At 31.4% G+C, this 72,089-nt stretch overlaps 4 protein-coding genes across 4 annotated transcripts; all 4 read right to left on the reverse strand.

Annotated features, from left to right (window-relative positions):
* Positions 1-19,261: 19,261 nt before the first annotated feature.
* LOC143205114 (putative inorganic phosphate cotransporter) lies at positions 19,262-27,022 on the reverse strand. Its single transcript, XM_076418196.1, has 8 exons — positions 26,886-27,022; positions 24,295-26,824; positions 24,095-24,234; positions 22,209-22,745; positions 21,999-22,148; positions 19,831-19,963; positions 19,526-19,770; positions 19,262-19,467 (listed from the first exon to the last, which is right to left on the reverse strand). The coding sequence occupies exons 2-8, from the start codon at positions 24,389-24,391 to the stop codon at positions 19,327-19,329; spliced, it is 1,443 nt and encodes a 480-aa protein (XP_076274311.1). The 5' UTR covers positions 24,392-26,824; positions 26,886-27,022; the 3' UTR covers positions 19,262-19,326.
* Positions 27,023-28,313: 1,291 nt separating this feature from the next.
* On the reverse strand, positions 28,314-34,679 carry LOC143204474 (putative inorganic phosphate cotransporter). Its single transcript, XM_076417021.1, has 9 exons — positions 34,459-34,679; positions 31,702-31,841; positions 31,500-31,647; positions 31,270-31,437; positions 30,989-31,212; positions 29,460-29,609; positions 29,269-29,401; positions 28,966-29,210; positions 28,314-28,575 (listed from the first exon to the last, which is right to left on the reverse strand). The coding sequence occupies exons 1-9, from the start codon at positions 34,562-34,564 to the stop codon at positions 28,432-28,434; spliced, it is 1,458 nt and encodes a 485-aa protein (XP_076273136.1). The 5' UTR covers positions 34,565-34,679; the 3' UTR covers positions 28,314-28,431.
* A 7,413-nt stretch (positions 34,680-42,092) lies between these two features.
* On the reverse strand, positions 42,093-54,578 carry LOC143204769 (putative inorganic phosphate cotransporter). The gene is made up of 9 exons (XM_076417574.1): positions 54,374-54,578; positions 46,304-46,443; positions 46,102-46,249; positions 45,876-46,043; positions 45,595-45,818; positions 43,481-43,630; positions 43,289-43,421; positions 42,985-43,229; positions 42,093-42,702 (listed from the first exon to the last, which is right to left on the reverse strand). The coding sequence occupies exons 1-9, from the start codon at positions 54,477-54,479 to the stop codon at positions 42,559-42,561; spliced, it is 1,458 nt and encodes a 485-aa protein (XP_076273689.1). The 5' UTR covers positions 54,480-54,578; the 3' UTR covers positions 42,093-42,558.
* On the reverse strand, positions 48,751-50,135 carry LOC143204772 (uncharacterized). The gene is made up of 2 exons (XM_076417580.1): positions 49,706-50,135; positions 48,751-49,616 (listed from the first exon to the last, which is right to left on the reverse strand). The coding sequence occupies exons 1-2, from the start codon at positions 50,118-50,120 to the stop codon at positions 48,751-48,753; spliced, it is 1,281 nt and encodes a 426-aa protein (XP_076273695.1). The 5' UTR covers positions 50,121-50,135.
* Positions 54,579-72,089: the final 17,511 nt, after the last annotated feature.

Genomic DNA, 72,089 nt, shown 5'->3' on the forward strand with positions numbered 1-72,089 from the left:
AGCACATGACTATATAATTTATATCCTAAAAAAGAAAGTGTTTAAAATTAAATGACAAAGCGAAAATCTTAGACGAACCTGCTCAAGGTGCAGAAGTGACTCAGTTGGCTAAATATATATGGAATACTGAAGGTAACAAGCTGTAAAATTAAAAATAAATTTCACAAATTAGCTACAAAACGTTTGGACATCCGGGAAAAAGAAAAGCTTTACAAAATACAAAGGTGTCTAAAATGGGGATTCATTTTAAAAATGTTTTTTAAAACAACGGGAAAATTATGTCTCCATTACTGGCATAATACTTAAATAAAGGACTAAACTATTTAATGAAATGCTAAAAGAGATCAAAGTTCGTAGCTAGTGATGTACAATCATTCAATTAAAAATTGATAAATACGATAATTGATAAAAAGTGGTTTTTACTGGAAAATGTTACGAAATAAAAAACATATACAACATCATTTGGAAATCTGTTCTGGATACGAAGCCGGAAAGACAACTATTAACGATATACTAATGTTAGTGGTTCACACAAAATAAGGCGAATGATAAAAGGAAAACCAAAATATCCATACCCATTTCAAAATTTTTATAGCCCAGCTTGGATGTCAAACAGTATATTCATTATATGATTTCAGAAGCGCTTAGTTCGTCAGATGTAACAATGATTTTGTAATCGCAAATATTCTATTCATAATATGAAGATGCTTATAAATATATAAGCATTTGTAAGTAAAATATTTTCTAATCGATCTTGATATTCAATAAAAACATTGTTATTGTTAAATAATGCAATTAGTCATTATCCAGAACTGCAACTGAGGAATGACAATAGGTCAATCTTTGTCATGTATCTGGCACTGAATGTAACTAACGTACATTAGTCTACCCAATGGATCAGAACATAATAAGATTTACTAAACTATACTACAACTAAGAATCTTCTGTGTAATATTTTTTTAAATTTAATTAATGTATTTTTACTAGTCGTTTCCGTCTAACCTACAATTTGTCTTTATGATAACTTAAATCTAGGTATATAAATAGGAGGACCCATCGGCCCTATCTCAGTCTCTGGTGAAATAATGTTTATACATGTCAATGCTGAATTTTTTAATATATGCACCTCACTATACAACACTACACAAGATCAGATGGTTTGATTCTTTTGAGTCTGTGTCCTGTTCTGGTGGTATCCAATAGTTTCAATATTCGTATGAGAATGAAGTCTTTCCTTATATCTCCTTGCAATTCTCTTGATTTCTTCGCTGACTGTGGCTATCTGAAGGTCTCGATGTAGGTAATCAGTCTTATAGTATTTGGGTGCACCCACAATACCTCTCAGGATTTTGTTTTGAAAAATTTGTATTTTATTTATGTTACTCTTTGCAGAACATTCCCATAATTGAACTCCGTATGTCCATATAGGTTTTAGTATTTGCTTATATAATAACAATTTATTATGTAGTGTTAATTGTGATTTTCTTCCAATTAGCCAGTACATTTTCCTATATATGAATTCCAGTTCTTTTCTTTTCTTCTTTATAGTAGTAATAATGAAGGTGGCGATGTCCCCCTAAGTATATTTAGGATACAATTGTGATTGAATACAAATGTCCTAGTCAGTTCGTTCTTGTATGTTGTTGCCTTATTGAAAATGGTAAATCCCAATATTGCTTGTACTGTAGCTGATCTTAGTTTATGGAACGAAGTTAAGAAGACGAATGGTAGTTAGTAGGATGATATGGGCGGTGAATATATGACATTGAAGTTAGAGATCTAGTGACCCATGTGCAAGCTATACAAATCTTATACCAAGCTTTAAAATGGACTGGAAGAAAGAAGCATTAGAGATCATATTTACCTTGTTACGTTTAGTTCTCGCTTCCTTTATAAGTTGCCATGTTTCCTTGTCCATATAACTGTATATGCCCCAAGTAACAAGTAACATTGCAATAATGTGAATTACGCTTTTTTTGAATTAGTATATATCAACGAGTTTTTAATTAACGGTATTTTCATCAAGGGTAATGCATGCATTTTTATAATGGCTGTCCTTGTAGGAATTATTTAAAAGAATACAAGAATCCGTGTACCCGGCTGTGTTGAGTACTACTGGTACCGCTGACGCCACCGCAATGATTTACTGCTCGACTGCTTGTCAAGCAGTAAAGCACCGCTTTGAATTTTAACTGCTTCTAGAGGCGTGTTATTAGTCAGTGTACGATATTTTAATATTTCATTCCTGAGGGCAGATGGAGGCTTCAATGTGTGTCAGGAGGTGTTGATGTGCGATCGCGGCTCTGTTATTAGACATCGCCCTGTTGCTTTTGTTCTTTCATTTCGTTTCTCACGTTGCCCCGTGGTTTGTTTTAAAAATGGAGAATTCAGTTGCCTAGAATCAAAACCGAGATTGCATTTCGAACACCTTTGCAGTCGTAAAAATATAGATATATTACCGCTGGTTAACATCTAAATTAGTGCTCGTGGTTTTACAGCTCCTTTGTCTACTTAGTTGAATAGGTCGTGAAATTGGTAGATAAATTAGGGGCAAATATACATACAGTTTTAGGTAATACGATGTAATTAAACCGTTATACTTTAACTTAAATATAATTTATTCCATCTATTATTAGCAGTGTGAATAAATAATCAATGATCATCTTGCTTTAAAGATTGCAATATTCTATGTTAACTTTTAGTGTACGTCTTAGTTAATTTATAAATACCTTAAAGCTTATATATATATATATATATATATATATATATATATATATATATATATATATATATATATATATATATATATATATATATAACTATTTCAAAAATTATAAGAAATTAATGTTTGTTCAATGAAGACACGCTGTAGAATGTTTGAACGGTAACATAGAAAATTCTAGTTCTTTCTCTTTCATTTAGTTTCTTATTAAATATAAATATGCCGAATACAATGTGTAATGTTAACTAAAAGATTTAACCAACTGAACATATTATCTTCTTCATTTTTTTTCTGGCTTTATTCGGTCATCTTTCCTTATTTATGTCTATTTTGCATTCTTGTATTTTATCAGAAATATAACACTACATGTAATTACTACAATTTCTTCTAGTTGCTATATTAAAATATTTTAGATCGTTAATTTTATACTAACCAATATAACGAAACACTATCATCTTAACAAAAATTGATGGTTGTTACTGAATTTAACAGAATAAACATGATAACTGAATCTTAAAAGGGAGAAGTGGGGGAACTATATTTTTTTAGTAAACATGTTATTTCTATTTGCGCTATGCACCCTTTCGAATATGTATTGTCGTTTTCTTTTCATATTATAGTTGTTATATGTTAATCTAATTAAGAGTTACTCCTTGCACCTTCACCCATTATATATATTCACCATTGTATATATATATATATATATATATATATATATATATATATATATATATATATATATATATATATATATACATATTCAAATAAAATCCTGAGGTTTTAATACACATATTATCAAATATGTAATAATATAAATTGTATAAATCTAAAATACAGAATAATATTAAGTAACCAGAATATATTTTTTAAATAAACTATAGTTAATGTTATAATAATAATAAATAAGTCTTAATTTTAAGCCTTATTACATTTAAAAAGCATCTATCTGTGTATCTGCAGTAAGATTTTCAAGTAAGTCCGATGAAAACTGAGCTAGCTGTAATATAGAGGAATTCGAGAAACGTGGTTACCAGAAAAGAAACACTTGAGAAGAACTCAGTGAATTAAAAAGGAAAATATCTAAAATTATTTTACGCTTCTAAAATAAAGTTTTAAAACATTATCATTAAAAATCACTATAAAGTTTTTTAAAATCGATACACTGTTAATAGTGAACCATAAATTTATATAAAAGCCAACTAAATAGCAAATTACTACAGATTGCCAAATAATCTAAATTAGTGGGATTATTTTTAATTTTCTAACTTCAGTAGCTGTTAGTAAAGTAGGTATATAATAAATTCCTATGAGCTTAACAATGTTTTTATTATGTTTGCAATGTAGATAAGATCTTTCCAAGATTTATTTATGAAAAAAAAAAACTTTATTGCACGATTGTTCGCCTTGTTTGTGTATTCCTCGTCATTTCATCCTTTAATACAAATTCTCGCTATTATGTATTATCGGTTGTGGAAGATTTTATTGGTTTGTTAGTTGTATGTATATATGTCCGGTAATAAATTCAATGAATTGGTGAACGAACAACTATATACATGCCTATTTCAATAAATTAAGATAATTTACATTATGAGAGGGCATAAAATACGTTATTGAGCATAATATTCGAAGGGCTATTTTATATCTTCCTGTCCAAGGTATTTATTGTGACACACCGACGGGTTATTAAAAACAATTAAATTCTCCTACTGTTGCGAGTAATTTCGATTCAAAAGTTGCAATATTTATTGGTGGAAATGCAATAAGATTTTGTATTTATGTACAGGATACTATTTAAAGTGTTATTGTTTCTTTTTACTAATTAATACATCTCACATTAAGTAAAAAACCCGATTTTTTTCATCATCAGAGTAGTCAATGGCTGCTTTATTAATATATTACAGATATGTTTTCCTCAATTTTAATTATAAATTAATTTGTCAAAATTTTTCATTTTTACTTGAATTAATTCACAAGCAAGACGAGTATGGGATACATACATAAGTATATATTCAACAAATTAAAATTAAATTAGACTAACTTATTCTGAAAATAACAGGTCAATTGAAAAGTTCTCGGCCTGGCACATAGATGGCGCTACTAGAATTAAATCTATATGTTTTTTATTTAGCCCTAATCCTCAAAAGATAACAGCTGTGGAATCACTAGTTTGTGAATTATAACATTTCATTGATCGAATGAAGCAACTTTTGTTGTGAATACAGTTGAAGCAAAAAGTTGGTTTAATGCCGAGTTTCCGGACAATCCCTCAGGAAAATCAACCATCAAGGATTGGTATGCTAAGTTTAGACGTGGTGAAATGAGCACCGAAGAAGATGGACGCAGTGGGCCCCCAAAAGAGGTTTTTACCGAAGGAAACATTTAAAAAATCCACAAAATGATTTTGAATTACTGTAAATTGAAATTTAATGAAATAGCAGAAACTCTAAAGATATCAATTGAAAGCGTACATCATATCTTTCACGAATATTTGTGTAGGAGAAAGCTCTGTGCAAAGCACACGTTTGACCAAAAACAACGACGAGTTGATGATTCGGAGCAGTGTTTGAAGATGATCAAGCGTAATAAACCTGACTTTTTGCGTCGATATGTGACAAAGGATGAAACATGGCTCCATCATTTCACTCCGAGGTCCAATCGACAGTCATCCGAGTCGACTGCACACGATGAAACCGCTCCAAAGCGTGGGAAAACGCAACAGTCGGCTGGCAAGGTTACGGCGTCTGTATTTTGGGATGCGCATGGAATAATTTTTTATGACTACCTTGAAAAAGGAAGGACCATCAACAGCGACTATTATATAGCGTTATTTGGCCGTTTGAATGACGAAACCGATGAAAAACGACCGCATTTGAAGAAAAAGAAAGCACTGCTTTTTACCAAGGCAATGCACCGTGTCATAAGTTCATGAATTGAGTTTCGAATTGCTTCCTGATCCACCGTATTCCCGAAGAAATTTTCGTCAAATGAAGAGGTGATCACCGAAACTGAGGCCTATGAAGCAAAGGACAAATCGTACTACAAAAATGTTGTCGAAAAGTTGGAGAGTCGCTATAATCAGTGTATCGCCCTTGAAGGGAATTATGTTGAATAAAAAAAAACTAATTTTGCCAAAAAAAATGTGTTTTACTATGGTAGGCCGGGGACCTTCCAATTGACCTGTTATTAGTAACACTAATACACTTTATCGTTCCTGTGGCGTGATTGGCGCCAATCTTCGGCTTTGAATTCAATGATTGAGAACATAACCATGCTTTCATGTTTCATGTCGTATCTGTTTAGTTTTGTGTAACCTCGTATTTGTAACCAAAAGTCTAAATAGATTTTATTAGGGATTGATAAATTAATCTTTTTGATATTAGGTTACGTTTCTTAGTTAGGGAGCATTTTCCAACTAACCACTATAGTTTTTTAACTTTAAGTACAGTTTTGTTCATTATTTTGTCTAAAATAACTGTTTTAATTTAATCTACCGTCGAAAGCTATGCTGAGATATCTCGCTGATTTTTCTTGAAAAATCTTCTAGTGATATAATTAAGTTTCTCTGTATTCGTTCTGTTAAACATATATGTGGAATTTGTTGACTAATACATAGAGTTTGTTTTATATGTTGCAAATATATTTATGTTCACAGTACTATTAGTTTTGTTGTTGCGATACTGGAAGGGTAGAGAAAATGTAGGAGTTGTTTCAAAACTCTACTCTGTAGCATTACAGGCGAAATAGTTTTGTATGTCGTTTATAAACCCGTTAAAATATTCTGTACGTTAGGTTAAAATAATTAATTTGTTAATAAATAACCGTTTCTTTTCTCATTTATATCAAATGTCTCAACATTTAATTTACAATTCACACAAACTTTTGTTTTGAAACAACAACAAGAAACCTGTGATTAAATGTAATTTCATGATAATTATTTTTCTGTTCCTGTTGCCTGTCATTATCCTGATGCGCTATTAAAAGGCAATTTAATTCCCCTGCGCTAGCAGGAAATCGTTTCAGTAAAACTGTCAAAACATAACATTTTAAAATTGAATAACACTCCCGGTGAAGGGTTGCAGGGTAAATTATACCCTTACCAGTAAATTATCGTCGATCGTACATTTACGTATAATTTTGGGAATAAGCAAGTTGTGTCCCCTTCTTTACTATGGCGTTTGTCGTGTAAAGAGGGTGTTAAATGTTGACACTAATTTTTTTTAATTTCGATAGAATTTCTCTCGAAACAAAATTCTCATAGTGTTCGTTGAAATCGACTGTGTGACGATTTCTATTTGTTCTAATAGAATCGTTATTGTTTTTAAAGGGATGTTTGTCAAGTTAGCTAAATTGGGGCATCTAAGGTAGGCTCCCTAATGGACTTATAAATATTTGTCTGTGTACTCTTGTCTTCTGAAGTAGGTAGGCTCATACAATAATATAATATTACCTTTAATAGTACTTCCTTGTCGGTTATGTCCTCTATTTCTGAGAAGGGACATCATCAGTGTACACTACTGTAAATTAATTTTTTTAATTTTCTTAGTGATAATTATATAAGATTCAAATTATTATTATTTATGTTATTTTTTTTGTGAATATAATTGTTCATTTTAATTATTGTTTTTTAAAACATTATGGTTATATATTAAGCATAATTTTTTATATTATTGACCGTATTTATCTTTTTATAGATTTTCGATTATACTGGTAAATGTAGAATAGGGTTGCAGTATCTGAAGCCCTATTCTACATCTTTTGAAGTGAACGAAAGCGTTTCTACCATACTTTAAAACACTGTTCGATGCTTCCAATACTTCAATTCCTCTTCCTGAAATGTCTTTCCTGTTTATACATTTCGTTACAAGATATAATGAATATTATAAACCACTCCAAAGTTTTCGTGCCACTATTTTCCTCCTGCAGTACTGCCATATCTATTTAATATATCTCTAATATAGAATTGAAAGAGAAATAGTTTCTTTCGGATTTTCGATATTGTTCTTAAACTTCGGGCACTTATATCGATTTTAATACTATTTTCTATTTTATTGATTTGTTTCTTTCCACATTCACCTATTTGTTGGTCATATTTGTTTTTTTTGCTTTATATTAAAATCAGTTTTGTTATTGAAATTTTTGTTTACTGTGTTTAATTATTTTGTTTCTTTTTAATCATTTTGTGCGAAATTTTAGTTTTGCCTTTTAGTTTTTAATTGATATTAGTAAACTTTGCAATCATTTTTTAGTTTCAATATGTTTGCTGTTAGGTTAGACTATGGCTATCAGAACTGATTCATATAAGTGATAATCCAAACGAACATAATCCGGTAGTTTTTCAAAAAAGTAGTTTTTGGCCAACTGTATCGAAAAAGCCATTTTTAGGGTTGATATTGGAACCAATTTTGATTGGATTTTATCGATAGGATGTCAATATGTTTACTGCTAGTTCCAAAAGTCAAATATCAGTTGCTTAATAAGTACCTATCTTTGAATAAATACAAGTAAATGGATGCCATCACCATGTAGTAGTTTACGACGGATTTAAACTATATATGAACTAATTTGATAGTCAAGTGAAAGAATTATAGTGAAATAAATAATTTTAAAGCAACTAATTACATGAGATAAAAGCGATCTTGATATATTTCTAGCAAGTACCTATTGAATAACTAGTGCATATTGTATACGAAAAGTACATTTACTTAGTACAACTGTATATTTTGGAAAAAATTAAACTACAAATGACCTTTATTGTAATTTTGCCACCGCCCAATTTGGATACATTTTGATTTTAATGTGTGGGTAATATCTTTGTGATTTCTTCTGTTATATTCCTATGAATAACAATATATATGATTACAAATACTCACTATAAATAATTGTACACGTAGCAGGTAAAAACAATGCTGAGTCACACATATATCCTTAATATAGCTAACTATTGAAGCCCTATTCTACATCTTTTGAAGTGAACGAAAGCGTTTCTACCATACTTTAAAACACTGTTCGATGCTTCCAATACTTCAATTCCTCTTCCCTGAAATGTCTTTCCTGCTTATACATTTCGTTACAAGATGTAGTGGATATTATAAACCACTCCAAAGTTTTCGTGCCACTATTTTCCTCCTGCAGTACTGCCATATCTATTTAATATATCTCTAATATAGAATTGAAAGAGAAATAGTTTCTTTCGGATTTTCGATATTGTTCTTAAACTTCGGGCACTTATATTGATTTTAATACTATTTTCTATTATATTGATTTGTTTCTTTCCACCTTCACCTATTTGTTGGTCATATTTGTTTTTTTTTGCTTTATATTAAAATCAGTTTTGTTATTGAAATTTTTCTTTACTGCGTTTAATTATTTTGTTTCTTTATAATCATTTTGTGGGAAATCTTTCGTTTTGCCTTTTAGTTTTTAATTGATATTAGTAAACTTTTCAATCATTTTTTAGTTTCAATATGTTTGCTGTTAGGTTAGACTATGGTTATCAGAACTGGTTCATATAAGTGATAATCCAAACGAACATAATCTGGCATTTTTTCAAAAAAGTAGTTTTTGGCCAACTGTATCGAAAAAGCCATTTTTAGGGTTGATATTGGAACCAATTTTGACTGGATTTTATCGATAGAATATCAATATGTTTACTGCTAGTTCCAAAAGTCAAATATCAGTTGCTTAATAAGTACCTATCTTTGAATAAATACAAGTAAATGGATGCCATCACCATGTAGTAGTTTACGACGGATTTAAACTATATATGAACTAATTTAATAGTCAAGTGAAAGAATTATAGTGAAATAAATAATTTTAAAGTAATTAATTACATGAGATAAAAGCGATCTTGATATATTTCTAGCAAGTACCTATTGAATAACTAGTGCATATTGTATACGAAAAGTACTTTTACTTAGTACAGCTGTATATTATGGAAAAAATTGAACTGCCAATGACCTCCATTGTAATTTTGTCACCGCCCAATTTGGATACATACATTTGGATGTGTGGGTAATATCTTTGTGATTTCTTCTGTTATATTCCTATGAATAACTATATATATGATTACAAATACTCACTATAAATAATTGTACACGAAGCAGGTAAAAACAATGCTGAGTCACACATATATCCTTAATATAGCTAACTTGGGTTGTTTCTTCCTAGGAAAAAACTCAATTAATATTGGTTATAATTAAAAATGCTGATCGTACTCGATGTCAGACACAAAAAAATGGCGTACTAAACAAACTATAGAAACAAACAATCGGGTTATAGAAATTTTGAACTTGAAAAATACTGAACAATGGATTAATTATTATCTATTCCATTAATTTCCTATCTACACTAATTAAGGTAGAATAAAATTAATGGATGTTTGACGTATATTGATTTATTTTGTTCATGATGAATCTTCAATTTTAACGAGTAAGTGGTTGACAGATTTCAAAGCAATACATTATCACTCTTCTAGGTTAATGTGGCGTACCATTGCATAAAAAAAGAAACCAGAACGAACTAATATTCTTTTGTGACGAATAATCCGATAAACGTTGAAAACATTTGCCGAACGAACCTGGTCCGAAACCTTTGACGCAATTTTCAGGTAAATTTTTCAGAGAAAACGCACCTACTTGACCGTTACAATCCTTTCGCTATCGAATTCATTTAACTTTATTCGGTAACGTTGGCAAACATGACGAACAAAGCTCAAGTACGTATTGAGTTTCAAAAGGTAGTAGGACTTTGGCCTGTGCCTCTATTGACGGCATTTGCGTAAGGGTTAAGTGAATGCATTAGCAAAATTTTGGAAAGCTTTCACGGTCTGAAGAGCTTACATAATCGACTGACACACGGTCAAAGGAGTCCTTGAACTGATGAATTATCGAACCGGCTGTATCATTTTAACACATTTGGTCTATTGAAGTAAGCATTCGGTTGAAAAATGTTTGGTCTAATTTTAACATTCAAGTTTTAGGATTTTTAGGCATGATTAATACTTAACAAGGCAATTTTAAATATAGTTTCTAGATATATTTTACAATTTTTGGAGCATTAATGTTTTGTATATAAAAAAAATTGGTTTCTTTTTTTTGTTTGGTTATCAATACAGAAAGACCCTGTCTTAGATCAACTCATCGTTTTAGTATGATTTATCCTTCTGTTTAATGATTTTCCGTAATAATTTCACATTTTAATTAATTTTATATGCGCTCTTTTAATTTAGTTTCTTTAAAATTAATTCTTCTTTAGCGTTGAATATTATAAACCATGTAAATCTTCTATTATAGATATTTTGGTTAAATTATTGTGGTATTCATTTCCTTCTTGTCGAATCACTTCTATATATCGTAACATAATTATCATCAAGTAGCATACATATAATTATTCTTTATTGAGTTAAAATATTAAATATTCTTTATTGAATGGAAATACCGATAAAGTGGCTTTTACGTGATTAAATATTCCATATTAAAATCATGTTGTTATTTAGGAACTACTCAATATTTATGATGATCTATATCAGGAATGGTCTATTATAATATAGATCGGTTTATTCTACAACGTGATTTTTATATATTAAAAATGTTAAAAATTATTATAAAATCATTTAGTTATTAAATTATTAACCATACATTAATTAAATAATAATTAAAATGTGAGGCTTTCTTTACAATAATATATAGGTTAGAAATGGTTTTACGTAATATAAAATGATCAAAATAAATATAACTACATTAATTGGTTACTCTATTCAAATTTTAACGTAATATGTTAAGTTTTAATCAATGATAAAAATCAAGGTACTACAATGTATAATATTCAAAGAAACACTCTGAATATTAGTGGGATTAGAGTATGCATACCAAAGTTCGATTTCTAACGACATATGACAAGAAGATTGTTTAAATTCTGCATAATAATCTGTAAATAAAAAAGCACTATGTTAATTTACATTACCATTATAAACCACTAGTGTGATATAAAAATTATTTGAAAAACTCCAGTTGAAAGAACTGAAAGCAAACATAAAACGAACAAGTATATTACCATCAGATTGGTTCTTAGAATAGACACTCAAGACAATAGAATATAAAATTATAGACTATTAGAATTACAAGCATTATTGAAAAAAAAAATACGAAAAGGAAAAAACCTTATGCACAAACCATTAAATGTTACCAAGAAAGAACGTGGGCCGTTCGGATCTTCTCGGAAAACTTCGGTCCCCAACAATCATTTGACGGTTTTCATCGTTTGGTTCTGAATCCTTGTATTCTTTTGTTTTAACCAAATTTTTCACATTGGCATGCGAAAATGAAATATCTTATGAATTATTTTTCGACGGTACGTGTAGTGTTCTTTTCTGGCGAAGATCTCTTCGTTCGCGGTGATCGAAATTAATTCGAATAAAATTGAAATTCAACTAATTTGAAGTTTTGAATAAAATATATCGATATTTTACAAAAAATATATCGTTATTTTTAAGAAAAAATAAAAATAGTGAGTATTAGCCTAAAAATATATATATATATTTCTTTAGATATTTTAAAAAATAGTAAAATCGAAAAATATCTGCAAAAAAATCGATATATCGATATAACGCCCAAAAAAATATCGGTCCAAAATATCGATATAACGATATTTTTCTGCATCCCTATTCTGATCAATGCAGCATGGCTACACTAGCACACGATTCCAAACTGCTGAAGAAGTGAAAAAATGAAACGATGATTGACGATGCATCATGTTGCTAAAAGGTGGGAAAAAATTTTAGAAAACGATTGATAATTATATTAATTAAAACATATTATACCAATATTTCTAAATACAAGCAGTCAGAAAAAGTATATAATAAGGTGGTTGTATTATGGACTTACCATATCAAATTACGGGATGTCCTGCGAAAACAAATATGAATATTATCGAAATATTTCAAAATAGAGACCCGAAATGTATTGTTGTCATTGAGGAAATCAGAGCATTCGAAACAAATCACGAGGGAAGTGTTATTTTAGTTAGTAAGTGTTATTCTTTAGGAAACATAATAAGGACTAACGAGTACTCCTAATTTAAAATAATATGACAATAACAATAACGTAAGCACAATATTCATTGTAAGCAATATCTTAATACTAAAACACCTTTGGATTATTAATTTAAACATAATTTCAGACATCGTATTCACAATCCTAATCCGACAATAAAAAACGACATATTTCTAAACGTAATGCCTACGACACTTAACCAACACTCTGTGTAGGTATCGTCGCGGTTACGTAACATTTAAAAGTACTATTTAATTGCTTAATTTAATACCCATCATTTAAAGACGATTATATTAAGGAACTCGTAAGAATTTTCATAATCGCATTTATGTTAATGCAAACAACCGCTCTTATTATTATGCAAATCAAATTTATGTTAATATTCCATAAAATATTCCCAATCCGAGGCACACACATAGATTTTTTAGCTCTTCCTCTATCCGGATATGCACCGTCATACGACCGTAATCATCGTGAAATGTTTAATCGAGAGCGGAGGAAAAAACTTTTAAAAAGTCGGGGCCTGACATGGACCATTTGCAAAAAAAAGGGACCAGGTAAATTTCGGCCAGAGTACTGGATGGGATAGGCGTCACAAAGGGCGGCATTACCATCACAATAAGGAATTTAAACTAGAAGATCTAGTTCACGTTACGATGCGAGATGGAGAACAATAGGCTGGGGCTGACGTAATAAATTTAGGGAAAAGGGAATCGCTCGATTTGGTTTCAGTTTTATTGTCATGAAAATTAGTTGCGAATACGCAACATATTATGCATGGATTAATAACAGATTTTTTTAGGGAGCTAACATTGTTACTTTTTGATAGCTCCTATTGATCGGATGGTATGAGTATTGATTGAGGATCATTGTATACATATTTATATCTTCAAAATTTCACACGTTCATTAGAATATATTCTATTAGTATATATTATGTTGTTTAGTAATTTTACGGAAATAAAACGGGCATCTCTTTATGTACGGAAATGTATTTTTTCAGTTTAAAAAATGGGTATGTACCAGAGTACCAATCGATTAAGCGTACTGTGAATATAAGAATAGAAAGTGGGTCAAGAACCCAAGCAGAAAATTCGCAATACGAAAAATGAAGAACATTTTGAATTTTCGAAGAACTTAGTAGGCGATGAAGAGAGTGATTATTTTCTTTGGAATGCGGCTAAAAATTAAACCGACCAAAATACCAAAACTACTATTAAGTGCTTAACAATTACTTTCCAATCTGACCGACCAATCTCAATATTCCGACTAAAATATGTGCCGAATGATTAAAAGATGTGTGAACTTATATTTCCAATATTTGGAAAATCATCAAATAAAGTAAAAAATAACGACCTAGGTTATTTTTTTAAATATTTTTAAGTCTCCTTTTACCAGATATGGGTTTATCTACACTGGACCTACAGTCTAACGTGGGCTCCAAACCACGGTCCTCGGCATTAAGCCTACCGACTGGCGAGTGACCAACTTAGAAATCATTCCAGAAGACACCCAGTCTTGCCCAGCCTGGTTACTGGCATGACTGGGATCACTTTCCGTGTCCGATTTTAGACTCTTACCTAGGACAATCACAAATATTAAACAATGACAAACATAACTTTACGACCACGCCCCAGCAGGATTCGAACCCGCGACTATCGCAACAGTAGGTGGACCCGCCAGTCGCCTTTACCACTGCGTCAACCAAGCCGGCGACCTATCTTATTGTTACCAGTAACATTTAAATTATTTGAAAAACTCTTAATGTAAGAACTAAAACATCAATAAAAATATCTACGAAGGGCAATAGCCCAAATTCTACGTTATGATTATTTTAGTTATATATGGCTATATAGTATGGTTATTTTGATAGACATTTTTACAAAATATATATTTATTTATTAATTTATGCGATTTTATCCTTATGTATACGAGGAACACCTTATACGAAAAGAATTTGCTATTGAGCAGTACAATATTATTGGAAAATTTACTAGTTAATTAAATAATTAGTAATATGAACTATTACTGCGGTATTTCTGTCTTTCCTTCAAAACATATAAAACCTCATAATGTATTTCTTCATCCACTTAGCTGTCTGAAATTTAAAATCATTTAATCATTATTTAAATATTTGTCATTTTTTTATATATTTTAAAGTTTTCTTTTACCAACTATGGGTTTATCTGGACTGGGCCTAAAGTTTAACGTGGGCTCGGAACCACGGCCCTCAGCATTAAACCTACCGACTGGCGAGTGACCAACTTTAAAAATCATCCCAGAAGAGATCCGGTCTTACCCAGCGTGTTTACTGGCGTGACTGGGATCATTTTCCTTGTCGGATTTTACACCCTTGCCTAGAACATTCACAAATTTTAAACAATCACAAACATAAATTTACGACCATGCCCCAGCAGGATGAGAACCCGCGGCTATCACAACAGTAGGATGACCGTCCCATCACCTTTACCACTGCGCCACCAAGCCGGCATTTATAAATTTTATTATTATGATTTAAGAAAAGATCACGCGAACTTATGTAACAAACTGTTAGTTGGAACAAGTGTTAAGTGCTGGTTTTCTATAAGTTTTCAATGACTATTTTTCATAATATAATATTCTAATTTTATAGTGACAATCAGGCTCTCCTCATTTGAATATTATTGAGAAGTGTTAAGGTAAACATGCTGTGTAGTCAAATAGTAAATAACTTAACAATATTGAGCAACTTGACAATAACACTTAAAACTTAGTTACGGTGAGAGATGGAAAACAATAGACTGCGACTGGCGTAATAAATTTAGAGATTGGAAAAGGAAATTGTCAACGAAATTCAGAAAAATTACAATATCAAAAAGGCTCCAGGATATAATATCATAATAAATGGCCAAATACTTTGCCACTTACAAAAAAGCCCGTGCCAGTGTTGTAGAAGATTGCAGAAATTATTATGATTTCTTAAACAGGTAAATGATAAAACATCATATCGGCCAATGCCACTGCTACCAATCGTAACTAAATTATTCGAGAAGCTGTCAACGTCTTAAACCAGATATTGAATAAAAGCATCGTATTCTAGTTTATTAGTTTGGATTTATTACGGGATCAAGCCTGTGACAAAATATGGTATCAAATATAAGTTGTTAATCAACTGAATAAGTTACGGTGACGACTTCAAACCCAGTATAGTATACCACGACGCAGTGATTTTGTACACAACTATATACGATATTCCTAAACTTAAAGGAATAACAATGGTTACATTCTCTGAACTATAATAGTGTACAAACAGCGGCCAATAACATCTAAAGTGGATTAAGAATTTTCGCATAAATGTGAATGCTACGAATCCTATACATGTAGATTTCACATAAAAAATATATTGACAATTGTTGATTCTAAAATAATTTCGGGTGTAAATATCTTATTATAAAAATTTTTGTTGCTGCTAACTTTATTGGATTTATTGTTATGGGATATTAAACCAAACATATTGCAATTTAACATAAACTAATGATATTCAGATATTGCTTTTTACAATATGAGAGAAAACAAAAACATAAATTCATAACATTATAAAATAATTGATATACGAAAACATTAACACTAACTTTTCTGGAGCAGCTTTGAGTCAGATAGACAAGAAACTACTACATCTCCATTACAATGTTAAGAAAAATATAAAAAGTCTTGGAGGCCGAGAATTTTCAGCTAGTATTGGCTCTTGGTTACATGCTAAGGCTTTATGTTATTTATTTAATTACGACTATAATACCCCTCTGCATAAAGATGTTTTAATTTCGAGCTCCAGAGGAAATATTTGTAGTAAGTCTTATGTTAGTTAGTCTTATATTTTACTTGAAAGTAAGGTTTCTGGAAAACTACGAAATTGCAACTAAATAACCTTTATTTAATAATATATAGTTATAATGATTTAGGTTTTATTTCTGTAGATAAAGTAATTCTTTTCGTTGAAAAATCAATAATTTTTCAAAAATATAAATTTCAGATAGTCTTCTAAATAATATCTACCGCTAGCCACTAAGTGTTTTTACTAATTTTGTATTGTAATCTTGAACTTTAAACAAAGTGATGCGAATTCATCGATCAAAACTGCACATTTATCATTAATTAGTATTAATATTGTATGAAAAAAATCGAAATCGAAAATATGAATAAAATGCGTTTATTATATTTTTTCCTAACCCCATATAATATCTTACTTTATTTTAAGCTAATGAGAATTCGTCCTATCAGAAATGTGTAGGAAATGTGAACTGCATTGTTAACAAAACAACACAATACTGTGCCGCAAGTTTGAGACACGCACCATTTTGGCACACTTTTTTTTTAGAAATACGCTCGTCTGAAAAGCAACAGGTGGTGGTAGCTGTATTATAATAAAACGCGTGGAGCAAAATATAGGACAGCAGCTGCCTTTTTTATATAGATATAAAAAAATAGGTTATTAAACCAATATTACGCCGCCGTTACATTGATAAAATAATGACAGATAAAATTGACTGTTGAATCAACACGAATACGGAACATAACTGCTTTTTCACCCTATCAGAATTTGGTGTTTGTGATGCTATTTTTGATATATTGCCATGTAAAGGAAAAGGGTAAAACAGACCCTTCAGGTTGCGTATTTACATACACTCGAATGGTGTTTAATTGAAATTACCGTTAACGACCGCTAGTTTAGTCAGCAAATTTGATAGCTTATATAAATATGGTTTCAATTAAGGTGAATTTTTATGGTAATAGCTCTTCATGATAAAAAAAACGTTAATAAACTGTTTTAGTGATTTGTATTTGTTGATGTATTAATTTGAAATTATTCTTTCTTGTACATTTTTCGTTAGTAATCACAGATCAAATTACCTGTGACATAATTGTTGCAAAATTCATTATGCTTTTGCTGTTATTTATTTTGGTTACAGAAAACCTCTCAAAGGCCAGATCGTAACAACATAACCTACAGGTATTAGCGAATTTGTATCAGCATGACATATTTTCGACAGACGAGTACGTATTTTTTGCTTTAACCTTTAATTTTAGTAAATTTTATTTTAAAGGTTTAAAGTGAGTTTAGCATCGAAAACTTTGGATATTTGCACCAGAGTCTATAAATTGGCATTGATACATTTAAATCAAGTAGTAGTGATTATTGATAGATATATCTATTTATAATGGGGCTGGTTATATAATTTTGCAGAATGTCTCTTCATTTTACAAAATCCGTAGGTTTTTTTCATGAAAATGTCTACATGAAAATGGAAAAGCCGCCTCGACTTGCTCTTTTCATCAGTTATCATCTTTCATATCTCCGTATGTTTGTCCCTGTTTTCTTTTTTCGCTTATTGCATTCATTTTACTCTACTGTTGAAATCTCTGAATTTACATATTTGCCCTTCACCTTCATCAGATGTATGTGAAACCTTTTGTACTTGTCGATAAGTTATGTTAGGTTCTAGCGGCAATTCAGTTTTTACGAAGCAATAAGTCTTGACTTTTGGATAGATAACGAACACTAAATAACATATCATCTTACATATTCCCATTTGACTACATTTAAACCAATAGATTATCATTTATCATGGATATTTTGATTAAATAATTGGCTAGGTATCTCATTCTAGCTAATTTCTAGATCACTACCCGTACATCCTAACTATCTACTAAAATAAATATTTTGTAGTGAATGTATAATATAAAATACTAAATAGGTTAATAACCAATAATTCTTTATTAGTAACAAAAAACTGTAATGTCTTAACTAGTTTTAGCTTAGATTAACAATTGGGAGTATACATTAATATATTTAGGTCAAAAATGAATCAATAGTGTATTGTCCTTCGTTGGCTCATACTTTTCCTACTTCTAATCCTCTAATTTTTGAATTTCAACTCGAGACATATTTTGTCTTTTAAGGAAATTCAAGTTGGAACTCATTGATCGGCTTCTGTGATAGCAGTGTGTAATTATATCTGCCAAATCGTATTACGTTATTAAGTACAATCACTAATAATATACCGGAAAATTCAGAGAGATCGTGATTATGATCATGTTTTTGATCAAATGTTATAAAGTTCCAAAGCCACCTGATAGCTAAAAAAATATGTGCTTTTTTAGAGCTCTCAAATGTATTTTAGTAATTATCATGATTGTTTCGTCTATGTATAAACTTCTAACTCTGCGACTGGTACATTATCATAGCTATAGGTGTTATCTTTTGAAGCAACTCCTTACAACTAGTCTTACCATAAACTTTTACAAGCAATTAATGTTCATCAATTGCATACCTCCTTTATGTACCCAACATCAATGTTAACTAAAATTATTTAGTCTTTTTCTTGTCTGGTGGTCACGCAGCTGAATTGTCTCACTACAAACTATCGTGAAATTACTTATTACTTTTAAGTTTTGTGTGGTTTTCGCGACTTCAATCTCGATAACAGTCGATATGTGGAATCAAATTTATCATATATTTTAATTATTTTATTATAATTTTTATAAATAAAAATATAAATATCATCTTGTTCTTGTTCTCTTAGTGACCTTTCTCCTCATCTTCTTCTGGACTATTCCACGGCTGCACCTTCGCTGATCCAAATACGTCAAAAATAATACCGGTGATTATGTTGAAGCCAGCCGTAATCAGAAATATGACGCGCCATTGCAATGGATCTCTCTGAAAATATTTTTAAATAATTGGATGCCGAAATAATTCTTCATATATTAAAAAATACCTCATTGGTAACCAACAGTTGTACGACTAAAGGTGCTATAGCTCCGGTTACTTGTGAGAAACCATTGGTGATACCCATCAGAGTACCAGCGTGATTTGGAGACAAATCCATGTGATTCACCGTCCATCCAGAGTAACAAGCTGACGTAAAACCGACTGATATCACCAGCAAAACAACCGCTTGTTTATACTCGTCTGATTTTGTATAACCCAACATGATCAGAGCTCCAGCTGGTACAAGTAATCCTAAAATTACGAATTTATAATGTTAATTGCGTAAATTTTTTATTTAAAAGTACTTCTTACCAATCGAGTTGAATATTTTCCTCGATTTAGTTCGAGAAATTACATTCTTGTTAACCAAGGCATCTGATAAGAAACCGAAAGCGAAGCTTAACAGCCACAGTGTCAGATATGGTAAGGATGATAATACACTGTTCTGAAAATTAAAGTTTATTATATATATGAATATATGGGAAAATAAAACTATAGAAAATGATTGGGTTTTTTTCTAAATCTTTTGGAGTTGATAACTCTCTGTCCAGGTCTTGTTTTTTATCGGTATATTTTCCTTTAACAATTATTAGTTATCTTTTATTTCGACATACCTGTCTGTATAATATCGCGGTTTTATTTCCTTTTTTGTTTGTTTCTCATTCCTGTTTTTAACAAATTATACGTAATATGTTCTAATCACCTCACACTTGGTCTTCCTGCTATTATTCATTCAGTAGTTGTAATGTAAGTAATGTAATGTTTGTAAAATTTTTGTGACCACTTTGTGCTTTTAAAGTTTATTTCTCGAATTTATAGTCTAATTCTGTTATGAAGTCATTAGTATAGATCTTTTTATTGTCTGTTCTTTTATTCTTAACATTTTACGGATTTCTTTTTTCATTGTCATTGATTGCTCTACGTACTATTAGTATTTTTTAAAGTTTTATTGATTCTTGTTTCATTAATATTGATTGATATTTACTTTTTAGCAGTTGTTAGTTATCTTTATATCTATATATCTTATCGACATATCTATCTGTATATTCAGAGTTTATTTGTTTTTTATTCTCTCTATGTATTTTAGCTATTATTATGATAAGATTATCTGGATATATTATTAATCCACCTTCTGATCTATATATATATATATATATATATATATATATATATATATATAAGAAAAAGGCGGCTGAAGGTCATCAAATAATTTGTGAAGCTTATAGTGACCATGCTATATACGTTTCGAGGTTTTAAAAGTGGTGACTAGACAATGAGCGTTTTTGACAGCCTAATAAATTTGAGGATGAAGATTTGAAGGCATTACTCGTTATGCAAATTTCTTGAGAGTAGCATAAGAAGTAATTTGCAATCTCTTGAAAAACATGGGATTAATCCAAAAGCTTGGATATTTTGTGTCGTATAAAATGAAGCAAAGAGACATTGAAACGCTTTTGGCTTTTGGGAAAAAAGTTTTTTGGCAATGTAATATTACTTGTGACGAAAAGTGTATCCATAACGATAATTCAAAGTCAAAGAAAATCAAGGAATCACCATCGTCATGTCATGCATCAACATCAACAGAAAAACCGAATATCCATCGCTCCAATATATTGCTTTGTATTTGGCAGGATCAGCTTGTTTTGGTATAATATAAGCTGCTCAAAATAATTGGAACCATCAATGGGATTCGCTATCGACTACAATTGATGCGTTTAAGACGAGTACTGCATGAAAAGGGACCGGAATACGTGGAAAATAAAAACAATGTTATTCCTCAGCATGACAAAAGTAAACTAGTGAAAACACATTTGAAAACATTAAATTGAAAACTACAACACCCTAGCCGGCCCATTCTCCAGACCTTACTTCTTGCTTTGACCTGATTACTACTTTTTCCGACATGAGTCGTAACTTGCCTAAGCAACGTAAGTTAAGTAAGATTAACAGGTAAATTGCCCAAAAGATGGGAAAAGGTAGTGGGTATCGATTGACAATACTTTGAATAAATTATATTGTATCAATTTTTCACAATACAACTGTAGATTTAAAAAAATATACATAAAACTAATTTATAAACCCACATTAACAGTTTTTAGTTTTTCACTTGCTGATCTTAGTGTATGCTTAGTTCTAGTTTTAGTATCTAAATTGTAGTTGTTTTATTTTGAGAATCTACTACGATAACTTCCTCTCTTCAATCTTGTTTCTTTGTTCAATATTCTCTTGTATTAGGCTACATTTAGTAGTGTAATTCCTCTGTAATTACTATATTTCGCTGACCACCCTTTTTATATATCCTTACTATTTGCCCCTTATCAAAATCTGAGGGAATTTTCTTTTCTTCCACATTCATTAATTAGTATTGATATATAGTACTACAATAGGAATAGAACAAGGAATATTTTATTGAAACCGATAAAATATTCGTTGATCTGACATTTACATGACGTCAGCGAATATTAATCAAAATGCATTACCTGCTTGATGTTGAAGTTCATTACAAAATTCATATACATTGGTATTTGAGTCAACATAGTCCAGAAGCAGTAATTGAATCCAAGTTGTGTTGCGAACAGTGCCCACAAAGGAATCGAAGTAAATATACTTTTCCAAGGTGTTGGATGATTCTAAACATAAATACCAAAAGAGATTAGTTATTATTTATTCCTTTACTTTTTGATACTTACTGGTTTTTCGTCAGTATGTCCCAAACTTTTTTCTATATATAATTTCTCAGCCTTAGTAATTTTCGGGTGTTCAGCAGGTGAGTCATATCCCAGAATAATCATCATAACGCACCACAACAATCCAAGGGCACCATAAAGGTAGAACACTAAAGGCCATCCGTACCAACTGGATGAAATTAGTCCTGTCACAAGAATGGCTATGACGGTTCCAAATGGAGCTGCGGCATATACTATCGTTCCCAGTCTAGATCTTTCTTCTGTGGGGGCCCACTGACTCAGTAAGTGTGTTAAGCTGGGGTAGATGAATCCTTGTGTGAACCCTTGTAGCGCTCTACTTATCATAACGCCTCGAGAGCCATATCGTGCTGCAGTTTCCGGTATTAGAGCAGAAAGAATCGATTGGACTGCAAAGGCGGATATAAGAAACCATTTGGCACCAAAACGGTTGGCGGCCCAACCTGCGAATACTTGAGGGATGATATAGCCCCAGAAAAATGCTGACAATATCACGTTTTTGTCTTTCCATTCCGGATATGTCTGCAAATAAATTTTCTCTTTCAAAATTATTTACTTTAATTTACCAGATAGTTTATCAGAGTTTTATTGAATTTTCGTTATAGCACTCTTAACTGAAGTTATGTTTTTATTTTGAGCGGATATCTATCAGAAAAAATAAATATTTTTATCTCAGTAATTACATAGTATTTTTGAAGTTTCCAGATTGTATGGAATCTTCATTGATGTTAAATATAAATTGGCTCAAAATGGTCTTGTGATAATCACTTTTACATTCATCAAATTCAGTTTTTACCTAGAAAATCAGAAAAGATCATAGTACCTTTTATTAATTAGTGTTTGAAATTTATTGAAAAACATGAAAACATAAATTTTTCATCATAAAAATCTGTTTTTTTAATTGCAGCTCGGATATTTTCTTATAAGCACACATATATTTTTTAAGAATTAAAAATGAGAAAACTAACTTATTATTATTATATCAGTTATATCAGTTAAAGTACATGTACATTTTTGAAAAATTTTCTTGTGGAAATTGGAAAAATCTGGGGTATTATAACTGAAATTATTAATTTATAGATCTGTCGTATTATCTTCAACTGTTACTGGTTTTGCTACTGCTTAAGGTCAACTCAATTTGGCATTAAAATACACGAAGATCTTGATATCACTAGTCTAACAGCATTAAAATATCGGTTTTAGACAACTTTAATGAATGTTTTACAATAAAAAAAATATAAATAAAGCCTTACCATTAAAACTTTAATTCTCACATGAAAAACACGTTTACTTAAATCCCAAAGTTTAAAAGTCAACTCAACGTATTTGAGTTATATGATATGATATTTTGTGATCATATGATATGATCAGTTATATGATATTTTTATTGAATATATGTCAATTCTTACTTTGTGGAAACTAATATCGGATTTCTAGAAAGTTCCCCCACCCTTTATTAGGTCAGTAGACAACAGGCGAGAAACAATTGTTTGCTTGGTTACACATTTGGTTGAAATTCAAACTATTGATGTCTGTACTAATTAAATTAGTTATGTGAACTGTCATATCATGGCAACTTAATATGCGATAGACCAATAGCTTATTAATATATTCTATAAAGCTGAGTTCAACAATATGGTTAAACTATTGGTCAAAGTGACACTCTGAATTTGTAGTACATTGTAGGAACAGTACCTTTTATATGGCGAAATTTTAAGACACCTTAACATAAGTCTTGAACTGCTTTGTTGGTGTTTAGTTTCCTACTTTCAGCATTATGCAACAAATAACAAGAGTAAAAGGAAAGTTACGAGCTACACTTGTTCTACTATCTTATTTTATGAGCTATATTACGAATAACTGATACTTACGGGTATATCTGGATTATTAGTAGTGGAAGGATCTGTCATGGCAACTATTCCAACTGATAAAGATACACGAAATCCAAACGCAGTTATACATAGTAGAAAATAAATAAGAACTTGCAAATGTCTTATACCAATTGTTGGAGCTATAACATATAAAACGAATTAAATATCAGTAACATAAAAATGCGTTATAAATAGTTTACCTAATTCAGTAATTTCTTCTTGAAACTGTTTTTCTTCATGATTATTTTCATGCTTGTTCACAGCAGAATAGCTATACGAATTTTGATCTTTGGTCATTTTTGTTCAAGTTACATTTGCAACATTCTTAATAATTATTACGACTGCTATGATATTCATTATGATAAATTCTATACTATTATAGTCTCGAGTATTCTTATCATATGTTTGTGTGATCTTTTTGTATGCATTTCAACCATTTTTCTGTGAGAACTAGACTTACTCTAGTATTTTACTTTTGATAATATTATCTACCTATCTTGTAACCACGAAAAGTAATATCTCAATGCGATGACTCTCAGTACAATGTTTAATGAAATTGTTATTATTTAATTAGTTATTAGAGGATTTCGAGGACTCTCTTGTTGTTAAGTCGTCATGGAAAACAACAGGCTTTTGTTTTTTTTGGACATGTATTTAACTGTATCCTGTTTTATGCTAGGGATACGAAAACAGTATATTTATCTAACTAAATTAAATAAATATTCGGATTTTTAACCATTATGATTTTATGTTTAGTTGCGTCACGAGTACAATGTTTAGATTGTATTATTAAACATTATATAGATGTTTACTCACTCAAGTCTGTTATAATATTGTTTTGTTATATGAAAATTAAATATTATATATAATATATATAATACTAGTGAAAATGTCAATGCGTTTAAGGAGCTATATTTATTAATACTAAAATAAAAACTGAAAATTGACCTGACTGATTGTCAACTTGGATCATAAAATTGAAAAAATATGTTTTATAAATCTACGCGAGGGAACAGTCTCTGGAGATAGTAAGGGACACTATATATGTCGCAACTTAGTAAAAATATGAAACAATTTTTAACTATAATGAAAAAGAACATATACTGCGAAAAATATTATTGCAGATAGGTTATTTGTTATTGAAATTTGATAAATTTAACATGTTTAAGCTTTAATAATATGCAACAAAAATTTAAATTATTAACCAGGGTGCCCTCTTAACATTTCAGCTGTGTTATAGATCCATTTACTATATCATGTAAAAACGGAGAACATATATAATTTTCCATTGATCTTGCGATATATATTTTTGTGGTAATATACGAATATCATGGCGAAATAAAGGAGCAGGCATAAAGATGACAACGAATGGTAGTCTATTGCCGTTAATGTGCTAGTTTGCATCATCTGTTTCCATATAGGTTCTCTTTTTTATAATTACCGAACAATCAGTAAAAACCAGGTGTTTGTGCATGTCGGTGATCTTCACAAAATTACAGCAGACTGCTGCAATATTCCTATGTTTTAAATTGGAAACGAAAATCTATAATAAATAAGTCATGTACTTAACATTCAAGTATTTTTTTAATTGCCGTGCTAAAAATTAGGATGCACCTCTATCAAAAATTATACGTGTTCATTTCAAGATATAATATGAAGATACTTTAAGTTTAATTAATTATTTTTTATTTTAAATATTACTATCCAATCACTTAACAAGAAAACTTGTTACAAGAATTATGTTATAAGATTTAGAAACTAATCAAAGAATTAATCTAAGATTGCGAAGAAAAATATAACAAACCTTTCAGTTTGGTGCTGTTAAGAAACTTACAATTGAAATACTGCAGATTTGTCAGGGAACTGGATACTTGTACTAAATTATATTTCTTGAAAAAATAATACTGCAGAAAATATTTGAGGACTGTATTTCTATGATATTATTTTTGTTTGACGTCTATCTCATTCTATAAAATATTTTCTGATCTGCACTCTTTCAAATTGATATTTAGAGTCTGTACAATAGGAAATAAAAAAAACTATTAAAAACATCGGTGGATTGTGGCTTTTACACAAATCTTATATAGCCGCAATATTTTTTTTACATTGAGAAATACCAATAGTACTTTATGATCTATCTAGATTTTGTCAATACACTTTATTAAGCTGTTAAGCTGTATTTAACTAATACAAATACAATTTATATTGCAACTCATAAATATTAGTCAATAATATAATCAGTGTATCAAGTACAATAATAAAAAACGACAAATGAACTACAGTCCATAATAATATTAATTGTTCTATTAACTTTCTGTTACTTTTATGCTTTTATTTTTATCTGTTGTTACCTATTTATGCATTAGTTCGAATTAAGGGGAAAAAGTTGGTAATTATCAATTAGTATGAATCGATAATCATTACAGATTATACATTTAAACTATATGTATTATAAACATATATTAAAAGACATATTTTCTCTAAAATATCTATTTTACAATAACATTAGAGGTACAGTAAGCCACAATATAAGAAATATACTTTATAATATTTAATAATAAATGACGTACCTTTAAATTATGAGTAAAATGATGGTGGCATAGCATATTCGCATTCAGGATACAGTTTGTCCATTTGCTTACATGTAAATCTAACTATTCTGGATCTCAATTTCTTCTTCGAAATGAATTTAAGCAACCTCCGTTTCATTAGCTTCATTTTTCTCAAAAACTAAAACATTTGCAGAGTTCAATTTTATTTTCACTGTAACATTTTTAACTCAATCTCATACAAAGTTTGCTGTTGCTTTCTATCAGTTGTGGTATTTAGTCTGTTATATAGCTAATATATCTGGAACTGTTGTGAAAATAACGTGTATTTAAACCACCGCATTTATAATATCTACATCTTGTCTTAAACTAATAATGTTATTTATTTAAATAGATATGTTTTCGTGTTTATATCGAGCACTGTTTAAATAAGAATATCCTTTTTGGGTACGATTAAATAAAAACAACATCCGTTTTTCTAATAATAACAATTTCGGTATCATAATACCAGATATTAAATTATTAAATGTTTCTGTATTAGCTAAATAGTATCTGTATCAGTGTTTAAAATAATATTTGGTGTAGTGTTGTAGCAGTATTCACTAACTTAATCCCATTATTTTATTTTAAAACTAATATTATAAAATATTTCTTGCCGGTTGATTAGGTCATGTAGTGATCAAGGAAAAGTAGGGTTTCCTCTGGCTTGATATTAGTTGGTTCAAAATCATTCTAACCTGAGTATGACTGTTTTTAATTTATGCTTGTGACGGTGTGTAAGAAAATACAGCTTCAAATCTGACATTTTGGATTATATCACGTAGAGTATCCTGTAGTTCGTAATGCAGGTTGTTTTATCGATTGAAAAATATAACAAAAAAATCAAAAATAAAACACAGCATAAAAATAAAATAAAATAATTCGATTATTTGAATTTCACTTTATATGTTGGTCATATAACATAGTACTTTGAAACACACTAACTAGAGCCCTTCACACTTCAGTACCTTTTGCAAATTTTTGAATAAATCTCATTCTAGTTGTCCTTCTCTGAATTCGTATATTTGGCCATTGCCTCATTTCTTTGTCACTCATTTCCAACTCATTATATTAAATTCTAAAATTTCTTAATCGTTGTATACTTGTTTATGCGAAATAACGTTCTTTTACCATGGAACAATACTCAATATGAAAGATATTTCGTTGGATTCTATCAAAGCGTGTTTTTTTCTTAAATTTTTTCAAAGCAATCTAAGGAGGGTTTCTTAAATTAAAGTACTTCCTTCATTGAACATCTCAGCATAATTTTTAAAGGCTTTATTATAGATATTCTTTTAAGTATTTTACAAATTATTAAAAATATTCTTTTGAATAATTTCCTCAGCTCTGAATCATAATGTACCTCGTTTTATTTGTACGTATATATACAACAATTTTTTCTACTCTATATTGAATTACTAAATCTCTTGTATCATCAAAATCACAGCTATTGTCAGCTACCGTGGGAATCAGAATAATTGACATGACAGAACTGAAACAACGACTAATTTTCTTCCCATAAAGAAAGAGTCTCAATCTAATAACACAAGAGGGGATTTTAGAGTACAAAATTATTATATAGCTTCCAAGGACGTTATTATTCATAAGAGAAATTTAAACTCGACATTAAATTACATTTTTCATATCACAGCATAAGTATGTAATTAAACATACACTCTAATACAAAATTAAATAAATATTTATAACTACTTCATATAACAGAAGTTACTATTTCTTAAATAAACGGCTTCATGCTTCTGTGGTATCTTCATTCGACTCTTCTTTGTCCCACGGCTGAGGTTTTCCCGATCCAAAGATGATAAATGCCAAAGCACAGAAGGTATTTACTCCAGCTGATAGTAAAAATACGTAGCGCCATTGTATTATATTAGTCTGAAATAAAATAATACTTATAATAATATAAACCAAGACTATTGTTAATGCTTTTAATCGTTAGTTAATAATGATGACAAACTGTATGCCTAATGGGTGCCACATTCGCTGATGATGGAGCAAATGTGCATTCCAATGCGAGTGTTTTTATCATGTTATCGCTATGGGTTTATCATTAGTGAAAATAGCGGATTAACTAGTGATATCAAGACTATGCTTTAGATCGAAATTATGCTAAGGTCTAGAAATTAGCCAAGAAGGGCATGCACATTTTGGAAACTTTTCTGTGGCAGTGGCATTAAATATTAGTAAACTGAATTATATAGTAAGTATTCACATGCAGTGACTTAATAAGTGTCCAGGAATTAAATGAAGCAACTATTAAATTACCTCATCAGAAACTATAAGTTGGACTATCAGAGGTGCTAAAGCACCAGCAACTTGCGAGGCTGCATTACATATTCCCATTACGCTACCGGCATGATTTGGTGACAGATCCATATGGTTAATTGCGAATCCAGAGAAACAAGCTCCGTTAAATCCTACTGCGATTATCAATAATATAACGGCCTGCGTATTATTTCCGGCTTCAGTGTATCCAAGACAAATTAAAGCTACTGCGGGCACGAGCAATCCTAAAACCAAATTAACCATATTTAAATATAGTAACATTAAAAGACAGTTAATACTAACCGATGCTATTAAAGAATTTCCTAGAAAAACTCCTTTTCAAGATCCCCTTGTTCACCAAAGCGTCAGAAATAATACCAAAAACGAAACTTAGTATCCACAAAGTTAAGTATGGTATCGAAGAGAGCAAACTATTCTGTAACATAACTTACAATATATAGTTTCGGTTTTGGGTTTCGAAGTTTATTTATTACCTTTTTGATGTTAAAGTGCATAACATAATTCATGTAGGTGGGGATTTGAGTTACCAAAGTCCAGAAACAGTAGTTGTTTCCTGTTTGTGCTAAGAGGAGTGCCCATACAGGAAAAGAGCTTAAAATGCCTTTCCATGGCGTTTTTTCATGCTGAAATGAAGAAGTGCTTCAATCACATTATATATACAGAATAATATATACATATACATAATTATTCGGTTCTTAAGACAGTTTATGTTTATATCGCCATCATCATCATAAGCCCATAGCTAGCCGCAACAGTTCTAGTATGGGACAATATTAGTTTTCTAATCTATTTCCAGATCTCTCTCTTTTGTCTTGATCGATGTCTTTTTTTTAGATCTGTTAACTGTTTCATGCACAGAATATTGTAAGGGATTTTTTCAGTTTTTATTTGACAGGTATATCTAAACCGATACTTCATCTCTGGATTTTTTCATCAATTGATTTCTGCGTCTCAATGACATGAGGTATTCATTTCATTATGTTCGTAGAGAAAAACATGTAAAATGTTCCATAAATATTGCATTTAAAAGATTTAAAACTTATTGGTCTCGTACTGTAACAATGTCCAATTCTTTGAGCTACCCAAAAGAATTGATAAAAGTAGGGTTCGAAGGTGCTGGATTGGTCTTTAATGGAACATTTTGTATTTCCCACGTACAGAATTTTAGAGACGGAAAATCTGCTGCAGTTGACTTGCACTAGATGGCATTGAGATTTGCCATACTTGTATTTACCAATTATCAGTTGTCAATACTTTTATAGTTCCTTTATTAAATTTATATCCCTATGACTATGGCTTAACTATATCGTGAACGATGGTCGAAGCCTCAATGTCTCTATCAGCGAAGATATTCACCTCATTATATTGAAGTACCTGTGACTTTTAAATACTTACCACATAATTCTATGCTAGTATTAGTATAATATAAAACAATAAATAAAACAAGGTAACTTTTTTGTGAATATAGAGTGAATTCCAAACTATTAAGACAATAACCGTCGGTTAACATGGCCTTTCCAGACGTCTTAATCACTGTCTTCAGCATTCTTGGAAAGAAATAATTGAAATATATTGAAAAATAAAACACGCGAACTTATAGAACAACCAACTATATATAGGTTTTATGCTATATATAGGATAATATTGTTAAATTTAGATATTTTGGAGATTTACAACAGATGATATATATATATATATATATATATATATATTAGTGTTTATATTGTTTGTCACTTGTAGAAATATTGATTTTCATACAGCTGATAAAAAGGCCTTAGTCAAATGGACATTAAATAAGATTGAAATATTAATTGGTGTTGGTCCATGAACCACCGTTTGAGCATCAATCACTTTTTTATAATACTTACGTTCCCAAAAAGTATATTTAATGAAGATATTTACACAAAACACCAAAATGCTATAAAATGTTCTTAAATTACATTGAAACATATCATTTTTGCCACCTATTTAAAGGCCAAATTAATTAAACAGTAATAGTTACCTTCGCTGTGGTTTCTGTCTTGCCTAAACTGCTTTCAATATATTTCTTTTCTTCCATGCTGATACTTGGATGATCATCCGGACTGTCATAACCTAAGAAACCCATCAGAAAACACCATAGGAACCCTAAGCCACCAAACACGTAGAAAACCATGGGCCAACCATACCAACTAGCAGATATTACTCCTGTTATCAGCATTGAGAATACAGTACCCAATTTTCCAGCTAAAACATTTGAGTTCCTTTAATTACTCTGCGATTGGAAACATTGTGAGGAAGTACCTGCAAAAACGGCTGAACCCAATCTAGCTCTTTCTTCTATTGGAACCCATTGACACAACAAATAAGCAAATGATGGGAATATGAAACCCTGCGAAAGTCCTTGCAAGATCCTGCTTACTATAACTCCAGTTGATCCAAAATACGCTGCGGTTATAGGCATCAGAATAACTGAAATGTTATGTTGATGATGATTGATGAGTAATTAAGATAATAAATGACGTGTTTCTTACATAAAACTGACTGCATTATAGCACTTCCGATCAAAAACCATTTGGGTCCATATTTCTTGGCCATCCAAGCAGCGAATAGTTGGGGAACGATATATCCCCAGAAGAACGATGATAGAATTACATTTTTGTTGGTCCATTCCGGATACGTCTAAAGAATATTTAATGAATGATATTAGTTTCAAGTTTGCGAGTTAACCCTTACCGGAATATCAGGATTGATGCTTGTTTTTGGGTCAGTCATAGCTACAATTCCAACTGATAAGGTAACGCGAAAACCAAAGGCCAGGAAACCCAACATAAAGTAAATGAATACTTGCAAATGACGAATTCCAATTTTGGGTACTGAAAATCAAGAATTAAGATAAAATTATAGATAATTTTGTGATAACACAAGAAGGTTTTTGATCTATCTACAGATTAAAAGAACTATAATGCCATCAGAAAATTCTTGTCGCTTTTTCCAGCTATTAAAATGATGCATTTGAACGGTCACTCGAGTTTAAATAGTAGCTAAAACATTGTGGAAACTAAATATATAGAATAAAGTGGTGGCAGAACGATACGACTTGAATTTTTTATTCATATGTTGAGAACAAGCAAGTGGTTTATAATTCAGGCGTTTTGAATAGAGTAGATCAAGGAATATAACTGAAATTATATTGGAAGGAGACCGTTGTGAGTGAATTGTGAATTATCACAGCATTATTGTTAATATTCGTAAGATAAATAGTAGTAATAATTCGCAATAATAGATACAAAATATGACGAAATCTTGAAATAATACGAACGGAAAAGATTAAAATAAAAGTGATTATATTATATGATTAAAGAACAATGAATATGGAGTTGGATAAGTAGCATATTCTGCTGTATTTTGATTTGCTAAATTTAAAAATAACAATTAAATGCACAATAACTTTTTCGGAGAATTTTAAATTGTTGTATACATCAACGTGCTACGGAAATTCGTAAATTGAGTGAATTGTTTTTCGTGTAAAGGTATAATATAATATCTTCCTAGGAATCAATTTTTTAAATCAGTACTTAATTTTTTTCCACCTACTTCTAGAATTGGTTATGTATTTCTTTAATGAAATTCAGATTTAGAAATCGCTTGAATGAAGCAATTCTGCGAATTATTGCTGGCTTGTAGGATGATATTTGTAGGGATGCTCCAAGTTTCTCTTAAAAGGGAAAAGTTAAAGTAACTAATTTTATGAGCCCCCAATCGATTTCTTGTAAATGCAATCATAGCTCTTTGTACAACAATTTAGAATGAAAATGTTATTAAAAAAATAGTCATATTTTTACTATTTCTTTCAAAAAAACGTTTATCCATTATATACCACAAAAACCACAGCTAATAAGAATGTTTGTTTGTTATAGATTATGATCCTTATTTGGTTAGATCAGCTTGCTTTTGTATATTATGTACTTTTTGAATCCACTGGTGATATGAATGAAACATATCACCAGTGGATGCTACTAAACTATGCAATAGAAACAGAATCGCCATTTCTCTATAATGACAAAAATACAAATCTTAATGTCTTTCTGGAAAAGAAAAAAGATTTTTCTTTCGAACGGAATCCTAATTCAACATATATTGGTTGGATAACTTCATGAAGTGACGTGAAGGCAAGATCTTGGAGGAATAATGCATATATAATTCCTCATAATAAATTGTATTTCTAGCATAGTTAATCTTCTTTTTTTTAAATTCTTTATTTAAAAGATAAAGAATCGTCCAGATATTCAGCGTGGTGAAAAATCCCATAAATCGAAAAGAAATTAAATGGTCATAACTGTCCCAAATAAATTTTAGAATTAATATCATAGACAAGAAGAGCGAGGAAGAAATAGCATTACTCCAGGGCTCAACAAAATAAAATTAAGTTGAATACCTTACACCCCAACTCAGGCATGAAATTAAATAATTAAAAAATAACTCCATGAGTGAATTTCTGCCTGATCTCGCTAATAATACTAGTGCTGAATATTTGTGTGAACAGCTACCAGAAGCTTAATAGGACCTATCATGCAAACGCCTCTGATAAAATATGAGGTTGGAACCTGGGCCTGGTTGGATAATCAGAACAAGGTTACAAAATTTCCGTATTACCTCGAGAGGGTGTTTCAACTCCATGCGATGGATGACGTTAAGTCATTACCCTGCATCATTAACAGGAAGGAATGAAGATTCCATTTATCACTTTAATTAAAGTTAGAGCAAAAGAGGCTCCTGGTTTTAACCGTATTACCATTAAATACTAATATAACCTCCAGGAAGGGCACTAATTAAGATCATCAACCTAATAAATGCTTCACTTATTCGATTAATTACCAGTAGCTATCACTACGTAACCAACGAGGAACTGCACGATGACATGGAAATCAAATGGATTTGCGAAGTTATCTAAGATTTCGCCTTAAAACATAAAAGAAAATGACTAAATTGTACTAAAGTGTAAACTGCTGGACAGCACGCAGGAAATCAGAAGATTGAAGCGAACCAAACCATACGAACTTATATAAAGTGCATACCTTTAGTGTAAACTATAGCTAAAGTTATTATAATTTCATTATTGAGGTATACATATTGATGTATTTATCTCACACTCGTATTATTTGTAAATTATTCCAAGTCCATATGTAGTAATAAATTAATTTATAATTAAGATTGTACTAAGTATATCTAATAAAGATGTTATCAAAACAAACCTATCTCAAAGAACCTATAAAATATTGAGAATGCGGAATTTAATAAGTAGAGTCCTTGATAGTATAAGCAGACATCGTATTAACAAATCATGAAAATTCAATATTCTAATAAAAACATGAACAAAACGCTATGAATGAATTCAAACACCTAATTCTTAATAACTAAAATACTTTAATAATAAACTTTTGTTATTGCTAAAAATATACGAAAAACTGTCAGTTATTAGTTACTAAATACCTGTTTTAACCCAATTTTCATCTCCATTTTCGAACTGATATACTAGCTTTTGATTAACCTCAGTATAACTGTAATTATCATTTTTATCTTCGTTGGATTTGGTCATTTTACGGAATGAAAAATTACTGTTATCGTTATATTTCCGTTCAAACTAACTATAATAGTAACATTCCACTTATATTTATAATGCTAGAACCATATGTCCTTATGCTGTGTATGCCTTTGTGGGAAAACATTGGTTTTGTCTATGCTGGAAATATGTATTTAAGATTTATAAGAGCCACTTTCTATGATACATAAGTGAAACACAATATAGCGTCGCGTTATTTGTCTCATTGTTCTTTCAAGTCCTCTTAATCCGACTTGACGCGTTATCACTTTTTCGCATATTTCCGATGAAATTTTTCCATGGAAAAAAATTAATTTTTTTTTAAATAAAAACAAAGTTCATTCATTTGATTTTTTAGAGCTTATCAATATTAACGTTATACTTGCTCAGGGATCTTCTGAATATATTCATATCTAGAATGTATCAGTTTGTTGCCGTAATGCAACCTATTAATATAGTTGATGATCTGTTATGCCTATAAATTATCAGTAATATGTGAGAAAATTGGTCGTTGGGCTTAAAAGTCGTTGGTCGTGATTATCATGAAATTGTTTTTATATCAAAGTTCATCAATAAATTAATATTGAATATATACAAGGCGTAGATAAAGCAACAATTGTGAATAAGTGTAGATAATACTACGCGTAGGTATTACTTAGTTTATATAATAAGTCTTGCAGTTCATATTTCAGCACATTTATAGGTTAAATGATTTGTTTTGCGATTGTTACAACAAGCGATCGGTGAAATTTGTCATTACATAAAAATATATGTAAGCATAAATTGGGTGCATTTTTGTCTAGGTCGCGTCTAGGACGGCAGAGCTAGAACGTTAAGAATTAGTCGAATGAAACTAGTAGGACCAAAAATAGTAACTAAAAGTACACGTTTAAAACAGTCGATAGTAAATAGTAACAAAATCAGTCGGACCGAAAATAGCGACTGAAACTGTTACTAGTAAAAAGTAATAAAATCAGTCGAACCATAAATTGCGACTGAAACAGTCGAAAGTAAAAAGTAATCAATTAGTAAACAGTCAATAGTCAATTTCAGTTGAAAGTTCCCAACACTACAAAATATGGAAAAACACCATCGGCGAAGAGTGGGCTAAATCCAAAGTTAACAGAGACAGATACATTTAAAATGATTGTGACCAGAAAACATAAATCCACCCCGGCAAAAGTGATAGTAGGACTAAATGCTCATGTGCATAATATATTTTACAGTACAGCGCAAGCTCCATAAAGATAACACTCATAGAAGGACTGCCATTATGGAATTTTTTATAACGGAAACCTCTAATGAAGTGGCACAACGATCATAAAACCTAGACGCTTGATGATTGGAAGAATGAGGTATGGTCCGATGAACTATTGTGTAAATTATTTCTTACAAACGGCCGGGTTTATGTATGGAGAACCTCAAGGGAAGCCTATGATTCAAACTGATTGATTCCTACAGTCAGCACGGGGAGGTTCTGTTATAATTTGGGTGGCAATATCATGGTATTAGTTAGTCCTCTCATTCATATCACTGGCCGAATTACTGTGAATCAATATTTCGACATCCTGAATGTTGAAGTTCTTTCTATGAGTAGCATATTGCTGCTGAACACTGTCATTATTCCAAGATGATAATGCACCCATACTTACCATTAAACATTTTCGGTTTTTCAGGTTTGAGGAGCATTAGAATATCATCAAACATTTGCTCTGGCTAGTACATTTTTTGGTAACATCTTTATTATGTTAGATATGCTTAGTACAATATTAACTATAAATAAATTTATTACTACATTTCAATTGTACTTGGATTAATTCGCAAGCAAGACGAGTGCGAGAAAATACATCAATATGTATTCCTCAATTATAAAATTGTAATAATTTAAGCTATAGTTTCTTCTATATATTGAATCTTCTGATTTTCCGCGCGTTATCCGGTAGTTGTATTGCTTCCACGTTAGTATGATTTAGATTTTTTTTCGTGTTGTAATGCGATATATTGGATAACATGGCAAATCTATTTGATTTTCAGGTCATCGTGCAGTTCTTGGTGGGTTACGTAGCGATATGGCCAGTACAACTGTCGAACCTAAACATAATTGAACCGTGACAAGTTTTAGAGCAGAGCGTGTGTAGTAGATTTCCATATCTAACATTATTAAAGAAATGTGTATGATATGTTTTGGTACAAGAATGGGACAACATTCCGTTGATAAATATTCGAATCTATTCCGCAAAACTTTGTAGTTGATTTTGGAAAGACTTAAGCTTAAAGAACCTAACAACCTTTGCTACTATCGGCCATATTTAAAAAATTTGAAAATTATAGATAAATTATATATAAATACCACAATACCGAGAATATTAATATTTTTTAATTATGTTTGCATTTCGAAACTTTATTCTTTTTTAATTGTATAATTGGATGATTGTATCATTTGTGTTAAACATCTCTAGAGGTCTGCGAACAACAAGTACAACATCTGAATTGCACAATGGATGGTAAATCAATTCTAAGGGTATTTTTCGTCAGATGTTTATTTTAACCATTGAAAATTGTTTTGAATTTAAATATGTGATTCTAGCAAAAAGCAATTTGAATTAAAACAATATTTTTCGTGTTCAGTGTTCGAAGAAAATTCGATACAGTATATGACTTGAAGTTAACTGAAAAAATAACCCACGAGTGATTCGCCAAGGTAGCAGAACCCCTTATTTATCTTTGCGTTAATAAAATTATGATATGACATTTTTTATAAATTGAACGCAGACCACTATATAAAGACAATTATAACTTTATATTTAAGAGCACATTGAGAAATTCTTATTTTTTCCTTGTTACGAACAAGCAATACATATAAATTGTACTGCGTTATATACGTGTATTTGATTACATTTGAATTTTGATTGCGGGTAAAACGATGATAGTATTTTTTTTTCAAACAGTAAAGTTATTTATAATATTCTTGATAGTATCTGTAGTTACAAGGAGTTACAGTACAGAATTCCATGAGTGTACTAGGGGATATTTTTCAATAATAAGTATTTGTGAAGCTGTAGGAACCTGAAAATGGGATAATATTTCTTAAACAGTATTACTTTAATAAGATTATATATATATATATATATATATATATATATATATATATATATAAACAAAATAAATATCAATAAAATTATTTCAATGGTTACACACTTCAAGGCTTTTTTGAACTTATGTATTTTGTTGTACGGGCTGCACTTGGGTTGGTTCTCTTCAGTGAATCACCATATGATATACGATATATTTCGTTTTGTTATTAGAACAAATAAAGATGATGATTTTCCGACATGTGACCACGCCACTTCAGACCGTAAAAGACAAGATTCAAACCTCAAGGTCTGACTTTGTGATTTCTTAATTGCCATGGTGATTACAAGATCAATCGGAAATTGAATTCATTTAAATTCTGATGGTACTTAGGTTGGGATCTTCGGAATGAGAACTTCCTCATAAGGGAACTTGCCTTTGATTTTCGTCACATGAGTCACATTGATCATCAGTTTTCTTAGCGGTAAACGACGTCTTTCAGTGCTTGGTTTTTTGGCGGTTAAACATGATGACTACCTAGCCAACCTTTAATTTTAAATTATGCGGTGGTCAGTCAGTCAAATTAAAGAAGTTTTAAGTTAGGTTAGATAGATGGTAGCTTCGTATATGTTTGTTTTACAGTCAATACATTTGAATAAATGCAGAGTAACAACGATTTTATTCTGAATTACGACGTTTAAGTCATCCACATCTTGGCTTTTAGTCACCAAAATGTCTTGCTTATTCAGTTATTAGTTATAATATATGATTTGTTCGGGAATACTTTGTTGAAGGCCTATTTTCCCAGTAATTTATGTTTAACTTTTGGTTGGTTGTGGCAAATTAAACCAATGACTTTTTTGTAGTTTCTCACATCCTGGTCCCATCCACCATTGGGCACTGACGTAATTTGCTCTGATTGGTATTTAACGTGTAATGGCGTATATATGTATCTCAGAGAAGTCGAGCCAAATCTCATTAAACCTTAGCAGGGTATAAGGAGCATCAGAAACGCCTCACGTATTTAATGGATGTCTCCTATATGATAAACATGGATCACAACATGGATAGATGTATGTCGGCTCTTCCAAATCTATCCATGCTTATTCCAAATGCTCTGAACAAATAATGTCACACATTATGCAACAATGAACTTTTTAATCAGAGAAATCCGCAAGGTCAACTCACTCGCAGTTTTACATAATATCTGTTTCATTTGCACAATAACATGAAATACTGCTGAATATCCTACAAGGTACAAAACAAACAACAACGAAATTACTATATTATAACATATATTTGTTCACGTTTTCCATGCCTATTAAATTTAAATCTAAGCTAACAAAGCGAGGCTGGCGTAATAACTGAATAATTGCGTTCAGAAGTTACTGATAAGATTTTTTTTGTTTACGAATTGATTTTTGGGTTTTTTAACTATATAATGTGTATACGCTTAAATCAAAACGCATCATGCAAGGTATTTAGGAGGATTTAGTTGGTAGGTTCTTATTTAATCTTTTTGTCATCAGCTGACATGCATACATTTCTTTTTGACAACAAACATGTAAATTTTTATTGGACTATTGGATTTTCATGATATGTTAATACGTCGTCTACCTATACTGTCAAGGCCTTTACTATTAAATACCGCATTCCCAATTATTTTATACGTTATATTTTTATAATCTTATTTGAGATAGACTCTTTGTTTGTCGAACTATTTTGAAAAACCTGTTCTTTAGATTAGTGTTTTTTATTTTATTATTATTGGCTTTTTCTATTCTTTTAACATTCTAAATAATAGCCTTAGTCCGATTTCATAACTTTTGACTACGCAGTGATCTTTAATCTCTCTCTATTTAACACTTATATGATAAGTGAACTTATATTAACCACAGCACTGAAAATGCGTTTAATCTTCGTTTCACTGTTATTGGAACTATTATATTTATTTAGTATAGGAACTGCTAGATACTTAGATATATATTGCTTTAGCTATTGTTAAAAAGCAAGAGTAATAGTAGCACTTTCAAATCCTGATATTTCACAACTGTCCAAAAATATTACAAAATTTATACGACATATATAGAAATAATAATAATAATATCAAGTTCCGACTGTTCCGACAGATCAGACTGTAACAATATCCAGGACTTCCAGGTCCGATAAGTACTTAGCCTCACTTAGCCTACTATCGCAAACGAAATTTACTATAGTGTAGTACATTCTCGTAGAGGGCTACTGTTTTCAGCCGAATAGGGCGCGTAGTTTTGTTTTGACCGGGTCTGGAAGGGGGGTATTCTCGGATTTTAGAAAAATGGAAACAGATCAATATCGATCGGTGATTCGATTCTTGTTTTTGGAAGGGAACTTGCGCAGCGAAATCAAAAAGCGCTTGGATGTTGTATACAGTAACTCTTCTCCTTCGATGGCGGCCATCAAGAATTTGTTTAACGAGATTCAGCGTGATCGCACGTCGTTTTTTAAGGAGCCACGCCGAGGTGGTGTAGATAACATGACAAACATCTACGATCTCGAAATGGCAGACTGCCGATGGAACGTTCGCGAGATAACTGAGACAGTAAGCATCTCAAAAGACCATTGGTTATATTCCGCTTGAAATTTGGGTCATGCGAAAGCTGTCGGCGGGACGGGTGCCGCGTTTGCTCACTCCGGACCACAAGCGCTACCGTGAGACCACTTCAGAGCAACATTTGACACTGTTTAAGCGCAATTCGAAGGGATTTTTGCATCATTTCGTGACCGTTGACAAGACATTGATGCAGTGGGATACACCAGAGACCAAGTAACAGTCGAAACAATGGACGTCACCCGGCAAACCCGCTCCGAAGAGGTCGAAGACTGTGCTATCGACCGGAAACGTGATGGCCACCGTTTTCTAGGATTCATAAGGTGTGATCCATATCTATTACCTGGAGAAGGGCAAAACTGACACGGAGCTATTCTATGTCAAATTATTAGGACAATTCGACGTCAAATTGCAGAAGAAACGGCCTCATTTGGCGAAAAAAAAGTGTTTCCCCACCATGACAACACACCGGCTCACACCTCCGCACTTTCTATGGCCAAACTGATCGAATTGGGCTACAAACTGCTGTTCCAACCACCGTATTCTCAATATTTGGCCCAGTGCTACTTCTATTTACATCCGAATACTTTGCAGACCTCAAGAAAACGTATTTTTCCGGTATTATATAAGTCAATTGAAAAGTCCCCGGCCTGACACATAGATGGCGCTACTGTAACTAAATCCATTAATTTTTTTGTTAGCCCTCAAAAGATGTGTGTATAAATTTGAGAGCTGTCGGATCATTGGTTTGTGAATTATAGCATTTTGAGTGAAACAACTTTTGTTATTGTGAAAAAAAAAGGATAAAAAGAAATTTTGCCTGTTGATGATATATTGCTTTTTCAAAAGAAAAAATACAGTGAAAGCAAAAACTTACCTTGATGCCGAGTTTCCGGACACTGCCCCAGGAAAATCAACCATCAAGAATTGGTATGCTAAGTTTAAACGTGGTGAAATGAGCACCGAAGACGATGAATGCAGTTGACGTCCAAAAGAGGTTGTTACCGACAAAAACATAAAAAAATCCACAAAATGATTTTCAATGGCCGTAAATTGAAATTTAATGAAATAGCAGACACGCTAAAAATATCTAGTGAACGTGTACCTCATATCATTCACGAATATTTGGGTACGAGAAAGCTCTGTGCAAAGTAGATAATCAACCCGAGTTTTTGCGTCGATATGTGATAGTGGATGAAACATGGCTCCATCATTTCACTCTAAAGTCCATTCGATAGTCATCGGAGTGAGCTTCACACGATGAACCCGCTCCAAAGTGTGGGAAAACGCAACAGTCCACTGGCAAGTTTATAGCATCTGTATTTTGGGATGCGTATGAAATTTTCATTGACTACCTCGAAAAACGAAGGTCAATCAACAGCGACATATAAAAAAAAACTAATTTTGCCAAAAAAATGTGTTTTACTATGGTAGGTCGGGCACTTTTCAATGGACCTCTTAAGGACGTCTATTTTGGGTAAGTTTAAATAAAAACATCAATTTTTCTAATATTAATAATTTTACTAGCTTATATATCGTTAAATATAACGTAAGGCTTTGAAACATACTAAGATTTATAGAGTCCTTCCCTCCTTACCACCTTTTTTATATTTATGAACAAATTTCAAACTTGCTCTCATTCTCTCAATTTCTATATTTTACCACTGTCTCATTTTTGTGTCATTACTTTCTAATCCGTTACATTTGATTATACAGTTTAACATCCCAAACGTATTTTTCATTGTTTGAGGTGGAGCTTGTATTTATCCAAAATTTGTTCAAAACATGCAAGAAAGGTTTCTTAAACAAAAGTCGTTCTTTCCTTAAATAGTCATAATAAGGAACTTATAAGTAAAAAAGACATTAATTCTCAAAAAGTTTATTATAGGTACTCTTTTGAGTAGTTATATACAAATTTAATTAGCAATTTGGGAACAAATTTTCTCGATTATGATGTACCACTCAACAACTTCTATCATGACATATGTAATTACAAAATTTTCTGTAATATGAAAATGAAAGAATATTAAATCAACTAAAGTAAGAATGAGAAGAATTTACATAAGGGCTCATTAGAGTAACTAAACCACAAAAGATATTTTTAATTTTTTTTGCCGATAAAGATAAAGTCTACGTATTTTGTAGTACAAAATTGTTATGTAGCATTTCAGGACCTTATTATTGTTAAGTGTAATTTAAATTTGTTACTAAATTACATGTTTTATATCACAGCATAATTATGTAGTTAAACATACACTATAATACTAAATTAAATAAATATTTTCCATTACTATTATAACAGAAGTTACTAGTTTCCATATATATTGCTTCACGCTTCTGTCGTATTTTCATTCGCCTCTTCTTTGTCCCAAGGCTGAGGTTTTCCAGATCCAAAGATAATAAAAGCCAGGGCACAGATTGTATTTACCCCAGCTGATAGTAAAAATACGTAACGCCATTGTATTGTGTTAGTCTAAAACAAAATATTAAAATAGAGTAAACCAAAATAATTTAAAGTGTTTTTATAACTAATTTATAATGAACATAATTAATTTAAAAAACAGCAAGTTGTACACATAATGGGTTACACAATCTTGTAATAGAATAGAAACAAAAACAAATTCCACTGCAATTGTTCTTGTTGCAATTGCTGCATCTCTGTAAGTTTAATCGTGAATCAAAGTAATGTCTGTCCCAAAGCAGAATGTGATCAGGAAATAGTTGGGTAGATCATATTAAGAATGGATTAAATTACCTCGTCAGTGACTATAACCTGGACTATCAGAGGTGCTAAAGCACCAGCAACTTGAGAAGCTGCATTACAAATTCCCATTACACTACTGGCGTGGTTTGGTGATATATCCATGTGGTTAATTGCGAATCCAGAGAAACAAGCTGCGTTAAAACCTACCGCGATTATCAATAATATAACAGCAAGTGTATTGTTTCCAGCTTCTGTGTATCCAAGACAAATTAAAGCTACGGCTGGCACGAGCAGTCCTAAAAATATATTAATGATTTTTATTTCTTAAAATATTGAATGATGATACGGTATTTACCGACGCTATTGAAGAATTTCCTAGAAAAACTCCTTTTTAACATACCCTTATTTACTAAACAGTCAGACATAATACCAAAAACGAAACTTAGTATCCACAAAGTTAAGTATGGTATGGAAGAGAGCAAACTATTCTGAAACATAAGGTGTAACATATAGGTTAGGTTTTGTGTGCTTCATCGAAATTTATTACTTTTTTAATATTATAGTGCATGACATAGTTCATGTAGGTGGGGATTTGAGTTACTAGGGTCCAGAAACAGTAGTTATTTCCTGTTTGTGCTGCGAGGAGGGCCCATACAGGGAGAGATCCTAAAATTCCTCTCCATGGTGTCTTTTCATGCTGAAATAATAGACAAACTGTAAAAGGTGTTTTAAAGGAGATTAAAAGAATCTGGTGCATTGTTTCCTTATTATGAATGATATTTAGGTCTACTGAGGAATTATATTCGGATCCTAAGCCAGTTCGTATTCAAATCATCATCGCTATCATCAATGTTACTCCTAATACTATATCGGTTTAACTGCGGAAAATCATGATAAGCATGCTGATTTTTTATTTGGCCGTCTTTTTTTTTTATTTTGTCTGAAATCGAGATATTCGATTAGAGATTCATTATGTTTTTGGAGAGAAACATACTTATAACAGCTTAATTGAAAAGTCCCCGGCCTAACATAGTAAAACACATTTTCTTTTGGCAAAATTAGTTTTTTTAATTCAATATAATTTCCTTCAAGGGTGATACACTCATTATAGCGACCATCCAACTTTTCGATGCCATTTTTGTAGTACGATTTGCCTTTTGCTTCAAAATGGGCCTCAGTTTCGACGATCACTTAATTCAACGAAAATTTCATCCCAAAGAGCATTTTTGAGATCTGAGAACACGAAATAATTGCTGGGGGACGGATCTGGCGGATACGGTGCATGAGGAAGCAATTAGAATCCGAATTCATGGATTTTTGCCATCGTTTTCATTGACATGTGACCCGGTGCGTTGTCTCGGTGAAGCCTAGTTTTCTTTTTCTTCAAATGCAACCGTTTTTCGGCGATTTCGTGCTTCAAACGGACCAATAACGCTATGTAATAGTCACTATTGATGACCTTTCCTTTTCCATGCTAGTCAATGAAAATTATTCCATGCACATCCCAAAATTCAGACGCCATAACCTTGCCAGCTTACTATTGCGTTTTTCCACACTTTGGAGCAGGTTCATCGTGTGCAGTCCACTAGGCTATGACTGCCGATTGGACTTCGGAGTGAAATGATGGAGCCATGTTTCATCCATTGTCACGTATCAACGCAAACACTAGGGTTTATTACGCTTGATCATCAAACACTGCTCCAAATCATCAACTCATCGTTGTGAGTGTCTGATATTTCATTCAGTTTCAATTTACGGTGATTCAAGATCATTTTGTGGATTTTTCAAATGTTTTCGTAAGTGACAACTTCTTGTGGGCGTCCACTACGTTCAGCGTCTTCGGTGCGCATTTCACCATGTCTAAACTTAGCATATCAATCCTTAATGGTAGATTTTCCTGGGGCAGTGTCCAGACACTCGACATCAAGCCAAGTTTTTGCTTCAACCGTATTTTTACCCTTCAAAATGCAATATTTTATTAACAGGCGAAATTCCTCTTTATCAATTTTTTTTTCATAGTAACAAAAGTCGCTTCACTCAAAATGCTATAATTCACAAACTAATGATTCGACAGCTGTCCAATTTATACGCGCATCTTTTGAAGGTCAGGGCTAACTGAAAAACATATGGATTTAATTCTATTAGCGCCATCTATGTGTCAGGCCGGGGACTTTTCAATTTACCTGTTAGATGTCATACTGTAACATGTATGTCCAGCTCTTGAAGTTCTACAAAAGTCATTATTGGAATATTTCCTCTTTTCCACCTGCATTATCAAATTACTTGACAATTCGATTTATTAGTTCTGTTGAATATGCCACTTTCTACTTGACTATGGTGGTAGTACACTAGTGCTTGAACTTAAGTGTTTGTTCTAACTGGATGTCGTTGGAATTTGCCATACCAACTCAAATTAAATTTAATTAAATGCAATTTTAGAAATGTTAGTGATTGTTATTTCTTGAGATGGTTTGCATATATTTCAATACGTTATAATATATAGATATATATTACTTACTATTATTATAATTGTCAAAATAAGTTTTAGTAACATAACATTATTTAAAAAATACTCTATTACCTCAGAATTGATATATCATGGAGTGATATTAATGCCAGCACTTTTTTATAGGCCCAAATAATTTAAAAAGCAATAATTACCTTTTCTATCTCTTCTGTCTTTCCTAAACTTCTTTTAATGTACATCTTTTCTTCCATGCTGATATTTGGATGTTTATCCGGGCTGTCGTAACCCAAGAAGCCCATCAAGAAGCACCATAGAAATCCTAAGGCCCCAAATACGTAGAAAACCATGGGCCAACCATACCAACTAGCAGATATTACTCCTGTTATCAGCATTGAGAATACAGTACCCAATTTTCCAGCTAAAACATTTGGATTTCTTTAATTGTTCTTTGATGGGAAACATTATGAAGAAGTACCCGCAAGAACAGTAGATCCCAATCTAGCTCTTTCCTCTATTGGAGCCCATTGACACAACAAATGAGCAAACGATGGGATTATGAAACCCTGCGAGAATCCTTGCAAGACCCTGCTCACTATAACTCCGGTTGATCCGAAATACGCTGCGGTTATAGGCATCAGAATAACTGAAAAGATATGTTGATTATTCTGAGTAATTAAGAAAATAAATGACGTGTTGCTTACATAAAATTGACTGTATTATAGCACTTCCGATCAAAAACCATTTGGGTCCATATTTCTTCGCCATCCAAGCAGCGAATAGTTGGGGAATGATATATCCCCAGAAGAACGATGATAGAATCACATTTTTGTTGGTCCATTCCGGATAGGTCTAAACAATATTTAATGAATGATATTTGTTTCAAGTTTGCGAGTTAACACTTACCGGAATATCAGGATTGATGCTTGTTTTTGGGTCAGTCATAGCTACAATTCCAACGGACAATGTAACGCGAAAACCAAAGGCCAGGAAACCCAATATAAAGTAAATAAATACTTGTAAATGGCGAATTCCAATTCTGGGTGCTGGTAAGATATATGATATATATAAATTAACATAAACAGTAGAGGAATTTATGAATTATTAACATTAAATTTGTAAACATTTTAAAGTATTGATAAATCTTTAGTTATTTAACGATTGACGCGATAGGATATGTGACTTATATAATATACTAGCTGACCCGACAGACTTCGTCCTGTCAAAAAGATTTGTAATGTGGCAGTTTTTGTGCCTACGTATTTTAAAAAATTCTCCTGAACAGAACCATCACCCTGGTGATAGGGCGTTGTGAATAAAAAATAATTAAATAAAACATATATAAGGATTGAAAAGTAAGTAATCGCTTTATTGTTAATCATGTGAATCATAATTATTATTATTATTATCATTATATTGCTTTGTGGTATACGATGTTTTTTGTTTGATTACCTGGCGCATAGATAAACAAATCTGATGGTTTTCCAACACGGGAACAGGCAACATACAATTGACCATGTGAGAAACATGGGTTTTCTAGATTAATACCACAAACACTTAATGATTGCCCCTGGGACTTGTTTATAGTCATAGCAAAAGCAAGCCGTCAACATGTCTATAGGAAATTTGCCATTACCAATGTCAATGAGTTGTTTAGAGAATATGTTTCCAGATTGGTCATTTTGCAACTCGACACGCATATTCTTGCTTAAATGAAGTACTTTAACATGTTTCCATAAATTGGAGGACTTTAGACATGCATTGAGTTCATCAGCTGGCGTTGATCGTGGAATCACTGGCAATGTTTGACGAAAATCTCCTGCTAATAAAATCATTGCACCACCAAATCGGTTATTATTGCTACGTAGATCTTTTAAGGTTCTGTCTAAAGCCTCCAAAGATTTTTTATGTGCCATCGTGCATTCATCCCAAACAATCAATTTACATTGCTGCAAAACCTTTGCCATTGCAGAGTTCTTCGAAACGTTGCAGGTTGGAGTTTCATTGCTTTGCATATTTAATGGCAATTTTAGTGCTGAATGGGCTGTTCGACCACCTTCAAGCAAAGTTGCTGCGATTCCCGACGAAGCGAGTGCAAGTGCAATTTTATTTTGTGAGCGAATTGTTGCTAATATTAATGAAATAAAAAAAGTTTTTCCTGTACCACCAGGTGCATCTAAGAAATAAATCCCTCCAGTTTCATCATTTGTTACTTTCATAAGAGTTTCAAATACATACTTCTGTTGTTCATTTAACAGTGGAAGATTTGTTTGAATTTATTCTTTCAAAGCGTTGAGATCATACAGTCTTTCTCGATGCAACTCTTGGTTAAAAGCGTCATGCATTGGACGATTGGGCGCGGTCAGGCCTAATTGAATTAATAGTTTGTTTGACATTATCAAGCACATGTCCTCAATTGAAATCAATGCTTCATTGTAAATTTCTTCACTGATTTGTATATTTGGATTTCCCATTCTATTCCGTATTTGATACAAAATATCATCACACATATAATCTTTGTACTTCATCCACAAATCAATTGGGTTTGATGGGAAGCATGTAGATATGATTATAGAAAACAATGTTCGTATTTGATGAGTGTGTGATGATATTACAGCATCATTGAGAGTTTGATCCCAATGAGCGTCATTTTCAAGCAATTGCAAACGTTGACAGGCTTCTCTGTAGGATCCACACAATTCACCATCAACAGTTCGTAACTGTTGGAATGATGTTGGGCCACGTACATTGACTAATAGCAGTCGTAAATAAAAACATTCATCATTGCTTGGATGTACTGAATAAATCCGGCCAATCGCATCGGTGGAATATACATCTGTATATCCTGGAACTGGTTTTCCTTGTTTCCGTCGTATAAATCTCCTTGAGGATTGATTCCAGGTATAATATTTTGGCATTTCAGAATATAGCAATGTTTGTGCGAAATCATCGTTTTGGCATGTCTCAAAAAAACTGGTTAATGTAGTAGATGGTGGCTGAGCAGCTCTTTGTACTGCGTTCTGTGCTGTAAAATACACTCTTTGTCCATTTTCTAAATGCACAGCTAAGTGAACAACAGAAGGGTGTCTCTCATGAATAGGAAAAGAAAATATTCGCCAAACTGCTTCATTACTACTGACATAGCGGCCCATTTGGTATTGGGTAACTTCATCATTAGAATTCTCTGCACCAATTCCAATCACAGCCATATCACTCCCTTTGGTTACATATTTGCAAATGTATTTAATCGATTTCACTGAATGGCAAGATTCAACGTTGATGTGTGCTTTGAATGTCTTTGATAAAATGGGTGAATATGGAACAATCCAACGATTATCTATTTCAATATCTTGTTAATTTAATTTGACAATTGTTGATTTTCCATTGTCTGCTGTCGATCTGCGACGATACAATGGATAACCGTCATTACCAGTAATTGTTTCCGATATTAATGTCCGTGGATATCGTTTTGAACATTTACCATCCATCATACACGGTGAATTTTGATTAAGAGTTCCACAGGGACCATGTATCATGTTTTTGATAACTACCTCATGCAATCCAGGATCTACTTGTACATTAGGGATTTCAGCTGATATCACTGCATCAACTTCATTTGGCCTTATCTTTTCAACCAACCAAATCAAAATGTGTGCATGTGGCAATCCTCGTTTCTGCCACTCCACAGAATACATCCAGCAGCGTGTCTCACCAAACACATTATGTTTTACGATGAAATTCATTAAAGATTTCAACTTTTGTCTAAAGACTCTGGCTGTAATATCATGACGATCAATGGATGATTTCCCAGGTAATAACTCCTGCTTAATTTCTATCCATTGCGGATTGAATGTAAATGTGATGAACAAATCTGCTGTACCATAATGACGAACATACGACATGGCATCTTGAGCATATTCGTGCATATGCCGAGGGCTTCCGATGTATGTTGCTGGAAGAATAGTCATCCGACCGACATTCTGTGCATTTCCATCAGTATTAATCGCATCTCGAAGGTGAATATACTCTTCAGATCGGAGTTTGGTTTGATTCAACCTGATGAATGTTAATCTCTCCGTTTCAATTTTAACATACATGTCATCAACATATTTGTGATATAATCGCCGACATTTCAATATGTGATTATCTGCATTTTCCCGAATCATTAGGCGGTATGAATAATAGTTCATTGAACTGACTTTTTTGTTGGTTTCAGAACCTGTAAACAGATTTTGTTTTAATAACATTCAAATACATAATATAGTGACTGAGATATTATCGCCATAGCTAAACTAATATTTTAGTTACCTGTAATGGGATTTATCATTTTTATTGATAAATCGTAGCCATCTTCACCTTGCCAAAATATAATGGGATATTGCAGTGCATCATATGAGCGGTGTGTTTCCTTTATAGGTTGTAATTGAAAATTCCGACGATGTAAAACAATATCACGGGATTCCAAGTTTTCTCCAACTACAACGATAGCAACTTCATCAATAGTTGGTGCATTAAAACGTCTTGTATGTTGACCTGCAGGTGTTTTATTAGCTCTGATTACAATTTTGTGATTATCGGATGGCATCAGATCCAGGGCAGTTTTAAACAATATAATCAATTGATTGTGTTGATGAAATAAAGTTTGTAATTGTTCTACAATAGACCTTTTTACTAAATTGTTATGTGCACAACGCAGATCAATTTCTTGTGGTGAATTGCCCATAAAATAAATTTGCAGGAATTTGTTGTCGCTATCTGACACTGGTAACAGTGAACCTGCTCTGTGATATATTTGCCCTTGTATCTGTAAATAAAAAAAATATTATGGTGTGGTATAAATTAATGGATTGTCAATGATCAAACTTAAATAATATTTGATCTTAAAAAGTATATATTTAGTTTTAACTAATATCTATCAAATATAAAATATAATAAAAGTGTCACTGAAACTGAATCACCATATAATATGATGACTAAGTGATATATTTCGTAATGATTAAGAAATTGAAGATTAGTAACACATCTTAACTTTGGTGACAGAAAATTTTGTTCGCTAAAATAATTATGAGTAACTGCTATAATACATACCTTGAAAGTTGGCATAAAATTTTCCCGAACTGCATTTGTTGCCCCAAATGAAGTCATTTGAAAGCAATTGTTATATTGTTGAATATGTGTCAAAAAGTGTATAGAATCTGTTCCTATTCCTGAAACCAATGAGTACAATGGTTCTGGTGGTGGATCCAATTGTATCAATTTCACTTTACCATTTGCGCAACACAATCCATTGGCATCGTTTTTGTATTTTAATGCCTTACAGTGTGAGCAAACCAAGTTCATAGAACCAATAACAACACATTGGTAGTTACTGTAGTCAATTGACACATCGTAACTGAAAGCAGCTGGATTCAAACTTGCGCGATTATTAGTTGAATGTCGCGCTCGCGCTTCACGCGTTTGTGATATCCGAATTCTTTCACGTTCATTTCCATCGTCACGTTCTTGTGCAGTACGATTAGATCGGTAATTAGCTTGGTTTATAGCATTTCTGGTTCTTCTACCTAAATTGCTTCGTCTTATAGGAGGCATATCAAATATAAATTATTTTTTCACTAATCACGAACTAAACAAACACTAACTAACTAAACACTCTGCACAAAACACGATATACGAATTTGTTTCGTGTATCACTTGACAATTCATCTGTCATCTGTCAAAAGTCATCTGTAACAGACAACTTTTTTTTTTAAATTTGATATGACTTGAACTCAAATCCTTTTAAGCCGTACGAATTGTTTTATTTATTTAAAATTTGAATTAAATTTTAAACAAATAAAAAATTTTAAATAAATAAAACAATTCGTACGGATTAAAAGGATTTGAGTTCAAGTCATATCAAATTTAAAAAAAAAAAGTTGTCTGTTACAGATGACTTTTGACAGATGACAGATGAATTGTCAACTGATACACGAAACAAATTCAAACAAAAAGGGCTATTTTTAGGGTTTTTCCAGCAATAATTCTAATTTTTCTCGCCGTAAAAACCATCCCTGAACTTCAACGAACATTTTAAAAAAAGATTTGGCCAAATTGGTCCAGGCGTTGTTGAGTTATGCGCTTAGGAACATATTTTGCGATTCATTTTTATATATAAGATTATTCTTTGAACTTTGGACCAATTATTTTGATTATTACTTTACAAACCTGAGTTTTGAAAAATTAATAGTTAAATTAATTGTAAATATTTAATATATATTTATAATTGTAAAAAATAAATTGCGTTCGTTATTGGTTTGATATACATGCTAAAGTTCAGTATCAATTTCAAAATTATTGTATTCATATATTCTCTGTTTTAATATACAAACATGTATTTACTTCATTGATTATTCCATATTTTCGTTTATAACTTAAATGTTTAGAACTTATAATTATTAAAATTACTTATATTTCATTATTGATATAGGATTATTGAAACCTAATGGAAGTTAGGTCCAATAAAATGCACAAAAAAGTTTAGTCAATGTTAGTTCTTGGGATACTTTGCATATATTTTAATATATTTTAATATACGAATACTATATTTATTAATTTAATTATCATCCTTAATACTTTTATCAGACTTTCAAACTAGGTACTTGAATGTTTACTAGAGTTTAGATGACAGCTATAATATCAAGGAAGCTAAATATAAAGAATAAAGAAAGGCGGAATGATTTTGATTTTTTTATAAAAATATTGAGAACCAATGCTATCTGAGAATTTACATTATCCTGATACAACCAATAAATAATATTGAAAAGAAACTTATAAATAGCAACATCATATTTTCTATATCATAGTAGTTTTTTTATAGTAGTACTCTTAACATTTGTAAAAGGATAAACAATGAAACATAATGAAATGTTAAAATTTTAAGCCTATACATTAATTTAAAGGATTTTTTCAGCTTCATTGAGAAAAATCGGTACTGGTTTTCTGATATTGCTGTTGAAACGGCATTTCACACATGACCAAACGCCTTTCAATGTCTCTTGGCTTCACTTCGTACGACTCAAAATATCCAAGCTTTTAGATAATTGCCATGTTCTTCAAGTTAGTGCAAATGGTTTCTTATGTTACTCCCAATAATTCTGCATATTCTTCTTGTATTTTACACGGATTATCATCGAGTAGTACCTTCAAATCTTAATCACATCTCTTTTACTACCCAGAGCGCTCTTTATCTTCGGTGACAAATTCAGCGCTTTTAATATATTGAAGCTAGTATTTACATATTAAAATTGATGAAGCATGGCTACCATAAGCTTCACGCAACACCCATATTCCCTGTCTTCGACCTACAGCCGTCTTCTTCTTCAAATTTCAGTAAAAGTAAAACTTCTCGCAAATTTGATTTACTCGGTAAAATTAAGACATTTTCAGCGCACTGGAGATATTTTCGTTTGGCACTTTGACAAAATGGTACATACTGAGAAGTGAAGCCTTCACCATGAAGTTGGTTATAAATATATCCGATGCAACTTAATACATTGTAACGTCAAGTGTTTTAAATCCAACAAATAATGTATAGGCCTAGTAATGTAAAATAAAATATATTAAAACAAATGTGATTATTTTAAGTGATCAAAGGACAATGAATATGGGGTTGGAGATCTTTGATGTCTTTTGTGTAAAAGATACTTGTAAGTTTCTGGTTAAATTTGTACAAAGTAATACATTCGGTCGAATACAATATATTCCTAGGAATCCGTTTTTCACTTCCATTTTCGATTTTGCCCACATACTTCTGGAGTTGTTAATGACGAGTATGGGATAATCTTTCAAGGTATGTTTGAATGAAATAATGCTTGTAGATTATTGTTGGCATAAATATAGAAATGTTGCAAGTTTTTTTTACATAAAATGTGTTAAAAAACGAATATTATCCACGATCCACGAGCCACCAACCTATTGTTTGAACATCCAGACACCTGATAGGTCCTCCTCCAACTATTTCGAATAAAAATGTTGTTCAAGAAAGAACAACGATAATGTAAATGTTGTTAATATATTTAATTTCTTAGCATTTCTTTTCAAAATATTTTTTAATTTGTTATATACCACCAAGCCGGAGTTAATAAAAATGTTTATTGATTATCTTCACCCTTCTTAGTTATTAGGACACATATTTTGAAGAAAATATTTAATTTCTTTTTATTGGAGAGTTTAATCGAACGAAAGTGATTGTACCTAATTTGAGTAAAACTGAAACGCATTTTGGTTATGCATTTGTTTTTTTAGAACTATATTATTATAATTTATCCATTACGATACAGAAAGTTGTTTGTTTGGTGTTTTAATTGTTTTAAAGGATGCCCATAATATTTAACAAAGTATGCCCAGTTCAATTCTAGAAGAACTTCCATCATATAGTTGAGAAATTATAGTATCTCGATCAATATACAAAAATAAAGACTGATACCAATGAAGAAATGAATTGCCAATTAGTGAATTGCTGGTTGGTTGACAAGAAAGTTACATTTTACCGCCACTAATAATGAGAAATGGATCAAAGTTATTTAGTTTCACTTGAGGCTCATTGAGTTATTTGGTTAGGTTAGTTGAGTTTTAGATATTATGAGACTCTAACTACATTCAGTTAAACGCCAATAGTGAATGTTAATAGTTGTGTAAAATAAGGAAAATGAACTAGAAATTGATTAAAGACATGGTAAAGTTACTCTATAATGACGAAAATACAAAAAATCTTAATGATTTTGATACATAAATCCAATATGCGGATGCCAGATATTCTGGAGAATTTCTTGAGTTGAATGCCAAGTTGTTTGAAGAATACCATACAAGCCATACAGAATTTTTTAATATAAATAATTAACATTTACTTAAACATTTAAAGGTTAATAACAAAACATTTAAAACTTTTTTTTATTTTATAAATATAAGAGAAAATGTCAAATATTTGTTATTAAATACCTGTTTTGACGCTACTTTCATCTCCATTTTCGAACTGATATATTAGTTTTTGATTAACCTCAGAATAACTGTAATCGACATTTTTATCTTCATTGATTTTGGTCATTTTGACTTGGTCATTTAAAACTAACTATAATAGTAACATTCCACTTATATTTATAATGTTAGAACCATATGTTTTATGCTTTGTACGCCTTTCTGAGAAAACATTGGTTTTATATATATGGAATATGTGTTTAAGATTTATATACGACACTTACAGAAACAGTGAGTGAAACACAATATAGCGTCACGTTATTTTTCTCATTGTCTTTCAAGTCCTTTTAATCCAATTTAACGCGTTATCACTTTTTCGCATATTTCCGATGAAAGTTTGTCAAGGAAAAACAAACTTATTTTAGGAAAACAAGATTCATTCATTCGATTTTTTATAGTTTATCAACACTAAAGATACTTAATAATTCATTAACATCTAGAATGTATCAGTTTTTGTCGTAATGTAATCTAGTAACATACCTGATGGTTGTTTGTTTTGCCCATCATATTGATGGAAACATTTTATGAAATGTTTTAAGATGAAACAAATAATTAAGCTTAAAGAACCTGATAAGCTTAACTGTTATATACGAGTACATTTAAAAACATTTAAACCATGTTTAAATACCACCATACCAAGCATATAAACACCAGGTATAGCGATAACAGACTTTTTTTTTGGATTTCAAAATTTTCTTTTTCATATAACGATCTATCTTTCCTTTCGGAATAGGTTTCAACTTGGTCACTACCTCTTAATTTGAATTAAACTTCTTTGCCTTGAGGTCTGCAAACGGCTAGTAATAATTGGGGACTGTACGGCGGGTGGTAAAACTATTCCAAGTACTATTCCACTCAAATGTGTGACTTAAAAATTTGATTATATCATAAAACATTGCAAATCAAGATAATATTTTTCTGTTCTAGGTGGTGTAGGGATTTCGTTACAGTAAATGAGGTTCTCCAAAAATATGTCTTCCAGTGGGCTTCAGCTACCGGCCGCATTTGGTAGAAGTATCCTGAAATAATGGTCTATATATGTTTCACCAAGGTAGTATAAGCCCTTATTTATGTTCGAGTTAATTCAATTATATTAGAATAGTTTCTTTTAATTAAACGCATGTCCGCTGATTATAGAATGACAACTAGAGTCATAAACATATTTAGTTTGAGATTTTCACTTTTATATTTAAGAAAATAATGGTAACTCTTATTTTTTCCTCGCTGCGAACAAGCAGTTAATGTACATTTAACTGCATTATATATGCGTATTTGATTACTTTTGAATTTTGAATGGGGGTAACACAATGATATGTATCTTTTTCGAACAATAATATCATTTCTATTTATAGATATATAGTATTATTTTTGCAATTATAAGGAAATACAATACAGAATTACATGAGTGTACGAGATGATATTTTTCAATTTTTCTGTATTATAACCTAAACATTGTGACGTGACGTGTGATTTAAGTAAGTGAAGCTGTAAGGGGCTGGAATTGGGATAATATTTATTAAACTTGTTTTATAACCGGCTAATTTAACCAGCTTTATGATAAATTCAATTTAGAATTTTATTAAAATGAAAACAAACAATATTTAAGTTTAATAAGTGATTACTGTAATATATTTAAACAAAATAAATATCAATAAAATTATAAATAACCAGGTATTTTAATGAAAACTATATTATTTGTTTTATAGGTTGTACTTGGGTTAATTCTCTTCAGTGAAGCCTCTTGTCTTCACTACATAGTATAAAACAAAGTCGCCTTTTCTGTCCCTATATCCCTATGTGCGCTTAAATCTTTAAAACTACGCAACGGATTTTGATGCGGTTTTTTTCAATAGATAGAGTGATTCAAGAGGAAGGTTTATATGTATAATACATGTAAATTAACCTATTTTTTAGACTTATTTAGCAATTAGCAAAAACGCTGCCTAACCCTACGAGTTAGATCAAATTAATGTACTACAGTATTGTACAACATAAAAAGGTCTAGAAAAAAGTCCGCGATGGTATATGTTTATCTTTTAGGGATAACCCACATTAACCATTTTTATTGTTTACTTTTTACGTGAGATAATGGCTTATTTACGAAGCTATTTTAAGCAATACGGCATTAATCCTTATCGAATTAAGTACCTTAAATACAGTGTGCAATTAATATAGATCAATATGGTTCCTTACAGCATGTAAATTAAACAAATATTTTCGGAGATATTACAAATTTAAAATTTGCGTTTAAAAATGTGTAATGTAATAAAAATTGTATGAATTTAGATATTCCAAAGATAGCAGGAAATCTTCATAGTAAGTATAGGGGAAGAGGAATTGTTTTACTCCAAATTTAATGCGTGCAGGCCAAGGGCAGTAATGAATGAACCAAAAATACTGGATCGATTTTAATCATGTTTTCATTGAGTGACATAGGCATATATATTTTATGCCCGTGCAAAGTCGGAGCGGGCCGCTATGTTTTTATATACAACGTTCATATTTTTTCTGTAGTGTATTTAATTTAGTATCAGCATTGCACCCGTGCGAAGCCGGGGCGGGTCGCTAGTATACCATATTTTTCGTTTTGTTATCAAGCGCAAAAGCAAATAAAGTATATAGTAGCTACGTAGAATTGACCATGAGCTATGCTGAATACAATACCAATTGGAAATCCAAAAGATATCGGTTGGTATCATCGGAATGCACGGAGTGAGAACTTCGTCACCATTGAATTTGAAATTCATCATCAGTATCATCCCATCGCTTGAGTTATATTTATCATCGGTCTCTCATCATGAACCGTGTTTTATTACATAATTTCAATTGCTTTAGATTTCGAAGCATGACGACTACCGAGCTAATCTTTAATTGTAAATATGTGTGGTGGTAAGCTGGTCACATTTAAGGAGTTGGTTCCAAAGGATAGTTGGTGGCTTTGTTTTTAGCAACGACTTCAGAGTGATCAGTTGGTAATAGTTAAAATAATTTTGTAAATAGATAACTAGATTTATGTAGGTATTTAGCTAAATTTTGTGTATATGGAAGAATATAAAATACCTGTAGTAGATAACATAGGTTATATAAGGTTTTTGTTCATTTTTATTTAGCTATTACAACGATTATTATGTACATAATTTATTTTAAAATGTTTTTGTGATAAAAATCTAAGTTGGATAATTTTTTAATTTTTTGAGAGTTCCTAATTTAATTTTCGAAATCGGTTCAATGTTTTGTTGAAATAATTTATTTCTCTCATTTTAGTGTTGGATATTTACTCAATAAATTAGGCAGTTATTTTCTTTAATATCGCAATGAGTAGGTCAAGTAATAGTACAGCTCGTATGAGGAAAAATAGAGATGAAGAAGTAACGATTGAAAAAAAGAAGGGCTTCAAGCACCGGGCTCCGCTACCTAGCCTAGGTGATTTTACAAATATTTTAACTAAATTAGAGAAACAGCAAACTACTGTCCGCGCTGGGAATCGAACCCGCCACCTTCAGATGAGAGCTAAATGCTTTAACAATTACACCATACAAACATTTGTCTGCAATATTTATATGAGGTCTTTGAATCGACCCACAATTGACGGAGAAATTGGTGAATATACTTTAAAAAATATATATACAGCCGAACATAGAACCTCCTTCTTTTTCAAAGTCGGTTAAAAACGATTGCATTCGCACAATTTAAGCAAACCGATCATATGTGTTTATTCTAAGAATTTAAACCAGCCAATCACATGTTGAGATCGCAACTCTACCTCTGATTGAACCGAGCAAAACATTTTCTCAAGGTCGCCTATATAGTCGAATTTCAATTATTTCTATGATCACAGCAGAAACGTGGAAGCAAAACATCTATAGGAAATCAGAAGGTTGTAGTGAACCAAACCACGCGAACTTCTATGGTGCGTAAATGTTTCTCTTTAACATAAATAGCCTAATTTCTATAGAATTACAATATTGATTCAACTACAGCAACAAATAGCAACATATTAAGTTTATTCTAAGCATATATAATGTAAGATGTATTAAAACATAATATGCTTTCTAATTTTTTGCTAAAATAATAGGAATTAATACTATATATAAGACGTTTTTTCTAAGAGAATTTGTTAAAATTCTGATTGAAAATCATTTTAATACTTTTTTCCTTTTACGTGGTTTCTAGAAAACAATATTTTTCTAACGCCGCTTCAGGGAATGTTATCACGTAGCCAATAAAATTTCTCCATTAAAGGTGAAATATTAATTGTTTCGATGATAGCCGATACTTATTTTAAGTAAATTGTCTCTCAATTCATTATAACCATTAATAGATCCCTTTATTACCAGGAAACACTATCGACATAATTTAACCTAGACCTTATTAAGTCATCAGAAAGCTTTCTTGACGCAGTAAAATGTTTGTCGCCTAGGAATGGCGTTTGAGAGCTTAGCCGCGATAACACCAAGCCTACAAATTGTTTTACTTTTTCACTTTACTGTTTTATCGTTATTCCGCTACATTTTAATTTATTGTATTTTCGGTTATCGAGTGAAAATGATGTTAGAAACACTTTTTAACAGCAGTTCTGAATGACCAAGTCGTGTAGGAATGTCTGGTAACTATCTGGGGCAAACCCTTTCGATGATAAGACGTCTTGTGGCATTCTTGCTACGGGAGCCAGGGTAATTAGTGAAAAGATTACAGCATCTTTGGGGTGACACTATTCTCACACTTTCTGTTGATAATTTTTAGTTAGTTTTCCGTCTGGTGTAGTTAATTTACTTCAAAAGTGATAAAATTGGCAAGATGATGAAAATCAGTAGCCTAAAAAAACTTTTGTATTTCACAGATATCACATTAAAATCGATATACATTTTAATTATTTATTCTTGTGATCTTCAGACCTATAAAGGGTTAGGAAAAAATAACTTGTTTTTTTCTTCGAATTTATTCATATACATTTCAATTACTAATCGAATATATCGTTTCAATCGATGGTATTTTGCCAGTTTTTTAGTAAAACATCTGGTTAAAAACTGAACTATGGAATGTCCACAAGCCTCTGCTAAATCGAACTTTGCAGCATAGAATTATGCACCAAAACTTGTTCTCCTCTTTCCACTCGATTACGTGTTGAGACGAGATAATTGATTAGCTTAGGCAAGTTCAACTCATGATGAATTCTAGAGGAATATCGCGTTGTATCACTTTATTTGAAATATAGTACGGAGCATCAACAATGGCACGCAACACCTTATTTTGGAACCGTTGAATGATGGATATATTAGATTTGCTAGCGGTACCCCATAGTTGAATTCCATATGTCCAAATGGGCTTGAGTATAGACTCATACAGCAATACCTTGTTATCTAATGATAACTTGGATTTGCGCCCAATGAGCCAATACATTTGATATAATTTTAGTCCCAGTTGTTTCCGTTTAGAGAGTATGTGCTTCTTCCAGGTTAGGCGTCGATCTAAATACATACCAAGATATTTAACATGCTCTGCTTGGGGGAGTTGACGATGATTGATATTTACTGGTGGACATGTTTTTCTACGCAGGGTAAACGTTATATGCGTGGATTTTGATTCATTGGCTTTAATGCGCCATGTCTTCAACCATAATTGTATTTGCTCCAGGTGGGTTTGTAGGTTTATTGATGCTGTGACTGGATCTTCATGGGATGCTAAGATTGCCGTATCGTCTGCATATGTTGCCACAGTAGTTATTTTTGTGGTGGGCAGATCAGCCGTATACAGAAGATACAGTACTGGACCCAGTACACTACCTTGCGGAACTCCTGAATATATGGGATTTAATTCGGTATGTTCATCGCCTTGATTTACAATAAAATGTCTGTCAGTGAGATACGATTTTAGTAGCTGATAGGCCGGATGAGGGAGAAGTTTCTTTAGTTTAACCTGCAAGCCCGTATGCCATACTTTGTCAAAAGCCTGAGATATGTCTAGGAAAGCAGCCGAACAATATCTTTTGGCATTTAGGTCAGCGTTTATTTGGTTTACAAGTCTATGCACTTGTTCTATAGTCCCATGCTTATTGCGAAAGCCAAACTGATGTTCTGGAATAATTTTTCTTTTTTCTATTATATAGTTTAGTTTTTTTATATATAATTTCTCGAAAACTTTCGAGATTATTGGTAATAAGCCTTGTTAATAGATACAGCTGAATAAATTAATTAACTTATGCACCTTTCTTAGAATAATCAAATTCTTTATAAATTTTCTTGCAATATGTTACACATTTTTATTTTATATCTTTCCTACACTTTTATGCTTAAAGAAAAGCTGTTATTATTCTGCTAAATAAGCAATTCGTAAGGAATATTATTATAGCATTATTGGAATACTTGATACTTTTATTATAAAAGTGTCTTTTGCATTTTAAAATATTGTATGGAATATTATTTATTTAAAACCACTTATTTAATTTTTTTATATTACCTTTGCAAAGTTGTTTATAATAAGGGTGTACTCTACAGGGGTCTTGATAGTAGAACTGAAAATAAACGAGCCGACTTGGTAGCGCAGTGGTAAAGGGGATAGGACGGTCCCCCCACTGTTGCGGTAGCCGCGGGTTCGAATCCTGCTGGGGCACGGTCGTAAATTTATGTTTGTGATTGTACTAGGCCAGAGTGTAAAATCTGACAAGGAAAATGATCCTAGTCACACTAGTAACCAGGCTGGGTAAGACCGGATGATTTCTAAAGTTGATCACTCGTCAGTCGGTAGGCTTAACGCTGAGGACCTTGGTTCGGAGCCCAGTCCAGGTAAACTCATAGTAGGTAAATGGAGACTTTAAAATATATATAAAAAAAACCGAACGTGTATTTTATTTCCTTTAGATTCTTATGTAATAAATATAAAACAGGGAAAGCATATGTGGGGAGTCAAAAAACTAGCAAATATCGTCTTACGTATAGGACGTAATTGAATGGCACCTTGATTGTGATTAATGATTAATCAGCAGATATTATATTTTTTTCAAATTTTAATCCAAACAATCCAGTATCATTTATTGAGCTATCACCTTATATTTTATAAGATACTAAATATTTAATCTGTTTGTTTATAACTTCAAAAAACCTTTGTCTTTCATTGTTTCGATATGATAACTGCATGTTATCAAATGATATTCTGTTAATATATTTTTCACAATATATGCTCAATTCTTGATGCAAGACGTTTGTGCCCACCATCATGTGATACAAAACGAATTAAACAACAATATTATTTGACTTTTTAAAGCCTAAAATCCCGATCGAAAAACTCCTAAAACCGTATCAATGTTAACAGTACAAAAGATATTTTTAATTCATCCGACAGATATACGTAATCCGTAATTTTTGAACGTCCCACTAAACAAAATCCTACACTCGATTGGCTGTCTAAGGTATTAAAAGATTTATCTTTCAAGTTTGATATCGTCCTTTTGTGTTGGCGCACTAAAAAAATTCTATTAATATCGGCCGTTCAGTCTTGAGAGGCAGAAAAGTTTTAGGACCAGTCGAATAAAAAGGAAACATGCACTTAAATCATATCTATCAATCATTATATATAGCAATATCTATTTTATCTCGTTGAATTAGACAATTATTATGACTTTGCAACTAAAAAAATTAATAATTCAATATCTAACTATTTTAAATATAATGATTGATGAGTTCATGGATTTGGATTAACTGTCAACAGTCTTAATTTTTGATGTGTGAGCATTAAAAATTGATTATTATTAATTTATCTAAAAAAAACAAGTGAATTGAATTTAATTGCAAAATATTGTCAAACATACGTCGAATTGTCGAAACAAGAGTCAAGGTTCAAAAATTAGTTTAACTGCTTGATATATATTTTGTTAAGACCTAAAAGGTTTTAGCATTCAAGGAATCATAAAAAATGGATCAAAAAAAAGATACTTAGGAATATATGACAAAAATTAAGTATTTTTGCATCGGATTGTGACCAGTGATGAAAAATTGATTTGCTACAACAAACCCAAACGTCGCAACGACAAAAAGTCATGGGTAATGGTCAGAAAGTCAGTCAAGTCAGGCAGAAAAATTTTCCAACCAAGCCTTTCAAATCATGTTTTTCCTATTATTTATTTTCGAAAAGAGTACAATCATCACTATGCATGCCAATTGGAGTTAGTTAGGTGTGACTTGACTAGGACCTGTTGGAGTAGAATAACAAGTCTTGGTGTATCAACAAGAACTTTTTTCTCCTGTTATCTTTCTAGGGAAGAGATATGCGCAGACAAAACTTAATAAATTGTTGATTGGAGACTATTAATTTACGCATTCTTTCCTCATGATTCGTCTCCCACATTTTAACTAAATGCCTTAACTTAAAATCAGGAAAAGATACGACTTGTATCTGAGTAATCGAGATTATTTTTAGAGCAAAGTCTGCCTAAATTATTTGGTTTTGTCAAAGAAAATAGTTTTTATTTTAAAATTTATTATTATCCTATACATGGATTTATTTCATCTTCGTTTTTATTTATACAAAATTTTGTTTATTAATTTAGGTATTGACTTTTCAATTTTGTTATTGTTTTATTGATTAATACAGTGTAATGTCTTGGTTTTAAAACCGTTATATATAGAGTTGTCATTTATTTTTTGGTAATAAATTGCTAATACGTTAGTTATGCTTTAAACCACGATACTAGGCATTCAGTTATTCAATCTACTAACTGCAAATATTGCGATTGTAACCTGTGTTGGAAGAAAGACAGCAGCAGTAATTTGAAATATGTGACAAAATAGTTTTTCACCATCACAATACTCGATTACATCTCACAAAACTGATTCTATCCTACTTCGGTTAGTACCTAGAGGTAGATAATATTTTTATATTAATATTCTTCTAGTTAGTTTTAAATAAAGAGTCTCAGTTTATGGAAGAACGCTACGAATTAATTCCTGCCCTAAATATAGCCTGCTGTTGTGCTTGTTTATTGCATTATTTGTATTTAATTGAAAGGTTTTATTTTGGAAATGACTAACATGCCTACTAAGTGTGAAACATCACTTTTATACATTTATTTAGAAGCACTTTAAAAGCTGCGCCATGTGTTAATTTAATTATGTTATAATACGGGGACGTGGCCTTTTTGGCGCTTTTTCCTTTATAGTTATTGCTCTTTAACACATTTTTGACAACAATAACGGCCTGTTTGATGTATCCAAAAATATAATTCCCATTTCATAATTACCTGACAATTAAAAGTTTTAATCACAATGGTTGCATTCCTCAATGTATTAGGTGTACGACTTGTAATAAATACAGTGAAGTTCAAACAAATTCCATAGGTGTTAACTATTTTCCATTCTTTCCAAGTATTATCTACATTTAATTTGCTGTTCTTTTTGTGGACCAATGCATGGGTAATTATGGTTAAAATAATTAGATGAATACAAATATTAGTCAAGTTTTGTCTGTACTATAAGGCCTAATGTTCATGTACTTGTGGTGAGGTTGATACTGGTGGAAAAGCATATCGTCAAGAGTGGTTTAAGTGCTTTAAGAATCCTAACTTTACGCCAAAAACAAAGAATACAGTAGAATATCCGAGCTGTACGATTATCATCTTTATTGTAATTAGCGTTGGGAACTATCGACTGTTTCAGTCGCTACTTTTGGTTCGACCAATTTTGTTACTAATTACTGTCGACTGTTTCAGTCAGATTTTTAATATGTTCTATTATTTTATGATTATTTTATATTTATGGCTATTATACATCTTTAGTTTTTAGGTTTTGTTTAAGTTCTATTGTATTGTCTATATTTATCATAGTATATCATTTAAAAATAGCAATTAACATATTAAAATACGATAAAGCATTAGTGGGGTAGGGATGCAGAAAAAATATCGATATTTGGTCGATATTTTTTTAGCCTATATTTCTCTATATTTTTTCAGAATAAATATAATTTTTAATAAACCTTTAATACTTAATTAAGTACTTAGTAATTTTAAATGATTATCAAAAATATTACTATACTTTAAGAAACCTAAAAAAAATATATTTTTAGTCTAATATTTCACAATTTTTATTTTTCCTTAAAATATCGGTATATATGTAAATTATCGATATTTTTTATACTTATTCCAAAAAAATCGATATAATTACTATTTTCAATCTTTAGTTTTTTTACTATCGACTTTTTCGACTGTTTTCAGTCGATAGTTCCCAACTCTAATTATAATCAATCCATATCCGATCTTGTCTGATTCTCAACTAATGCTGTTAGTACCGCAAGTTGAAATATTCTTTACCAAATCCTACTGAATGTCCTAACCGTTCAGTTTCCAATATCAGTTTCTTGTTTTTCACATAGCTCTCTTCAGTATTCATCCACGTCTTCTTTGAAGCTGTTCGTTAAGTCTTCCATTTAGAAGGTCTATGTTGCTACGTTTTTTTTTTCATATTTGCATTATGTGTCTCTGTATTTAAGGTTGGATAAAACCGAAGGTCTTCTGGTTTGATCTCTAAGTTGATCAGCCGCCAGTCGGTTGTTTTATAAGTAGTAAGTTGTTAAGTTGTTTAAAAAGACTAAAGTATCAGAAAAATATAGATATATTAAATTTATTTTCGTATTTTATTAACAATATTTCTAATATCTTTTATATTTATTTTAATTTAATGAAGATTAGTTCAGCCTAATACAATATGATGTTACATATTTCGACAGTTTTTGATAGCTAGTATCCTATGTGATATTATATATTTACTTTAAAAGCATTTATTCTGACAAAATTCTGACCCAGTTTCTTTATAGTTGTCCACATGGGACGAAACATTGAAAATCTATTATACGTTGGATGATCCCGATTATTTAAATTCATGATTTCGAAAGAACCGAACGTCGACGAAGTATTCATCTTTGTCCGAAATACTCTGACCAAGTAATTACGAGAAACCTTTTGGTTTTGAAGCCAAAGGTACACGCTTTTGTGTTGATATAAAAGATTACCGGTGGGTTAAGGTAACCGCAGTTCGAACTGTTTTGTTCGCGAATGCGGTTTTCTTCTGGGCAAGTGAACTTTACGAGTCTCAAAGACTTTTCGCTTAAGTACATTACGCAAATTCGGGCAACTTTTAATGGAATTACGAATCCTTATCCGGATGTGATCTTGTAAGGCACCATATGTGGTCATCAAGCCTAGAAATGTTCCCTTTATATAATATTGGATTAAAATTTACAGTAATCTTCCATACTAGTCAGGAGGATCAACAGAAAAGAGCATCCTTTCAACGGTCATTTTATATCTAAGGTTTTTAAGGTATTCCCAATGCTGTTAGTTGGTTCCACGTTTGTTGATCAGCAGAAATATATTGTTGAAAATGCGAAGTATAAATGCGAATAACTGCTTTCCATATAGTATTATTCACTTCTTTGATATATTGTATATTTACTACATTTGGCGGTAAAGCTACTTCGTTATATCCCACTACAATATATTCTTTATTATATTTGACTATCAATAAACGCCCATTTAAAATGAAAAAAGATATATCAGAGCAAGCAATCTGCGTAAGCAAGAGTGCATCGAATATTTTCTAAAATATTTTTCAATGAGATAATGCTAGACCATACAAATACATATGTGGTTACATGTCCACGGAGTAAACAAAGAAATTTATTCTCTCCTTTAATATTTTTATTTCGATTGATTCCATGTGATTTTGCTGAGTACTAGAAAAATTGGAAAACTTTTTAATCTAATCTAGAAAATTCCTTAAATTAATTCACTGCAGCAGTGATCGCGTTTACATAAAATTCCACGGATGTATATTAAGTTTGAAATTGCCACAAGATTGTTCAGAAATATTTATTAATTATGTAATTTTGTATAATTTTCCCTGTAAAATGAAGTGTTTTCAACAGTTTATGTAGTTTATATCGCAGACTGAATTTCTGAGCTAATATGAAAGGGTAACTTAAGAATATGGAATATGTTTTTTACTAATTTTAGTGTTAGTGTTTTTTACTAATTTTAGTTTTTTACTAACATTGGGGTGTGCTTGATCGTTAGGAGCTTTGAACGACCAGACCACCTACAGAAAATCTTAATCAAATAGAAGAGGGCGTTAAGAGAATACGTAATAATGAATAAAAGAAAACCAAAATCGTAGTGATGAGAGAGCCAGAACTTATGAATATATAAATTGAAGATGTAAAAATAGAACAAGTAAATGCTTTTAAATATCAGGGTATAGAAGTCAGAAAAATGAATTAAATGCTTTCATTGGAAATACCATGCATTTTTACTGCACTATAAATAGAAAATTTGTCAACGGAAACGAAATATAAAGCCAAGCTAAAATGGAAGTTTAACATTCGGTTTTGAGACTTTGGTGATGCTAAAGTAAAGGGTGCCTTGGCATAGTCAGAGGCGTAACAATGATGGACAGGATGAGAAGCAAGGAAATAAGAAAAAACTTTAATATTGAATCAGCTGAAAATAATAACAGAAACGTAGAATATATAAAATGATAAAATATCCATATAGAATAATGGAAGGAATAGAAAGCAGAAAACTCGAGGAGACAACCAAGGGAAACTTGGGATGAATGTATTAGAAATAGTTTAGAAGAGAGAAAAAATCTTTCTGTATTTGTTCCATACTATCATGCTTCTTATGAAATCCTAATTGATCTTCTCGAATAATTGTTATATTTTCAAGTAATCTATGTAACAGGTCAATTGAAAAGTCCCGGGCTGACACATAGATGGCCCTACTAGAATTAAATCCATATATTTTTTAGTTAGCCCTAAACCTCAAAAAATGCATGTATAAACTTGATAGCTGTCGGATCATTAATTTGTGAATTATATCATTTTGAATGAAGCAACTTTCGTTATTTTGAAAAAAGGGATAAAAAGGAATTTCGCTTGTTGATAAAATATTGCTTCTTGAAGGGAAAAAATACAGTTGAAGCAAAAACTTAGGTTGATGCCGAGTTTCCAGTCACTACCCCAGCAAAATCAACCATCAAGGATTTGTATGCTAAGTTTAAACGTGATGAAATGATCACCGACGACGGTGAATGCAGTGGACGCCCAAAAGAGGTTGTTACCGACGAAAACATTTTAAAAAATGCACAAAATGACTTTGAATGACCGTAAATTGAAATTTAATAAAATAGCAGACACTCAAAAGATATCAACTGTACGTGTACATCACATTATTCACGAATATTTAGGTATGAAAAAGCTCTGTGCAAAGTGGGTGCCGCACGAGCTCACTTTTGACCAAAAACAACGACAAGTTGATGATTCGGAGTAGTATTTGATCAAGCGTAATAAACCCGAGCTTTTGCGTCGATATGTGATAATGGATGAAATATGGCTCCATCGTTTCATTTCGAAGTCCAATCGACAGTCAATCAAGTGGACTGCACATGATGAACCCGCTCCAAAGCGTGGGAAAGCGCAACAATCGACTGGTAATGTTATGACGTCTGTATTTTGGGATGCCCATGGAATAATTTTCATTGACAACCTTGAAAAAGGAAGAACCATCGATTATTACATAGCGTTTTTGGACCGTTTGAAGGACGAACTCGCCGAAAAATCTCCGCCTTTGCAGAAAAGGAAAGTGTTGCTTCACCAATACAATACACCGTATCACAAGTCAGTGAAAACGATGGCAAAAATCTTCGAATTGCTTCCTCATCTACCGTATTCTCCAGATCTGGCCCACAGCGGTTATTAGGAGTTGTCAGATCTTAAAAGAATGCTCGCTGGGAAGAAATTTTCGTCGAATGAGAAAATAACGAAATTGTACTAGAAAAATGGTATTGAAAAGTCGGAGGGTCGCTATAATCAGTGTATCACCCTTGAAGGGAATTATGTTGAATAAGAAAAATTAATTTTGGCAAAAAAACGTGTTTAATTATGATACGCTGGGGACTGTTCAATTGACTTGTTATTCACTTGATGTTTAATTTTTCAAGAAGTTTAAGAGATTATAGGTAACAGAATTGATAAAGAAAACAACTATCAATAAAAATAATTTTAAGATAATTATCATTTACTGATTACCACTGATATATCTGTGGACAATGTTAAAAAAAAACTTTTTTACAAGCAGTATAATGACAGTGTCTAACAAAATTGTTTATAAACTGCAGTTGAAAAATAAATTGAATTCTTATATAAATAATTGTTTTGGTCTACTTGTTACTATAGACCTATTAAAATAAATTCAAGCCAAAACAAAGAAGGAGGACAGAAAGAATCAGAAAAAAAACAAACAAATGAGAAACGGGAGTTTGCGTTCTTAAAAGTCAAAGGCGCCACGCTGCTTTTACTGCAGGTATCAAATACCTATAAGAAAGATTCATGAATAAAATACAAATTTGTTATGTGTTAAGGGCCGTGGTACACGTCGTTTTCTGTAGTGGCACCAAAGTGGAACCGATGTACAACTTTATTAATATCGTTTATAAATCTGTGTACGTTATGGTTCGTGATGATCAATGGTTGGTGGTCACCGTGAGCGACCAGTAAAACATTTTTATGTGGACGAGATTGGTGGAAAAATATCAAATTTACGAGCGTCCGACTGCTATTTGGATTAGAGCGTTAAGACTGAGACTTTGTCGCATCGGTGACTTAGATCTTGTGTTCCTAGATTTTTAGATAAAAACTGAACACCCTAAGATTCTGGGAAGTTGTTTTACATCGTGTTATAACGACACCAATATGTATTTATAATTCTATTATACAGATGCATAATATTATGCGTTCATTCATCAAATATGTCCAAATTATATTTTAAAAAAACCAATAGAATTTTGTCGTCAAATTTAAATATGGCATTTCTATTCAAAATAACTAACTTTTGTTTATTACTTACTGTTTGATCTTAAATAATATTTAAAATTGATGTTCATGACCTTGTCTTATTTTAAAAGAATGGGGCGTTAGGTAGAGTAATAGCATTGTAGAATTTGTTAATACTAATAAAGATTTCGAATTTCTTCTAAATTATTCAATGAATTGTAATTGATGTTTTTATTATTTACTTTAAGTAGCCGTTACGAGGCCTTTAATCCGGATTTATTGCATCTTTTGCATATATCAGTGAGCAATTTTGTTCTAACTTGAATTAATACATGATAGTTCGCCCTGTGTTATATGAATTTAACTATACTAGAGTTAAGCAACCTGCACAATACTGTGCGTTGCACTAGTACTCACTAATTCATTAGGCTTTATCCTATTGAATCTTCCTACTTAGTTGTTTGTTATGCTGGAGTTGGATAGCATCCACGGTCACATGGTTGAATAATCTGCATTCTTGGCTACCGGCAAATTTGATAACGATGTGGTACAACATTATCCGTTTGGAGCTATCTATAGATGTTCATATTTCGGCAGTACTACGGCCACAGAGTTAAAGGCCATACCAAGTTCAAACAGGTTTCAAAATTTACTAATATAAGAGCAATTTGTTATGTTCAGACGATTTAAAATTACTTCCAAGTCAATACATTTTATCCAATTTGATGTTGGTTTGATCTCGTCTATATTTGACATTTATTTTCCAGCGATTGACTTCTGACTTCCGTTTACAGGTAAATTTTACGTGTACAGACTTACTTTCGTTTAACTTGAGGTGTCAAGTTTTAGTCCAAATGTTAATTTGATTGGTGTCAATGAAGGTTCGGATTTTCCCATTCGGGTGTGTGCGAATGTTGTTTGTTTTTTCAACTATGCCAAGTAAGACAAAGATATACCTATTCCTTCTCGTAGTATTTTTTTTTAAAGAAAGAACCTTTTAAGAGAGATAATTGCTGGCCTCTGTTATGTTGGAAAGAACAGCTTCATTTTGAATTAATAATTAATATTCCAGTAATCTTTGGATTTGTAAAAAAGCATGAAGTAATAACTCCCAAATATATTTCTAGAATTGTAAGAATATTTCAATTGTTTTTTTTATAACATAATTGTATAGGTATAATAAAATTAAATACATAAGACCTAAAATTATAAACAAAAGAATGTTTATTAACTGTTGAACTATTGCGTCCTTTTTAAAAAAATTATATTTTTATTGATCTCTTATCGAGAGTATTAAAACATTACTATTTCTTGGAACTTCAATGAAAGAACTTTTATCATTCAAAAAGCTCGGACAACTATATAAACAGTTCGAGTAGATAATCGAATAAAAAAGAACGTTGTGTAATACTTGTTTAAATAATATAATACTTAGTCAAAGTATTTTACTAATTATTAGTCAAAACTTTGTACTTTTGACCCTATTATATTAATAAGTAATCTTAAAAAATATAATTCCTAAATACACTGCATATTAATGTACATTGTTATTTCCAATCATATTATAAACAAAACACAAAACCATATAAGTATACAGCAAGACTAATTATTATAAAACTAGTAACGAATGTTTCATTCAAATGAAATACAAACATTTTAGATGTGTCGATTTTGATTTTCGTGGCCAGATTCACTATGGACCTGAATGAAGATTGTGAGAAAAGGCAAGTGTGCAAGGCAGAAAAGTGCTTGTTTCTAATAAATATGACCAATAAAGAATCGAATGAACTGTGTAAGAGAAATCAGAGCACAGAGCAGAAAATTATTAGTGAACTTATTTCTTAAGGTTGTTTTTTAACTGAAAAGGTGTATTTTCGGTAATTTTATTCGAATCAACTGTTAGACGATGAAGATAATATCTGCAGAAAGTAATTGAATCTTTCTGATGGGAAACATGCTTTTTTTAAACTACTAATATGATATATAATATATAATAGGTAACGAGATGAAGTATAAGAGAAGTCGGTTTAAAGATGGTAATTTTGATGTGAATAAGAGAGAACAATCCAATTCTTCACAAGCATATAAAACGAGGAATTGGTGGCATTGCATAATGTACTACGAGAGGAATATAAGCAATGACTGAATGCTAATCAATCGATAACTTATAAACGTATAGAAACTGTAATCACTTAAAAACAATGAAAAAATCCCCACATGTATTGAAGATTAGAAACTTCAAAAGGTATCAGAAAATATAGTATTATTTTCGGTCATGATATATAATTGTGATAATATAGTTAATACAGTTATACTGCCAAGTCTAAAACACAAGTAGTCGTATATCAGGCTTGTTAATCAAGTTGAATCAACACTGCTGATGGATTAATACTAGAGAATTCCAAAAGAGATCCATATTTGATATTATTAGAAGGATCTGTTACATTACATGAAAAGTGTAGGTCATTAAAGCTGGAAAGAGCTAGAGCGGAGGTGTAAGAGTGAAACATGATAGGGCTTGATATGATGTTAAACTGAAGATAAACTGTCTGTATGATAGGAAAAGCTCAGATAGACAATAGTTTGAATATCTTTCATTTATATTGTTATTGACATAAAAGCTATATCTGTTATTTGTTTAGGAATTCATAAGAACTTTTAATGCAAGTTTTTTTGTAATATAATATTCTTTATTTTATAAACTTAATACAGTCATAATTGTAAATTAATTTATTACCATTTATTATTAAAACTAACTTAAATAAAGTTAGTAGTAATACTTGTAACTATATACTAATTTATATGCTTCAATCTTCTGATTTTATGCGCGTTTTCTAGTAGTTGTATATATTTAGAAAACCACTTT

This window comes from Rhynchophorus ferrugineus, unplaced genomic scaffold, assembly GCF_030347505.1.
Source record: "Rhynchophorus ferrugineus isolate W39M unplaced genomic scaffold, kcgeb_rfMv2 rfM11, whole genome shotgun sequence".
In the NCBI taxonomy this organism is placed as follows: domain Eukaryota; kingdom Metazoa; phylum Arthropoda; class Insecta; order Coleoptera; family Curculionidae; genus Rhynchophorus; species Rhynchophorus ferrugineus.

What these genes read in the sequence shown, in the direction of transcription:
- LOC143205114 (XM_076418196.1), bottom strand. Translation starts at nt 24,391, where the DNA reads ATGACCAAAGATCAAAATTCGTATAGCTATTCTGCTGTGAACAAGCAT. An exon ending in GACATACTGACGAAAAACCA is followed by an intron (nt 22,149 to 22,208) that starts GTAAGTATCAAA and finishes ATTTATGTTTAG; the next exon opens with AATCATCCAACACCTTGGAA. An exon ending in AACTGTTGGTTACCAATGAG is followed by an intron (nt 19,468 to 19,525) that starts GTATTTTTTAAT and finishes AAATATTTTCAG; the next exon opens with AGAGATCCATTGCAATGGCG.
- LOC143204474 (XM_076417021.1), bottom strand. Translation starts at nt 34,564, where the DNA reads ATGACCAAATCCAACGAAGATAAAAATGATAATTACAGTTATACTGAG. An exon ending in TATAATGCAGTCAGTTTTAT is followed by an intron (nt 31,438 to 31,499) that starts GTAAGAAACACG and finishes ATAACATTTCAG; the next exon opens with TTATTCTGATGCCTATAACC. An exon ending in GAAATTCTTTAATAGCATCG is followed by an intron (nt 29,211 to 29,268) that starts GTTAGTATTAAC and finishes ATTTGGTTTTAG; the next exon opens with GATTGCTCGTGCCCGCAGTA.
- LOC143204772 (XM_076417580.1), bottom strand. Translation starts at nt 50,120, where the DNA reads ATGGGCAATTCACCACAAGAAATTGATCTGCGTTGTGCACATAACAAT. An exon ending in AATGATAAATCCCATTACAG is followed by an intron (nt 49,617 to 49,705) that starts GTAACTAAAATA and finishes ATCTGTTTACAG; the next exon opens with GTTCTGAAACCAACAAAAAA.
- LOC143204769 (XM_076417574.1), bottom strand. Translation starts at nt 54,479, where the DNA reads ATGACCAAAATCAATGAAGATAAAAATGTCGATTACAGTTATTCTGAG. An exon ending in TGAAAGTAGCGTCAAAACAG is followed by an intron (nt 46,444 to 54,373) that starts GTATTTAATAAC and finishes ATATCTTACCAG; the next exon opens with CACCCAGAATTGGAATTCGC. An exon ending in TATAATACAGTCAATTTTAT is followed by an intron (nt 46,044 to 46,101) that starts GTAAGCAACACG and finishes ATATCTTTTCAG; the next exon opens with TTATTCTGATGCCTATAACC.